At 31.4% G+C, this 60,948-nt stretch overlaps 2 protein-coding genes across 14 annotated transcripts in view; both read right to left on the bottom strand.

Moving 5' to 3' along the window:
• Positions 1 to 340: 340 nt before the first annotated feature.
• LOC127698465 (RNA-binding protein Pasilla-like) lies at positions 341 to 45,155 on the bottom strand. Of its 13 annotated transcripts, none has more exons than XM_052201933.1 (6): positions 44,993 to 45,155; positions 38,095 to 38,154; positions 20,868 to 21,008; positions 11,636 to 11,793; positions 10,542 to 10,695; positions 341 to 9,611 (listed from the first exon to the last, which is right to left on the bottom strand). In XM_052201933.1, exons 1-6 carry the CDS (start codon positions 45,108 to 45,110, stop codon positions 8,368 to 8,370), a joined length of 1,875 nt encoding a protein of 624 aa, XP_052057893.1. In that variant the 5' UTR covers positions 45,111 to 45,155; the 3' UTR covers positions 341 to 8,367. The 13 variants fall into 13 exon arrangements, with proteins under 13 accessions (XP_052057893.1, XP_052057895.1, XP_052057894.1 ...); XM_052201935.1 differs by having other exon boundaries at positions 11,648 to 11,793; XM_052201934.1 differs by having other exon boundaries at positions 44,999 to 45,155.
• Positions 45,156 to 60,367: 15,212 nt separating this feature from the next.
• LOC127698458 (atypical kinase COQ8B, mitochondrial-like) overlaps positions 60,368 to 60,948 on the bottom strand; it is a 48,119-nt gene continuing 47,538 nt past the window's right edge. The window contains exon 14 of the mRNA XM_052201918.1: positions 60,368 to 60,948. This exon is cut by the window's right edge and continues 1,016 nt beyond it. The gene's annotated coding sequence lies outside the window, so the exon portion shown is untranslated.

Raw genomic sequence — 60,948 nt, 5'->3', positions numbered from 1 at the left:
AAAATTTTAACCTTGCATAAAGCCATTCCAAGCCTATTCAGGACACATCCTATGGTTAATATCCTTCAGGGCATTCAAATTTTCTGAACCATACTTGACAGTCAGTCATATACATGTACCGGTAGTTAATCATATATAAATACAACTGTGATACAGGCAATAGATACAAGTATCAGGGTGTGCTATGGATTTCACGTTAATTTATAGGTAAGGTATATTGCTCTTTCCAAACCACCTTTTCACTGTGCTCAAGAATACTTTTCTATCTGATTTAACTACTTCCTTATCCCTTTACATTTCTTTATGGCAGTAAGGAGGCAAGACAACAATAAAACAAAACTTTCAGCCCAATTTTTTTATTTAGATACTTTTCTTGTGTAAATCTGTTTAATTCATTTGTATGTGGTATTTGCATTCATATCTACATAAAATTTCCTTTTTCACAACATCAACTAAACAGTAAATTCTTCTGAAGTACCATACTAACATCCATTCAAACTAATTTTACTCGCATGCCAATAAAATTAAAAAATAAAAGGAAACAAAATAGTAACAATAGAGGTATCTCTGTCGACTAACCCTTTTTTGTTATACCTGTTTGCATAAAAACTGTACCAGAGGGATATTTTTATGAATGAACATTTTCATGTGACACAGACAATTTTAGTAACAGAAAATATAATGTATATTATATTTACTTAAAACATTTGAGAATTAAATCTGCTTGGGGTGTTAATTTAAAATTATTGTTGGCAACATAAAATTTCATGAAATTAACAGTCTGTCTGTGTTTATCAAATCTGTCAATTTGACATATCAGGCAAAATTTATTCAATTGTGCAGGTATTTGAATCTAATCGTCTGACACAAATTACCAAAATTAAATTTCTTTTTCTGCCACGCTAATTGTCTCAAGATCTTACAAATTTTGAAAGGCATGTCACACCAAATGTATTATGTATTTGCATTTTGTTGTGTTGTTAACTTGATCACTCACAAATAAAAATATCCCTCTCCTAACTGAACATTATAATACTTCATATTTTCTTAAACTCAGTATAATTGTTCAGTGTTGGTCAGGCAAGCTTTCACACTTATGAACAAAAATATTCCTCTATAAACTGAATGAAAACACTTCATAATATTTCTTATAGACACAACTATACCCAATACATTTTTTTTTAATTTCGGCCAGTTGAGCTGACCACTCCATTACTTTTTTTGCTTTAACCAAAGTTCATTTACTTGTCAATGCAAGTTAGATAAATAGATTTTCTCTTTACAGATTTAATATACATCTTAGTAGATAACTTTACAAAAACTATACATTAACAGAAGATTACTCTTTATTCAAATAATCTTTTAATTTGTTCAACAAATTCAACAATAAAGTGAACTTATTTCAAATAAATTAAAATTTAAATAATATACTCTCAGAAAACAAGAAAATAATAACAATATTAAGTATGGCATGCGTTTATGCACAATAAATAACACGAACTGATCACTTGAGTATGTCAACTGATCACACTAGTGTGCACTTACACACATGTCTCAGTTGATTACATCAACATGACAGTGACACACGAGATCATCACATTTGCTGTAGAAGATCTATACCTTTAAATAAATTATTTGGTGTATGACAAGGTTCAATTCATCCCCTCTATTCTTCATGATAGTTTTGAATTCAATATGTTTGGGATAAAACAGTTAATATCCATGGTATAAAACAAAATACTGTAGGTTAAAAGGCAAATAAAACATCTGATCTTTTCAATATTAAAATTAAGTTAAGATGTATTGTTAAAAAATTAACTCCTATAAGATACAATACCACTTCCTGAATTTTTGATTAATATTACTTCTTACTATATATATCAAAATATAAGGGTTTTTCTTTTTTTTGTTGCCCTATTTATATCCATTGTCTTTTCGACATTCTCAATGTTCCAGTATTTTTTTAGCTGCTTTCATCTCTATGAACTGTGAAAACCTTTGTACGTTTTGAAGTCTGTTTGAAATAAATATGGATGATATAATGAGTATCACAGCACTTATCTTGAGGAATATGATATAACCATGTGGAGCCCTCTAAGAGCAATTTGATGATTTTGCTTATTTCAATTTAAATAAATTAAACATTATGTGTGTTCTAACATAATTGCACATCACATTAAATTAATACATGACCAAACTTCAAATATCATGTCAGAAAGACTTAAAATTCATGACAGCATGTCATAAATGAACGGCTACTTCTCAACATGTCTCTCTGCCCTGCTTTAAATAATCTGGTTTACAGGAATGTTTCTAGCTGAACTAAAATTTGTTCATACCCAAAGTCTTTAAATCACATGATCAAATGTCCTATTTACAAATTCTCTCACGCTGCACCAATTACATCACCTGATGATTCATGATCATACTATGGAGATATCAAAGCAAATACCAACAGTAACTTATGCATACATTACATCTAGTAGCCAAGAGTACATACTTGTTAATGGTATTTAGATATATCTAATAAAGGGAGCAAATTAACATACTGAACAAATAAACTATTTTCAAGTAATGCAAAACTATTATTAAGAGAACCATGTACAAAAGTAAAATACTGTTTCTGTTCCCTTGTTTTTGGTTTTGAGTTTTCTGATACAAATCCTACAATGAACTCAAGTAAAATATGTACTCTTGGTTTCATTTAGTTGATTTAAGGTTGCAAACAAGGACTTTCAGTGCTGAACTCATATAAATCCCTAAACCAACTACAGATTGAAAAAAAATAACAGGTTTTTGTTACCATATCATGAAATACCTTCTGACCATGTATTTTTCAACTGCATATACAGTTGAAGTTAAACGAAATAGTGTAACAGTTAAATTTACACAACTTTTCTGTGGAATCACTACTTAAAAAAACTGACAAAAAGATGAAGTTTTGCACTCTGTAATGGTATAATGTTAAAACACATGGAATAAAAACTAAATCTACTGTGATTCTACGAGATATATATACAAAATGGCTGAATGATATCACAGACATTTGAATAACTAAATTCATCTCCTCAATCCATAAATAAATAATTAATAATAATATATATTATGTATATATATATATATATATATAAAGTATCACCATTTCTCATCAACTCAAAAAAGCACTCTGCAAAATAAATGAAAATTTCTAAAACTGTACAGAAAATAATGACTATGTGAAATTGGCTTAGCTTGAAAAAATGTGATTCCACTTAACATATAAAATGTTAATTATTTCTATTCTATTTTTTATGACTGAAGGTATTTCATGAATGGGTCCTATCAACTTTTCTTCAAAGTTATTGACTCTCTACTTGGAGGATGTTATTAGAGTCCAGTTTTTGTATCATACAATTGTACCATAGACATATAAGTTAATTAACAACATAGAAATTAATCACTAATTTGCATATCTTCGTCATCAATCAACAACATTACCCATTACTTAAGAGGTAGTAGACTAGATTTCACTTAACTCAATGATTTTTGTAACATATGAAACAGTGAACAAAATTCTCATGTTCTTGATATAGAATTACATCTGCAGTTTCTGTTGTTTGATATGCAACTTTTTCTTTCCAATTGTTTTTAAATTACAAAAGAAAGGTAGGCTGAATATGCAAAAAGTCAAATAGTAAAAAAAATTCCAATTTGGATTGTTACAGATAAAATGATTTTAAATCTGCAACAAGCTTTGATGTTTTTCTCGATTCTAAATTTTTGCCTGTTTAAAACTGTAAACAATAATATTTTTGTCTCAATGTCTCAAATTTACAAAAATCCTGTTTTGTAAAAGAAAAGAAATGATATTTCTCTTCTGAAAATTTATCAATAATACTGAAATATATATATAAAAAAATTGATACATTAAACTATACAGTTTATGTCCAGGTCATTTAAAATGAAACAAGTTTACCTATACAATATGGTCTGATGTAAAAATTTCTGTAAAAGTACTAATTTCCAAAGAATTTATTGACTGATTGTTGTTTGCTAAATGTCTTATGAAAAAAAATCATTCATATTAAAAATGATGACAACATTGACATCTTTAGGCCAATTGATTTTTATAAATTACAGTATGGATAATTTTGCAAAATAGATGGTTATATTTTCAGTCCAATTCAATGCAAGCTCTGTTCATAGACAAACAAGACAGCCGATTTGTAAGTAGGTTCCGTTTATTTACTAGTATTTTCCATGAATTATTTTATGTGTGAATGTTTCATGATTCAGTTTTCTAAAAGCAAAGCCCTGGGTCAGCAAAAAAACAAACTGATGGTCATTGTTCTAATAATCTTATTAAAAAATTACTTTTTCACAAGCTATTTCAACAGTATACATAAATTTTTATTAGAACTCACAAATTCTATAGTGTATATAAATTTGATGATTTTTCAAGTCAATATCCTTTCATTTACAGCAAAAATTAGTACTTTTACAGTGTCTCATTAAATAAAAAGTTTAAAAACACCAGAATCATTCTGTTTCTTAAGTTACATCAAATATTTTTCAGATCTTTTATTCTCAACACTCAAAATTAGGTCACCATGACCTTATTTTGGCCACACCTCAACTTAAAAACTTCCTATAAAACATAACTAGTACATCAGTTAAAACATACAAAAATAAAACTGCTGAACAATAAAAATCTCTTTCACAAAATGCATTTCCAGTAGAAAGTATGACATGCTTAAACTGTATAAAACTTAGATTTTATCTTAAAACATTTGATCTAGTATAAACCTTGAAATGAAATGGTTATAATTTACACTGAAACTAGGATTTCATTACATAAAAAAGTGATTAACTGTATAAGGAACTTTCTTCACTACACTACACAAATCAAAGAAATTTGAAAGTGAAAGGCAAGAAATGATGGATGATCAAGATCAAAACGACCAAATTCTATGTGTTATCACAGATTTAAATACTCCATGAAATGAGTGGTCATTTGAAAATGTATGTTCTGCACTGAATACTTGCACCAATTTGATTGGCTGGAATACATTTGAAAGATGTAAACTGTTAACATACAATCACAGGAAAGTTATGACTTTCACTGTCAAATTTCATGATTTGAGAAGTATGAGTGAATATGGAAATAAATAAAATAATAAATACTGTATGATATTGGCTAGTCTGGGGTCATATTAACCATGAAGTTTTGTACAGGAAACAATAGTTTATATGGTTTGAGATCAAAATTTTCTAATCTAAAGAAGAAATGAATAGGATCCCTGCCATTTAAAAAACGATGGTTGGTCTAATATTATGTTGATTTCCTACTGAAAATGAAAGTAGAATGACTAATAAAGTTTTGAAAGTTTGAACATGTCATGCTTTTTAATGAAGATGCATGAATATGAAATGAAAAATTATATGCAGTTGCCTCAACCTAGACATTCACTGAATGCTTTATTCAACGATACAAAACGATAGAAAATTTGTATCACTTAATGATCTTATGTTTTACTTCTGAGCCTACAGAAAGACTTGAGTAGCTATACTTTGGAGATTAACACTGTTTCTTTATTGTGTAGGTGTTGAAGTTCACTGAAAATTGAAAGATTCAAGTTAAAGCCAACTGCACAAATTTTCCTGGACATTTTATTTCTGGCATAATTTGTATAAATAATGTACAATGTGAATGGGTAGAGTTTTTGAGTATCTCTGCGATAACTCATCTGTCGTGAACAAGATGGGAAAGATGATTCTTTTTTCAGTGTGCGAAGTTAAATAAATTATCACAGTTGTCAATTTTCAGCACCCAAGTATTGACTGGTGAAGATATGAAAATTTATGAAAATACTATGGACAATGCATTGATATAACAACTGGTCTCCAAAAAACACACTCTTCATACAAAAAACTTAAATAACTATGTCATAAAATCTCTTCACAGTGATTAATTGAATAACTATTAATTATCAAATCATCATCACCACACACTAATAAATAATAATAAATGAAAGTTGTTTTTTTCTGAAAGTAGGGTAATTATTTGAAAGACTCCGTAGCTGGCACATCATTGAAATAACGAAGAAAAACCCATGATTGATGCCAAGATGATCTATATTCATACAATGGGGTGACAATGCACAAGTTTGAGTTTTGAGTACAAGATGCATAATATAAAATCGGTGAAAAAAAAGCATGCTCAATTTTCTTGTGATGATACACTTTGACAGATTTTTTGAAAGACTTGTCTTCACACAATGGGCTGAATAATGACAAAATATTTTATGTATTCAACAAGCACTGGGCAGGAAAACTCAGAGAGCAAAGAGAGAGTAATATAGAAGATAATAATAGATCAGAAAATTTATACTAGCTCATTTCACACCAAAAACAAAAAAATAAATATAATAACTAATTGTACCCGTTATTCAGGTAATTTTACACACATCTAACCTTCCACTGAATATTTTTATTTCATTACACAGCTAGCACAAAAAAGAAAGCTGTGAAATTCTTCACCTACCACGCTAGTACAAATTCTAGAAAGTTATTCCTTTCCAGGTAAACCTGCCTTTACTAATACATGTATATCTATGTGGTGTTATGGTATAATAAATTAATCGAAAATAACTTTCCGTTGAAAAGCTACAGATGTTAAATGACATATACATATAACACTGCTATATACATAGTGTTAATAATTTTAATCCAATGATTTCAATAACATGCAAAAAAAAAATCTGTTCACCTTTATACATAGGTAGAACTCTGTCATCATAGTTACTATACCTACTTGATGAATCATCTACATGATCAATATTAAAACTTATTTAACATCTGTCACCTTTCAATGAAAAATTATTTTCAAAGACCATCAATTATTTGCCAGAAAATATTCTATAAAATAATCAAAATATGTTAATAAGACAACTTTGTTAGATATTGCTTTCATTGTTAAATTGTATATATCTTTGGATGTGGATAAAAACTGACAATTTCATTCATTTTTCTTCAGTCTTGTTTAAATGATTATGGTGAAGTCAGCATTTCCAATTTTACTGAATTAAATTGTGTTTTATCTATATGAAAATTTCATAATTACTGCTATTTATTAAGTATGTTGACAATGACCTGTTGCTTTACACTATTTAATCAATGATAAATATTAATTAGACAAATTTTATTCCTGTGTGAAAAATCATTCAGGCCAACCACAAACTGTCATTATAATCAACAATTCTATTTCATATAAACATATTAGAAATTGCTGCTGGCAAAAATCTTCTCTGATTGAAAAAAATGTATTGAAATTTCACTAGTGCAACATTCATTAAAGTCAAATTCAAAACAGAAAAAAAGATTTCTGGCAAATAACCAAAAATTTTCCTTTTTATAGAAAAAATGTGAACATTATGTTCAAAGGGTGTTTTATGACTATACACACATATATCTAAATAGACATATACATACAAATCGTTAACAACTTTTGAGTTAAATAATAATAACAATCAAATTTGACTAAAACATACGTCAACAAATCTTATCAGTCTGTCAAAAAGTTAATATAATATATATATAATTATATAATATTACAATATATCCTAATCACAATATAAATAGGGGAAACATTCATTCATTCCAATATAACCATAATATATAAACAAAACGTATCACCCTCCAGGTATTCCATGTCGTGCAATGTCTTGCTTTTTATTTTTTACTCCCTAAAAGAAACCTTTTGAAAATTGCCACTCTGTCTTGTCTCACTATATATAATTTCCAATGAACTGAAATTCAACAAGAGTTGTATCCCCTTGATCACCACAATCATTACCGAAAAGATCAAGAGACATTTTCTTCTACAAATAAAAATTTGCAAAACATTGCCAAGATTGAAGTTAACCAATCACATTACTTCTGTTTCTAGCGAAATGCAATAAATATCAATGCTCTTCTGACTTTTACATTGGAAATGACAATGCATGTATCACAAATGTGTTGTACTTCTATTTAGTATGCATGACTGTATCAGTAAATATATATACAAAAACAAACACTAAATGTTATTAAGATGTTTCCTACATGCTTTAAAAATCCCATAACTTGGGAAAGAAAGACTTAAAAGTTCATGAAAAACGAAAAACAAAAACACGTTAAAAAACAAATATGGGCATGCAAATTTCGTGTGAATTGTGATTGTTGATCAAGTCCATGTTTGAATACTAATAACATCACAAATGGGTGCTGTTACATATTACTCTCCAACCACAATAATAAAATATTAACTTAATAAAATTTAAAAAAAGAAAAACAACAACAGTCTTTTTGGGGGAATAATAATAAATTTCTTAAAGCCACTAATTTCAATTAACGAGATGCTTGTCTAGCACGTTTAAGTTCTTCTTGTTGTATACGCTGTTGTATAAGATACTGTGCTTTTCCTATATTTGATGGAGTACCAGTTACTGTGACAATACGATTTCTGGTACCAGGTACGTAAACTCCTTTCTTGGAAATCTGGATGTTGGTTTGTGTAAACTGCTGTAATTCAACAATCCCTTTCCCTCCTGGGCCTAAAATAGCCCCCACTATACTTTCTGCTACTTCCAAATCCTGTTTAATGGTTTGTTGTTTATCCTCTGTTGGACTGTACATACTTGTTCCTAAACCAAAAGAATTTTGATTCAGTGCTATGTTTGGCGGTTTTTCAGTCTGCATGGTTGGTGCGGCAAATGCTGTTGGAGTGCTTGTGTAATTTGTTGCCCCTGTAAATGAGTCATTCAACATGGGGCTCCCAACATATCTCTCATTGGCCATACTTGGTGAGGAGCTCCCAAACAGACTAGAGCCAGCTCCAGTTGATCCAGAACTCCCCAAACCAGATGACCCACTACCAACAGGTCCAAACAAACTACCTGCACCAGTTGAGCTATTGCTCGTATTGAGATAAGAATTATTCTGTGCTGAGCTTGCAGGTGTGGCAGCCATCATTCCCTGAGCCCCAAGGGAAGAATTCATGTTCATTCCTTGCTGCATGGTAGCCTGCATATTCTGCATGTTCTGCATATTCTGCATATTAGCAACACCAGCAGTCATCCCTGGTGTAGGCTGTCCCATATTTGCAATCGTTCCCATATTATTTACTGTAGGAATTTGATTCAGTCCTATCATTCCTAGAATGCCATAACTTGCCAATGTGTTCATAGCGTTACTGATATCCTCTGTAGCCTGTTCTGAATACCCGTTTCCACGCAATGTCATTTTCAAATTTTCCAATGCTGAACTTGTCATGCTTCCTCCTGGTGCCCCTAATGCAGCATTTAAATTCAAATTTGTAATTCCATTCCCTAAACTATTGCTAAAAGCAGTGTTCCCATTTATTCCTATGCCAAAAGCACCTTGGGTTGAATAATTGGTTGTGTTGACAACCATTTCTTGTCCTCTGTTTTGTGCAACATTAGGGTTTGCAAATGGGGAACCAGTAGGATTAGCACTTGCAACAGGACCAGTATAATCTGCATAGCTGATATTTGGACAACTCCCACTTTGTGGATCTTCAACAATTTTCTGTAAAATCAAGTCTACTGCTTTTTTGTTGGATTCAACATCACCTGAAATAATTTTAAAAAAAAAACATTTGTGAATTCATATTATTTAGTAGCACATGTTCACATATATCAAAATAAGTTCTGTACTGAATGTAGCATTTTACATTTCAGTCTATATCCAATCTGAATGGAAATTAGTGTCATATGCCCCACGCTATGCTTTCTGCACATTTGACTAGCTGCAAGACTTTCTTCTAAAACACCTTCTTTGGTCCACTAGGACTTAATATATTGTGAAGTTATATTGGATATAAATATTTGCTGCTGGTCATTAAGTCATGAACAATCTTTCAATCACTAGTGTTATAGTTTGTACACAATACCCTTAACAGGAATTTGATAGGATCCTGTTCAAGAAGTCATAATTTTAGTTGTCCAGGAAAAAAATGAAAGTATTGTAGATATGTAATGATTTTCTATGTAAAGATAGTGTTACTAAAGCATGAAATAGGATTTTTACAGTTAACTTGAAATTATTCACAAGGAGATATTATGTAGACATGTTCAACCTTACAGGGTGTAACTTAGTCATTACCATTATCACAATTTGAAAGTACACAGATCTTTTTTTTTTTCTATATATCACTGATAACTAGGAAAATAATCTAATCAAATCAACACCAAAATTTTAGGCAAAAAATTTGAAAATCTTGGATCTGTCAATGCAAAAATCCAGTTTGGTTGTTTGGTATTCATGTTACAGAAGCAATATATAAGGGCAACAGGAATAAATACTAACTTTGGGCAATTGACATCTTAGTAGACAAGTAATTTTTGTAAGGGCTCATTTGTACTTTTAAAGAGACGATTTCAACAACTGCATACCTGGTAGTTTATTAGCAACTTTTGTATCAGTCCTGCCTACATTGTGCAACCTGGAATAATTTCAGTCAGTGGACAAATGAAGTATAAATGAGACTGAAGTTTTCTTACCAGCTATAGTAACACATCGTTCTGGTAAATTTATTTCTTTAGATTTCTGTGATATCTGTATGTAGGCCCCACTTTCTTCCTTTATCTGTTTTATGTAGTTTCCTGATTTTCCTATAATCATTCCCGCTGTGCTGTTTGGCACTAAAATTTTCACCTGTTCAGAGAAAGAGAGATTTTTAATACATTTTCATTTCATTAATTATGCAACATTTCATTAAAATGGAAATATACCTTGCACTTTCAAAAATATTAACTTGATGCATTAAACCAATTTAAAACTACCATAAAATTAATTATATTAATAAAACCAATTAAAAACTATCATAAAAATTAATTCTATTATAAAATTTATTTAAAAACATGTACTAAGTTGATTACAAAGTGTTCAGCTTTATACTCTAAGATAAAGTTTATAGTATCTTTATTTCAAACATATTAAAGAATGAAGGGTACTTAAGGTCCCCCATGATGAATGATGCATGATAAGGCTGAAGAAATCCCCTCATTAGGAGAAATTCGGGTGATTTTTAACAATTCTCTCTACAGAATTCTATAAAGCCAATGTTTTTTTCAGTATCATCTTAACTGGCTTCCACAACTTCAGATAATTATGAATATAAAAAAAATCATTGGAGAAAGTTTTACAATCAAACTTTAAACTCAATAGGACTGAACAATTTGCTTGAAATACATAACTTCAGATATTGAATTCGAATCAAATTTACCAGTAATAGAGACTAAAATCTGTGGATCTTGTATAAGTTTTCTAATTATTTAAAAAAAAAATTTCATTTGACAAAATGTAAATATGTGCTAATAACCCTACAAATTAAGAAAAAATGCTGGCCTTATATTAATAACATCATTGACGATACCAATTTAATTATACCAGATCATATTATGTTCTCCAGTTGAAAGCTCAAGAACTGGATAAAATATTAATACCATTAAAAGATTGTCACGAAAATACATTTACACATTTTTCTGTTTTTACACGAAGTGCCTTTAATGAGGTCTTTTTAAGGGGATTTCTTCAGCCCATAAAATTAATAATGATAATGATATCAAACCGTGTTAATTGGACGATAGATTACTTCATTACAAACCTGTCTGTGCCTCTCAAAGTTTTTATTTGTTTCTTCTAACTTTGGGTTGGGGTCTGGTTTTTCTCTAATTTTTTCCATGATGAATGTGTGTATTTTTCTGACAGCATCTGCAGCACCCATTATTAAGCATACTCTTTCTGTTGTGGCTAAAACAAAAATTTTACAAAAATTAGGTCAACATTGAAAGATAGCTTTCACTACATCATCCAATAAAGCTTTGCTGTTTTTACCCAGGCATAAGCACTCCATTGCATATAAAGATTTCTGAGCTCTGCATTTGGCAATATCTACACCACCCCTTTTACAGTCCAATAAAAGTAACAGAAAGTTATATAACCTGTATATAAAGATCATTCTTTGGACCAGAGAAAACTGACCTTACAAAAGATGTGATTTTTGAATTGAGGTTTAAAATGTGCAAGTATAACTACAGAGGAACAAGAAGAGGGTGAACTGACAACAGCTTTTCACTAAATAGAGGTGGCCTTTACAGCAGGTTTGACTGTACTTATTCATATACATGTATGTATGCCTTGAATCTAGAGTTTTGGTACAGCATTAAAGTTCTCAATCATGCATTTCAAAATTATTCCCTTAAACAAATATATATCTTGATTATATGTGTAAATTTAATATACTAACTTCAAAAATTTTATAATCATAATTAAATCACATAAAGCCTATCATTTTCTTATGAGCCTGTAACCCATTTTGGACTCATACTTTTTTTTCAGGCATGACTGTGAAAGAAATCTAATAATACTTAAACATAATATTAGCCAGCCATAATAACTCAAGTACCCCCATACTGAATTTCAACCTCCTCACCTGTTAGATCAAAGGATTACCTGTGTAAAACCTCACAGGTAAACTATTTATCATTTATCTATGTGCCAACACCCACTTTATTTTACAGTATTAAGTAGTATACATTGCTTTTGGCAAACACATAGACAAGATCAGATGAGGACTACATTATTTGTAGGTGTAAGTGAAGAGGAAATCAACAGTAATTTTGAATTGAAGACGTACACTTGGCAATATGATTAACATAATTGAAGATGGTATTCATTCTGAATAGATAGAAAAACAAGCTCAGAAACTGTACAATACTGCTTCATAAACAAATCTAATACATGTATTATAAGAACACTAGACAATATGTGAGTTTGATACTCTTTAGACAACATCATAAAATACATTAAGTTTTAGAAAGGTCTTCAACAGCTCTATTTGAAATGTTACACCAGATTTCTATGGTTTGTGTCATATGAAGCCTCTTCACCTCAATTACTTTCCCATGTACTAGATTATCACTCTTGAATAGTCATTGAAACTTACATCAGTAATATTATTATTGCAAACAAGTATATTTTTTTTCCTTCCTGGTGAATTGTATGTAAAAATATGTCACCTATAACAGGTATATATATATATATATAATCATCTATGTGAATTTTCCATTTAAATGGATTGTGGCTTGCTTTATTCAAGGAAATAGGTCATTTGTAGATGATGTTCCTGTCAACACACATTATGTGTAACTATATAATTTTTATACATTAAGTCAGTTTGATAGAAGCAGCCAATATTTCTGCACTGTCATGTGAGCTGAATACTGTATTATCTTATGCCTGATTATGCTCACTAATTAATAAATAGTGTTGTATGTCTTATATGATTCATCAAATATCAAATTATCATCTCCTACACTTGTTTTTCTTATTATAATAATGTTTTTGTCGTCAAGTCAGGGTTCCTAAAACATGCAGCCAAAAGTTCCCAAACAATAAGTATCACTAAACTAGCAAAACAATAACTAAAACAAGAATATGTGTCCAAAAGACACCATGCCCCGCTTGCATTTTTATTCTCTTTGTCAAATGAAATTGAGGGCAACATTACCGTAAAATTTGGACCAAAACCCAAATTTGCCATACTTTTTAGAAAGTCCCAATCATAATGACTATGTATGCAAAGTTACAAGTGGATGCAACTATAACTTCATCATTGACCAAAAACTTTAACTTGACACGGAACAGATGGACGAACGAACGGAGGCACGGACCAGAAAACATAATGCCCCTATTACTATCGTATGCGGGGCATAAAAACTTGGTCACCCAAAATAGGAATTTTAAGAGAAATCAGGTTGTTAAGTTTCTTGTTTGAATTGTTTTACATTTGTCATTTTTGGTCCTTTTATAGCTGACTATGCAGTGGAGAGTTGTCTCATTGGCAATCATACCACATCTTCTTATTTTCATATTATCTTAGAAAAAGATGCATAAGAGAACATAGCATCTAACCAAAGTGTGAAATGAAAGGAAAACTTGAGGGGTATAACTGTTGTACTTCTCATCACTTGTTCTAAGAAGCCATTTATGATGATCTTCCAACCAGAAACTGAAATTTCAATGGCATTGACGGTAAAAGATGACAACATCAAACCATCTAAGTTTGAATTAAGAGGAAACCTTAAGGACACAACATATATCAAAGGCAATACTATATATACAGCACCAAACCATCAAACTATAAACTGGGTTGGAGTAAACCTTGAGGTACAAATGTTTAACATGAGTGTAACGGACAGCAACATCAAACCATCTAAGTTTGAACTAAGAGGAAATCTTAAGGACACATCATATATCAAAGGCAATATTATATATACAGCACCAAACCATCAAACTATAAACTGGGTTGGAGTAAACCCTGAGGTACACATGTTTAACATGAGTGTAACGGACAGCAACTTCAAACCATCTAAGTTTGAACTAAGAGGAAACCTTAAGGACACAACATATATCAAAGGCAATATTATATATACAGCACCAAACCATCAAACTATAAACTGGGTTGGAGTAAACCTTGAGGTACACATGTTTAACATGAGTGTAACGGACAGCAACTTCAAACCATCTAAGTTTGAACTAAGAGGAAACCTTAAGGACACAACATATATCAAAGGCAATATTATATATACAGCATCAAACTATAAACTGGGTTGGAGTAAACCCTGAGGTACACATGTTTAACATGAGTGTAACAGACAGCAACTTCAAACCATCTAAGTTTGAACTAAGAGGAAATCTTAAAGACATAACATATATCAAAAGCAATACTATATATACAGCACCAAACCATCAAACTATAAACTGGGTTGGAGTAAACCTTGAGGTACACATGTTTATAGCAGATAGCAAAAGGAACATAACTCAAGTGAGAACTTGGTAGAAATCTTGTAAAATAAAATGAATCCGAAATTAAAGAACCTTTGTGAGCACGCTCACATACCCCACGCCCCCACATTGTCACTGGACAAACAAAATCTCACCAGATTCCTAAGTTCAAAGACTCATAACTCTACAAAAGTCAACTGATAAAAATTTTCTTGTGGATATGAACATTTACATATTATGTCCTCATTAACTACAAAGTTTCATGAAATTCTGTTGTGTGGTTTCAGAGGAGATGTGATGACAACTGTTGCAGTAGTATATTGAGGCCAATAAGTTCAAAGGGGCATAACTCCTGAATCATAATTTCCTGTTAATATGCACATCTACATAGTATGTCCTTATCTACAAAGTTTCATGAAATTCTGTTGTGTGGTTTCAGAGGAGTTGCGATGACAAGAACAGGACTGACGGACAGACAGACGGACGGACGGACAGACGGACGGGTCAAAAACATTATACCCTCCACAACTTTGTTGCGTGGGGTACAATAAATGCATATATTCAAAGAATGAAAGGGAGGATACCTTAAGTTATACAACATCTAGTCAACAGAATAAAGCATCAAACCAGTATGATATCTAAGGGGATAGTCAACAGAAGACAACATCAAACCAGTGTGAACTCTAAGAGGATAGTCAACAGAATAAAGCATCAAACCAGTGTGAACTCTAAGGGGCTAGTCAACAGAATAAAGCATCAACCAGTGTGATATCTTAGGGGATATACAACAGAATACAGATTCAAACCAGTGTGAACTCAAAGGGGATAGTCAACAGAATACAGTATCAAACCAGTGTGAACTCTAAAGGGATAGCCAACAGAATACAGCATCAAACCAGTGTGAAGTCTAAGGGAATATCCAACAGAATACAGCCTCAAACCAGTGTGAACTCTAAAGGGATAGCAAACAGAATACAGCATCAAACCAGCATGATTTCTAAGGGGATAGCCAACAGAATACAGCATTAAACCAGTGTGAACTGTAAGGGAGAAATGGTCAACCAATGGTTTCAATCTATCACAATATCTCCATGGTTTTATTTTTTGGTGTTTTCTTATCCTATTTTGATTCTGTCTAAATCCTGATATGCGGTGGCTATTTTATTGCTTTAATCAAATTTTGTATTATGAAATACCTTTGGCGCTGTCATTTCAACCAAATTCAGAAGTGAAGATAGCGGATAGAGTACTTTCATAAATATAGAGAGAAAGTCGTAAAAGCGGTATGTGCACGAATGATCAGGAAATAAAATGGCCATTTCACAATGAACAAATAATAACCATTTACCACCATTTTAAAAGAATGCTAAAAGATCTTTGCATTTAAACCATGTGAATTATTTTGGGAGATAAATATCTTGATGTATGTAACAAATATCAAATATAACACAATTTCAAACCAAAATGCGAACAGGCAATTTAATAGACAGAGAAAACAGTACAAATTTAATCAAAAAACAAAGAGAACATCACAAAACATTATTGAAATTGAATGTAGAAAAACCACCTCAGTGAATGTCTGTCGAAAACCTTATCTGAACAACCTGGTTATAAATTTCAACCTCAAAAATCTGTGAAAATTGTTTAAATGCTTTTATTGATCAAAGTAAGTTTTTTTACATAATATCTATCCAGGTTATTATGAATAGATAATTTGAGTTCGTATACTTTGCCATCTTTAGCTTGCTCATGTGCAAAGGCACAATGCTTGTAGGATATTCCCCTATGACACAGATATAACCTTTCTTCAGTGTAATAGTTCTTACAGAACACAAAGGTTCAGCTAGCTTTGATGAGACAAAAACATATTCTAGAATTAGACATCATATTCTCCTCTTGTCATTGATTCAACATTTCTATCTAATCAAATTAATAGCAAACATTTGCTTAAAACCTTTTAGCCGACATTCTCATGAAACTTCTTTTTTATCATTTCAACTGCATTTAATCATTTTTCCTGATTGAACATGATATTTTATCTAAATCTACAGGAAAGAAAAGACAGTTGGTTGATGCATCTAGACAGACAGACTTGCAACTAGAACTTTATAAACAAGGTTAAACAAGGATATTCTAGGAAGAAAATATTTTGATATGCAACACATTTTCTTTCCTTCCAAAAATCTGAATACAAGTTAAAGTAACAAGTTTCACTCAGCTTTTGTGTAAAACTAACAGCCTTTGTCGTTATGTTTCGTTTTATTTTTCAATTTGACTAAAAATGCAGTCAGTTGTAGAGTAGTACATACATTTTACAGAGTTTTTATATTTTGGATAATGTCAGACCCCCAAATTTATGAAACTATAACACTTCAATATTAGTGAATGTATATACAGGAAGTTTCATACAACTAAACTGATGAGACCTTTCTTCTAATGCAAAAAAAATAACCAATTTAGAAAATGACTGACGAAAGATCCAATTTAAAACCATTGGCTAATTGACCAATTTTACAAGTTTTGAGAGACAAAAGAAATGGACATAATTAAATACCTAATTAAGCAAGTCTTTCAGGTGTCAGAATGTCAGAATTTGTTCAGTGGATCATGACATTGGCTTTGTCATTCTGTCTTTACAGCTGTGATCAGATATAGACATTTAAAATTTATTACATCTTGTTGACCAGAATGGCTTAACACCTTCCAAAAGATTATATATTAACCAGTACCCATTTTCATTAACAACTTATTATAAATTAGTTTATCCTCCTTTAACATCAGTATTCAATTTACAAAAATTCCTGAACCTTAAAGTCCTGAGCTACAAAATATTTAGTTTGAGAACATAGTGTTGATAGTGAAATTTAACGTTTTAAATGTATTAGAAATATGGATTGACACATAAAATCCCTATTTTTTTCCAAAATTTTTGTTTGTTTGAATGTAAATGGAAATCATCTCTTCATATGAAGCTTTTTTTTTTAAATTTTAGTAGTCAATATAACCTTAGCAACTGCAAACCTATTAAATTCCAACATGTTCCAGCTTACTAAAATGTCATACTGATCCCATGGTTTGACAGTTAGCCACCAGTAGAATAGAAGATCTGATATAAATTCAATTGAAATGACCTAGACAATGTTTTACATGGAACACCCATAAATCAAATCCGAATAATTCCATTATACAATTACTGCTGAGCAAAATCATATTTGATTTTCTAAATAAATTTTTCAGACATGGAACCCCAAAAAAGTAAACCGCCTCAAAATTCTACCAATATTAAAGTAAGAATCTCAATAAAGAGAACATGAATAAGGAATTGGAAAAAAATCTGCATGAAATTATATCAAAATTACTATTTCAAATTGTAATTATGTATTCATACTTATCATGATTTTTTTGTTTTTTGTTGGGTTGCTGTATCATTGTTTTTCCACACTTTATTTACTTTATTCATATGTTTTTGGAATCTAATTAGATTTTAATTCAAACTTAACATAAATTTATTTTATATACCAGTACCATGTAATGCTATAAATATCTTTGCAAAATTGTTGGAAAGTTCAAATATTCACAGACCAACTTATCCGTTAAATGTTTTAAAAAGTAGACAGATCTCGAATTTCTTTAAATTATACCCTTTCAATCATAATTTTACATAAATAGATGAAACATACATTTTTTCTTGAGAAGTGAGATGTGAACAATTACTAGTCACTTGTCAACAAAAGTCTGTTAACAGTGCATGCTACACAGTTATTGTTAACAACAGTGTCTCTAGTAATACACACGATAACTTTTACACCCCTAAACAATATGTTATTGGTTTAAATGTTTCAATATACCCATAAGATAAATAAAATATGTAGTTTCGGAACAATAACTGTTCATTTAAAATGTATAATTTGCTGACAAGAAAGACTTAAAATCTTGGAACAAGAAAGCATTCATTTTATAAATAGGCCTTTGTTAAGTTTTACCTAATTTAATAACAACAGATGGTAGTTTGTTATTTTATTCAATAAATCTCTAAACTAGCAGTTATTGCTTATTAAGAATGCTTCTTTAGGCACAAAACATTATATATATATATTAATTTTAAAACCAAAGTAATATCTCAGTACTCATGAGAAAACAATTTCTACAAGAAACTAGTCTTGCTTTTAACTCATTTGCCATAAGATGTACACTGACGGCCAATAGTTTGTGAATTTAAATTCTATATATTGAAAAGTAAATTTTTATTAATGCAACTCATTTAAAAACCTTAGATATAACCTATAATTCAAAAGATGCTTTAAAGAAATAACAAAAATGATTCTTTTTACAGGTTAGATTTGAGAAATTTGAAGGTACTGATCATTTAAGTCCCAAAACAATTGCCTTAAAGATTCAAATGGGATTTTAAACCTTTGGTCATGTAGAAATCCATTCTGACACATGAATAAAACTTACTAATTATTATTAGAAGAGGTACTGTAAGAACAATAATATATGATATATAATCAGAAGCCGATAACAAATTTGCTAACCTTGTCCAAAGATAAGAGTGAAGTGAAAAATATTCTGTTTTCTAAAATTATCAACTAACAATGTACTAAGTCCAGGAAAATACAACAAAAATGAAAGTAAAAATCACTAGCAAACATGAGAAAACATGAAACAACTGCTAGAACAAATAAATGGATCAATGAATGACTGTTTAACATCCCGTGGCAACTATTACATTCATATTGTAAGACTAACACTTGTTAAGAAATGGATCCTGCTTTTTACTAAACTGACATGCTGAGTTGTATTTTGAACAATCTAGTTAACAAGGCAAGTTTGTTTTAAGACATGACATCCTACATGAAGACATTACCTCTATCTATCTAGACTTTGTTCTTACCACTAAATGCTGTTTGCTAAGTAAAAGAAGTGGCAAATGTCTATATCTTTTAGATTGTATACATGACCTCCTTCACTGAAGGTGAGCAAACTATCACAATAGCATCCAGGCAATTAGAACAAATAGAAATTAAATGGCAAGAGACAATTAAATTCTCATAAGGAAAAGTTTCAAAGGTTTAAATCAATATTAAGGAACATTTTATAAATTGTTTTGTGGTTAAAGAAGCATATTTAATAAGCAAAAGCTTTTAGTTTCAAAATTCATTTTAAAGGAAAAAATGGAAAAAATGGAAAAATTACTAACTGTTCATATCACATTAAGTAAAAAATAAAATGATTTCATAAGGAGACACAAACTATGCCATTTTTATATTTACAAGAACTTTCATTCTAATATAAATCACAGGTCTTCTTAGATTTACAAATTTCCAAAATCCAAGTAATCTACTTTATAAACAGTGACAACTTGAACATTTCTTTACATCAAGTAAGGATGAGTAAAACAAGAAAGTCACTACTTTTTCAAAGTGAAGACTCATTATTACCTGTAAGATTATACCAAATCAATACATCTTATATATCCATGTGAAAACCCCACATAGATTTTTCACTTACTCCATTGCTTATCATACTGTGGTATGAATTGAATATTGTATTTTTTTAATATGCATAAGTGGAATGGTGGGTATATATCAATGAGACAGCAAACAAGCAATGCAAAAACACAAATCTAATGGTCAATATATGGTTATCAACAAAAGACCTGATATCCATACCCCTGATGTAATGAAAATATTACATTTCCTTGACATTTTGAGATATCATTGCAAACACTTGCATATCCAGTCAAGAAAATAAACACTCCTTAAGAAGGAGCCAACTGAACACCACCATCAATGAAGGAAACAGTCTGTTTAGTGTTCATCCTCATTAGTAAACTAGTCCAAATAGTCGTACATATACTTTTTTGGAAAGATGTCTTTTTATCTACCTTATAACTTTGTGAGATTACAGAGTAATTCAAGTAGATTAAAGAAATCAGAGAAAATAATCACTATTATCAATGTTATTTTGGCTGAATTTTATGCGAGCTTTCATGAAAACATTAATGTTTAGCAATTTTTGGTTTCTGTTGGCAGTACCTGGATAAAAGTCATTAGCTTTGGACATTTTAACGCGGGCTCCAGCCTCTTTTTGTACTTGAGCGATGGTTTCTCCTCCTTTACCAATGATGGCTCCGGCGGCAATTGACGGCACTAAGATCTTTAAATGTATGTTGTCACCTACAAAAGAAGAATTCATTCATTTATGTTATCTTCATTTACTAAAGTTTTATACACTGTATAATTTAAAGGATGAACATATATGTATATTTTACATTACTCTTCCAACATGCTTGACATTCCTTTCCAATGCAATTTACTTACACATAATAACATTGGTTTATTGAACATATTCCTAAAACTGTTTTTGATTTGTTATAAATTAAGCCATGCAATAAATTCACACTATAATTTTGTTCTCAACCACAAGTGGATTGCCATGTATGTTAAAAAAAACTTCTTCTGAAACATTTTATGTTTATTTGTTTTCCATGCACTATATAAAATCAAGCCTTACAACTTATTTTCTGATGGGATAGGATAAAGCATCTTCAGTAATGAAACACTTCAAATCTTCTATCAAACATGTTGAAAATACCAAAAAAACATATTTCTATAACCACTGAAAGAATATCACAGGCTTTCAAATGTGATATGTATAGCAATAACCACTACTTTATAATTAAATGTTCTTCAAAAATCATATTTTTCAACACATAAACCAGGACGAGATTTTCATTGATCAATAATATATAAGATTTAATTTTTTATCAAATCATACAAAATGTGTACATATAATTTCAGTTTGAAAGTTATCTAAAATCAGCTGATTTCTAGAAGAAGATAACTGGGACAAGATAGAAGATTCACCCCACTGGCCCCCTGTTGCACAGCTGATTCCAAAAATATGCAGAAATTTACATTTCCTCTTGATTACCATGTACTAAATATAACTTCCTCCTTCACATATTTTGCCAGATGCTAGAAACTGTCTATACATTCATAAGCTCAACTTCAAACAATTTATCTCTCTCAAAAGTGTTATAATGAAGTTACATACAGCAAAGCAAACCCATACCATACATTTTTGTGAATAAATATATGCTAGAAACAATTGAAACATTATGAAACATATTTCAGTTCTACTTAACTGTGCATACTTTTGTAATTTATTATTGTGTCTTTAGAAGTGGCAACATTAAAATACTTAAGTATACATGTATCCTACTTTATTATTTGGCACACTTGTCATCTTTTTTTAACACAAACACACCTGAGAATTTGGAAGCAAAGCAAATTACCTTTAAGTTCTGCAAGTCATTACTTTGTAGACTAAATATAAATTCAGACTGTTTAATTAATTTACCAAATAACCCCTACTTACTACATGATGTTCAAAGAAGCTTTTTACATAACATTTCTTCATTTTTCCTTTTCATTATATTTTTTTGGTGGGGATGGGGGTAGGGGTATGAGTAGTTATTGGTAATTTTCAAAGGTTCATTCAGTCAAAATTAGGTCTTCACTGGCAATACATATTATTCAATATAATTACTAAAATATTCAAATTGTCAGTCAACACTACTGCAGATTGGGAAAGTTCATTCCAACTCATTTATAAATTAAAAAAATTGAAGAAAAGCTAGAATCACCACTCAATCTCTCTCTATTTCAATTATTCTTTAATTAAACGGTCTACTCAAATCTTCAATGGTTTCTAGTTTCCCATACTCAGTGGAAAAATAAATGAACTTGGTACTATTTCTCCAACTAAAACAAATATCTGCTTTCTATCATTTTCCAAACTTATTGAAATTATTGATGTTTGCTTTCAGTCCCTTGTTCTAGAAAGTACAAAATAACCCATCCTTTTATTCATCAAAGATGCATAATAAATGGTTTATAATTGAGCCAATAGGGGATCTATAAGAAAGTACTAATCAAGATATAAACTGACATGAAGTAATAGCAACTAATACAAGCATTAATTAATTCTATCAGTCTTGTTCCATGTTCCAGTACCCTCCAGCATACTGTTATAGAGATCATTGAAGTCCAGCCAATGATGTGACTAGCTTGATGTGGAGAAGAACTGAGAAGAGACAAGTTTGTACAAAATGTACCAAGTTGTACAAATTACTAAGATTATGGACAAAAACGACTGAGCATACACAAGACATAAGTTAGATCAATACAAACAAACACACACACAGGATCTTAATCCATTCATGAAAGATAACGAAGCTTTTGACAATAGTAACAATTAAATCATCTAAGCATTGTGTGCCATAACATTCTACAGATGTGCCATTCTCTACAGATTACGTGAGTTGTAAAGAATATTATTTGTTCTGCAAAACTGCATGTGCACTGACGAGAACTAGAACTAGAAAATTCAGTCCAGATGTGAGAGCTGTCCCAGTAAATAAGAAATTATCTGATTTGAAGAAGCTGTTTCTCCAGACTTTGGACAATGGTCATTGAATTCACTTTAAGATTATAATTTTCAGCAAGCCTCAGTCACAGTGTTTGTTTGACATATATTCAACAAGAGCTTCTTAAAAACAAGATCTATAACGGGTCAGGACTTCATTTGCTGCATGCAATTGATTGAGGTCACATGTGTTCTGAAGCATGTAAATTCATACACTTCCATAGAAAATTTTCCTGGTACATTATGAGTGTTGTAACATTTCAAACTATGGGCTAACAGGAAGTGGCTGCATGCAGATATAAAAATTGCTTCAACTTAACATTATCAATCTGCAGACCAAAATATAAAATCATTCCCATTCATAGAAGATAAAAAAGTTTTGATGCAAGTTTTCAACTAAGGTCTTTCAGACGGACTGAGGGACAGATGGACGAAGTTGAGTTGTTGCTAGATTCGGCTTAGCTGTTGCATAGGCAGTTAATAATAAGAAATTAATCCATGGCATTTGTAACGATACTTCTAGCTGGCTTCAGTTATGCCACTTGTCTTTTGTAGGTTAGTTTTGTACACCAGTTCCAAAAAATAAGCATATTAAATGATGAGTCTTCAAATGTTCAATTCAATCAAAAAGAAATAAATGAAATACCTTTTCCTGGTGTCAGCTTGATTTTATAAAATCCACCCATGTTCATAGCATCAAAATGTCCATAAAATTCATCCATATTTTCATATGAATTCATAATGACACCTCCTGATCAAACTGACCACAACTATGTAAAAGAATGCTCAAATGTATCCTGTTAAATACTTTTTTTTTCAATTTTAACCCCTAGATTATTGTAACACACAGGAAGTCCATAGCAAAGTTCACCGTATATTTTTCTGCAGAAAGGGTTTTATTATATCCTGATAATCACAAGATACTCAATTTTTTATCACATAATTTATCCTGAATATGTAAAAAAAATCAAACAATTGAAAAATTCTTCCTGTTTAATCCAAACATAATCAAAATAGGTGAGAACAATTGAGGAATGTGTAGTTTTCATTTCTATAAAACTTATTATGAGGAAAATTGTTTTAAAATGTGCTTTTATCAGCAAAAATATTTTCCCTATTGCCCAAAAGTCTCTTTATAAATATGCTTATAAACAAAACACTTTCCACTGAAAATTGTTTTTAAAGGGAGAAAAGATTGGTTAATGCAATGGATATGTATTCTTTTTTCTTCCACTCAATTTATAAATTACATTTCCTCTTTGTTTCCTTATTTGTAATGGTGGAAAATTCATTCAATTTTAACTAAATTTCTAAAAACAAAATCAGCTGTTAGATCTGAATGTTGTCTGCTCTTTTGTGCAGTGCAACTGACATTTGCAAGTTCACTTTGACACAGAAACCTTAAACAGTAGCTTATTAAAAGCAATACTTCAATGTTTAGAATAAAAAAATGAAAAATGTCTAAATGTAATTGTTAATTCTTTCTTCTTGGTTTGAAGGACTAATACTTCTTGATGGTTTGAAAATTCATCTCTCCTTATTGAGACACACCATTCACTTCCCTCAATATACATATGTAATCATTAAACTACATGTACCTAACTAGTTCAAGGAAGTACCATCATTTCATTTTTATTTTAGTCATTGAATTGATCCCATCAAACAAAAATAGATTTGTTCCTCTCCTGTTTCTGTTTAATATTTAGACTGACATGTCCATTTCATACCACAATCAATTTCACTATGGTTATAGCAATCAGTGATCCAAGTTCATTCAAAGAAAACTTCTGATGAATGAAAATTAGCACATTTGCTATCAATACCCATTAAAAATTTATTTCACTAGTCGTTCAACTCCATTAATATTATTACTCTAAGTCAGCAAAAACTAAAGGAAAGTCTCTTATTGCAGTTAGACAAATTCTTTTTTAAAAATCTTACTTTTAAAAAAAGTTGTTTCTGGTGATTACTAACATAATTTCAAACATTTGGAACATTGTAGTGTTGTAACTTATTATTCCTGGCATATTACATGATTCTATAAATTGACAGAGACCAACCCCCTCTTATTGATCACTCTAATTTGATCACACTGATTCATCTACCCTGCCTACTAGTCAAGTTACAACATCAATACATATTTGCCATTTGACAAAAAGGTTCAGGACATGCACTTATCCTTGTAAACCTCACTAAATATAATCTAAAGATTTATCTGTGGAATTTATAAAACAATTAAAAAATGCATTGCATTGAAACACTATTTACATTTACTGTCATAAATGAAGTTTGGAAGACTTTATATGGGGAGCTTTTTATATCAAAAAGTCCTACTTGAAGTTGAAACTATCTATCATCAACTGTGCTTGAGAGAGTTTTAGACAGATATATAGACCTGATCAAATTAATATCAAATTTGTCAATCCTATAAAAATGATTACCAAGCAATTTGACAACCAAACCAAATCTATTTACACTTGGATTAGATTAAATACTTTATGTACAAATTATATTTGACAAACAAATCCTATTTCTATCAAGAGTCAAATACAATATCATTTTTCTGCAGAAAATGGAAACATTCAGATATTAGATAACAACCCTGATGGACTAAAATACTTAATAATTTTAAAATTACAGTTTAACCATTTACTTTAGGGTAAAGCCAATTACTTGTAAAATTGACAATCCATTCCTATTGTCAATCAATCCATTTAAAACCTTGTCATCCAATGAATTCATACTATCTGATCTAATACCTTAAATTGGTATTATTTGTGAAATAGGTCTAGTCAAATTACATGTTACCTTTTAGTAAAGGTACATGTATACCAAATGTATGAATATACCCCAACAAAAATCTCTAATGGCTACAAACTTAACTATGATACCAAATCTAAGTATTATTAAAACATATGCCCTCACAAGTCATGTGGAACATAATTAAAGATTATTACACTGTACTATAGAAAAATCATATTTCATAATTACAGTACAAAGATATTTTATTCAAATACATGTGTGTTTCAGGTGGCTCTTATCACTTAAAGGTTAAAACATTTTCTTACCCTACATGTATATTCTTGCATAGACTATAGTACTAACATATCTTACATTATAGAAAGAAAAGAATGTTCAATAAATTTTGGTGGGAAAATACATGCTTGATTTACATTTTAATCTTAGAAATCAGAAGCTGTACAAGAGTGATGCATAAATGGAGCCAGGACTATTGTCAAATATTTGCCACTGGCCTACATATCAAATAAGAGTGAGACTTCTAAAATTAAAAAAATGTACATTGTCTGAAGCAAAGAAATTAATTAGACAAAATATTTCTACTTTTCATTCATTTTCTTTTTCATAATGAAAACACTGCAACTGAAGGGAAGGTTCTTATAATTGACTGACAAAGTATAATAATACCTTTAAGATGTCAAACATGGCAATATAATCCATGAAAAGAGATGTCACAGTAACTAAGTAACTTTGCAAGCATCTGTAAAAACTAAAGTCAGATGTCTGGACATCCAAACATTCCTTTTACCTTGAACTCCTACATTTGTATACATGTAAAAAAACTTATGACCTTGACTAATTTTGTGAGACTTTTTACACATTTAAATGATCCCAGAAATATAATGGTTTTTAGGGGGATGTATGCTTTGCAGCTAACAATGTCTTAAAATTTGCAGAAAACAGTTTTGAAGCTCTATTCCAAAATAATTTTTTATAATTTTAATTGCATGGTTTTTAATATGAAGCCTAAACATTGGTTTATCTCATCAGTGTATCTACCCAATAAAACTGTTCAAAGATAAACTATTCAAAACACACTACATGTATATGTCATTGTCAACCATTCAAGCCCTTAGAAGCATTCAAGCTAAAATAAAATCTTCTTGGGATCCCCATTCTTGTGGGGAAATAAGAGCAGGATCCACATGTAATCCATATACTTTGGGAGAAGACATTGCCCAATTAACTGCTGTTTTACATGTTTTATGGAATACGTTAATGTTATATTGAATTTTAAAGGTTCTTTGGCGGTTAAGTCAGAGCAAATTGTAACATACACTTCTGTTACATGTAAGGTTCATGTAACTACTGATAATAAATCAAATGTGTTAACACTTATCAATTACTTGTTTGACTTCCTAGAACTGGACTGCCATGAACCCCTCATTAGCATGATTAAGGATTAATACCAGTAAAGTTGACAGACAATAGGTTATTATGGCTTAAACCAATAGATAATTAAAAAGATCAATGATTGCCCTGTTCCTTCTCAAGCTAATATGGTTCTAGTTAATAAAGCTTGAACTCTTAATGACTGGCTACTGGCCTTATTACTAGGGGTAAATGATCCACAATCAAAATATTGACCATTAATTATTGCTATCAATATGTGAAATGGATAATAAGCAACTGTAGCCAATCTTATATTATTTGATGAGTTTTTCTCTTGAAACCACAATATCTTAATTTGAATGCATTGTTTTAAGTCAACAGAAAACCTAAACTACTTGATTCTATGTCAGTTATACGCTGAAGTACTATAAGGGAAAATGTTGGGACTGAATTATAACTGAAAAAAACAGAAAAAATTCAAAATTAACCAAGTCACACAAGATCCTATTAAAGTCATGCAAAGATATATAATGTTGAATAGTGTTAAACTGTTACAAGGTTGGTGCAATATCAACATTATACAAAAATGGACCTAATGGCAAAGCTTCAAAGAAATAAGGATGTCATGTACTGTGGCTGAGACATGAAGACAAGGATAAAGCTATACACTTGTGGCAGGACACAACCTTTTCCTTATTTTTTATAACCTTATAATTACAAGCCTTGTAATCAGATGCATATTACTTTTTAGGATGCAAGAATTCTGGTTTTTCCTGTTAGTATTAAGTTCAACGAATAATCAATTTATCGTGATATAATTATCAGCATTTTTTTCATGAAACCATTAAAACGTGAAAATTTGAGTTTTCCTGCCAGCATTTCTTTGAAGGACATTTGTAATCAAGGTGAAAATAGCACATTCATATGATAAATGGATTTTTCCTCATATTGCTGAACTTGCAATTTTTGTATGACCAATCAATAATACACTATTTGGTATACACTGATGTTGTCAAGCTATAATAGTATTATGACTGAGGTCGAAGTTCAATCACACAAAGCTGTCATTCTCTATGTAATTAACTATATCAAGTTTGGACATCTGTCTGTTTCATATGCAACTCTTTCTGACTAATTTGTGAAAATTTTGTTTTCTTATTTCCAGTTATTAATCACTATTTTTCTACACATGTACAAAGAGATACAATTGTAAGTCTAAGGTGTCCTATTCAAATTGATACATGTATGTATACTCAAAATTCATTGGGTAATAGTATAATACATTAGAATGTTTTTCCCAAAAGAAGAATGACTTACTAAATATTTATTCAATATTCTTATGTTTAACTAAACTATATGTAGGAAGACGGTATATTTAATACAAATAAGTACACATATACACATGTGTTGAATGCTGATTAGTTTAAATGACAAAATTTTGTAAGGTCTCCTAAAGGGTTCAAACAGATAAAAATCTAGTTAAATGTATAGCTATAAAATGACTATTTCCAATAAATGATCTGTAAACTTTTATCACCTTAATGGACACCTGCTTTCTCCTGGTCATTGCTAGGTTTCAATTTTGGTAGAGAAGAAGAAATTTGAAGTTCTAGATTTTCTTTCCCAATATTATACATGTATAACCAAACTTTAAATTAGGACCTACCGATGTCAAAACATGACAGGACAATTTGATACATTCACTTTATATATCTGCAAGTCACCCCTTCATCTAACCTCACTCATGAATATATATACATGTACGCTATAATAACTTGAAAACTAGAGTATAAACAGTTTATATTTGTCATGAAGCCAACATTTTGTAAAAAGACCAAGTAAAATTTCTACACACTTGGCTTGATTGTAGTGAATCAATATGGCTTGTGTGTACACACAAACACATATATATATGTATATATATGCCATATATTAAATACCAATAAAATTCTTTATTGTGAAATTTCACTTATCCTGTTTCACAAGTTACGTCTTGTGCTTGAAAAAATGTGACCCGATTAGAATAAAATACTCTTTTTGTCTGTCACGACATCATTGGTTCAGGGGATTAAAATGTTTTGTCATAATGATTGAAGGTGATGTTATATTTATTATGTTCCCCTTTTCTTCTATGTTAAGGTTATAAATAATAAATGATTAAAAAAGGCTGATCTGAAGCACAGAGGTATGGGTTAATTATACAATTGTAAATGTTTAAAATTGCATAGCTCCCCATCCGTTTGTTGGTTTATTAGTTGATACAGATGATTAGCAAATTACAGTTTTGATGACTTTAGCAGGTTTCAATCAGTCAATAGGTATGGTTTCCAATACAAGTAAATTGATGACTTTGCATTTAAGACTTTGAACATTTTCAAGGTTAGATAACACAATTAAAACAAAATCATTTCAAGCAATTATCAGCAAATCATCATTGAATTCACTACAATATGACTTACTTGAAGTAGATGAATTTGTTTCAAATTCCATAATTTTCACAATGTCTGACGATTCCTGTGTGGATGTGGTATCGTCCACATTTTCACAAATTTCACTTTGACTCTCCCCCACGGGATTTGTCCACATACTACTATTCCCAAAGTACTCTACTGCCGTATAACCCCACATAGGTACCACTACCCTCGTCAATCCTAGAGGCTGATGTGGCTCAAACAAACCCACCGTCCCAGAATGGAAGACTTTTGTTTCCATGCGAGTCAAGGGCGATTATTAAATATCTAAATGTTCTTTACATAAAGAACACATTAATATATATAGTAGGTAGAAATTATAATCAATGGTTATTTGAATGTAACGTTAATATGATTAAAGAAAGAATGAATTTAATATGCATTAGAAGAATAGACCAATTACTAACATGTCTTAACATGATTATTTATACATGTACTAATCATAAGGTGTTATAAATATGGCATGAAGTAACAAGAGGCCTCAGAGGAGTTCTTATTCAAAATTATTGACAGCGAACTAAATGTTCCTCATGTATAACATTATCTGCCTTATTGATTTTATATAATACCATATTTTTAATGAATTTGGCATATAGGTACATAAACCAGAAAATCAATGTTTAAATCAGGATCAGAAGTTCTCAAAGGTACAAAGTATACATTCACCATAATACATATTGATTTTGAAGTCATTTTTTCAGTATTCCATCTTCCTTGATTATTTCTGTTTTAATGTCTTGTTTCAACATTTACAAATATATACATATATACATTGGACATATATCAAAAAGGAAGTTATAGCTCATTTATATCCTTCTTAAACAATAATTGTAGTTACCTATAACTATAACTGAGATCTAAAGAGGGTATAAAAACCCTGTTTTGATATTTGAAACTTTTAATTTCAAGTACCAATGAATCTTCTTTTATATTTTGCCATCATTGTGTGTATTAGGGGTGTAATTATTAATTTTGCTTATATTATGAAGAATTTGGAAAGAAAAAACCAACAACACATTTTTCAAGTCCTTACAGGGTTTGTGTATTTTCTGAATATCAAAGACAAAACCTTCGAGGTCTTATTCTAAAGCTCCAAATATCTTTTTTAATTCATATGTCTGTCCTTGTCTTGATTGATAAATAAATTATGATACATTAGTTTGGTGTAATTAAATAAGGGTCATGGGGTTAATACAATATTTATTACATAACATGAACATTATCACTTACATAAAAGGGATGACATAATGTTAACTAAATGATATTTTGGTAATGTTATTAAAAAACTGTTGACACAGAGACAATAAGTGTCTCGCCTGTATATAATTTTGATAGTTAAATGCAAATGTAGAAATAAAAATAGCAATAGTCATGTTAATTATGCAAAATACTCAAAGTCAATGAACAATGACTGAACGTCTGAAGAAACAAGGGCAAATAATTTCCGATATATAAGACATGCCAATGCTAATACTATCATTGACTAATGATAAGTTGTTTCCCTTAAACTGAGGCCATAAAAAAGAATATGTTTGTTTGCCCTAACCCTACCTACCCATATAATAGCTGCCTACTCAAAATCTTTTATTGACCTGATGTGAAAAATTTTTTTTTTTAATCAGATAGGCATGAAGACTAAAAATCATCTGACACTTCAATTACTCTTGACCGAAAAAAAAAGAAAGAAAATGCCTACCTACCTACCCACTGTCTCTACTTTTGGGTAGGGTTTGGGCAAACCAAAATATTTTTAAGTGTGGCCTGACCTAATAACAAACTTTAACATGTAAACTATGGCATGCATGAGTTTCAAAGTCGATTAACTATGACTGAGGGGGCAGGGCCAAATAATCTTCATGGAAATGAGATGTGCCAATGCTAATACAACTGCATACCAAATATCATTGACTTATCATAAGGGGTTCCCCTTAAACTGATCTAATCACAACTTAAACAAATTGTTGACACCGCCACCACTGCTAGAAACAGCATAACTAAGTTTCGCTTTTTGATCCTGTCACGGCATGACAAAAAATGTAATGGACAATTCATGTTTCTAAATTAAGTTCTTTATTTCTCCTATTTGTTAGTTTATATACCCATGGAAGTATTATATAAAGCTTTGAACACAGAGGCTTTTGCAGCCAAAATAAAAACCATAATTTGATAAAACTTCTACAATCAGAATTAGAAGAAAGAGCTTCATATCAATCAAAACTTCAATAAGAAAAGATGCCTTTTTAACAGAAAACACAATACTTCTTTAAAAATACATATTCTCATATTCCTGGCAGGGATGTGTAAGCAACAGCATACCAAATATCATCCGTTTGTTTAAAACACAACACACCAGAACACTTGCATCTTTAAAAAAGTCAAAAATCCCAAATTAAATTAAGTATGATGGTGACTTTAAAATGAAGTACCAGATTCCACTAATACAACAACAAAACAAGGATTGTTGAAAAGAAAATGCAAAAACATGCTTTTATACAAGACATAAATGGTTAGATGCCTATTCCAATGAGATTAAAAAGGCAAGAAAAATATGCAAAAAAGAAGCTAAACCCTACCACATTTATAAGGCTTTTAAGTGATTGACTTTAGCTCCATCTTATTGCTTTCATTCCTTTAGGGAATTTTGTTGTTCATCATCAGATCTTCATTAGTCTCTCTTAAATTTTATTTACAATTTTTCTCAACTGGACAAATTACAGCTTAACATTTTGTATAGAAACTTGTCTATTATTTTAGAAAATACTTCATTTGAACTTTGGTGGATAGTTGTCTCATTGGCAAGCATACCACATCTCCTTATTTTTATATTAAAACATTCTGGAAGCTTGTACAGTTGCAAGTTGAATGCATTATATATAAATATGAAATGTTTGCTCTTATACAAAATATTGGAAGAAGTTCCATTATAAATATGAATAATAAGGAATGTGAGGTAAACTCAACATCAAAGAGATCAAGAAACCCAACAATTTAAATTAACCAAAATAGACAACTAGAGGTCACTAAAAGCCTTCAACACTGGAAAATCCCCATATCAATATACAATATAAATAACCTCTAAATGTCCTTGGAAAACAGACAAGTTGTGAAACAATTCAGCAGACAACAAAATAATAAGCAAGCACCTTATAAAAATTTCAACAAGTTTCTTTTTTAACAATTTTATTGTGGGAATCATAATAACCAACCAAGTTACCATGATATTCCATATTCTTTATCCATTTGACCTTCTGCTGGGTAATTTTTCATGTTTACATGTAATCTTTTGCTTGATGTTGTGTATATTACACAATCTGTGCAGTTGCATTCTTTCTTTAAAGACAAGAATAACATGTAAAATAGTGAACAACATGATCCTCCTGTCTCTAGAGAGAGCTGCTTATAGAATACAAATGTATGTCCTTCAATGTTCTTGTCTGATCAATAAGATCTAATAGGAAATGAAATACTACATCATGTAGATTGTGTTTATATTTGTATGAACTTCAAAAACAGAAGTATATATTCGTGGTGACCTTTATAATTTACATATATCTAACTGAATTTAATATTCTACGTGTGAACAATAAAATTCCTGAGGGGGCCACAGAACCTTGTGTCGCACCAGCTTTTACAACTGTTAATGAATCGTAAGGCATAGTATTTCATATGTTTTTTGCTGATGATTTCTAGACTTTGAGAAAGAAATAATGAGATTTGCCAAAGTCTAACATGCCATATCAAATGTTTTAAGTGTTAGAAAACTGTTCAATGAAGTTCAATGAAAAACTACAGAAAAATGAAAAATATTCTTGCGGAATTTTATTTAGAAAAATTTGTAAGGGATTCCGAAGAACCCTGTGTCTTGCCTGCAATTGCTGCTGTAAGTGTAAAAGGGTAATGTTGACTTAAAAAGTGACTCCATTTATCAGTCAAATACAGAATTTAAAACAAAATTCAAACTTTTCTTTAGATGCTATTTCATGGTCTTGAAGATAAGCTTCTGTCCAAGTTTCCTAACAATTCATAAAGGTTTACAAATTTATCATGTCAAACAAGTGAAACTGCAAGCTAATGCTCACTGATGATACCCCCGCCGCAACTGGATAATTTTGATAGTGTAAAAATATGTAAGTGTTCGGTAAACAGGAAGTTGTTGAGTGATGAATCTGAAAACGCATCACAAGGTATAACTGACTTATATAAACCCTGAAACCAAATTTCAGAAATCCTTATGATGTAGTTCCTGAGAAAGATGCGACGAAAAATATTCATGGGACGGACAGACGGACAGACAGACAGAGAGGTAAAACAGTATACCCCCACTTTTTTAAAGCTAAGTACCTTGTGTTATATTAAGGTATATAGGGGAAAAAAATTTCAGAGACAAGTGCCTGTCTCTTTAATGAATACAGGTAGGACAATGGGTGTATCTATCTTGTAATTTAAGAAAGAATTCACCTGAGGAAAAAAGTCACAAATCAAAATGATTTTCAAGTGCTGCTTTCAGTCACTTTTTGTCTTTCATCAACTGTAGTATACAGCAACTAAGAACACTACATTGGTTCTTTGGTGTAAGACGATGAACAATTTTAAGACTAAAATGAAATGGCCATCAGTAACTTAAACTCATGTGTAAATGTTTATCAATCGATATGGTCACATACTAATTAATGAGTGCACCATGCAAACCTTATGGTAAAGAGGTCATCATGCAAACTCAAGATATATGATTCTTTGTTCAGCTATTTAGACCAAATTTGATTGCAAAATAAAGCCACACAATAATTTTTTAGAGTTCTTGACCAAATTAATAAATTTCTTTCAATTTCATTAATATGTAAGTAATCTATGACCATAACTTGAATTATGTATGAACATTTGGTCCATTCTTTTGAAGTGGGTTTATTCCTAACAATTTAAGTTAAAGATTACCATAATGGTCCATGTTTTGTGGCCACTACCAAAGTGATTTCTGCAATATACAGGTGTAATCAAGCTTTTTATAAATCAAATTAGGACCGATGTGAGAAATCTGTCAAAATCCAAAATTCTGTAAACCTATATATATATATATATATATATATATATATATATATATACTGGATATATATATATATACTGGTATATTTATTTTGTCATCAAATATAATTAAATAGTTGTAGCTATAAACAATGGGCCAAAATGAGAAGAAAAAAAACATAAGTCAGTCTTCATTTACTCTTCTTTGTTTTACAAGCTACAAATGTAGGTGACAAAAATGAGTATGTCAATCATATATACATATTATTTTGACTATTAATGAGATTTTGTGTAGTATATTATATAAATATCACACCAAAACATAACAATGTTACACTAAACCACTACACTAAACAATGTGATGGAGACAGCATACAAAAGTGATGGCTGAATTGTACTTTGGTTTATAAACATTGTCTATTTAACACTACGTAGGAATGTAAACCATCAAGTTTTTGTTGTTTGTCCAAAATTCCTTAACCATGTATGTAAATTCTTTTTACTTGTATAGTAAATTGAAACACTGAGCACCATCCTACAAACGAAATTTGTAATTTAGTAATTATGTTGCCATCATTTTGACAAAATTCTTTCATTGTCTTCAAACATTGACTTGCATATTACAAACATTGCATCTATGGTATTAATGCATGACCTCACATATATTGATGGAGACTCAATGGTATAATAAATTGAAGGACCACTCCATGTCAAAAAAATAAAATGAGTATGTACTTATTCTACTTAAGCCTATATATGTAAAATAGTTTCATTTTGTTTATTCTCACAACAAATAAGTCCATAAATAATTAATTTAAGTGTTTGAAGGTTAATATTGGCATGTTTTACTAGTACATGTATATATCACCACTATTTAAAAAACAGCACGTTTTTTTTTATTAAATTTAAGATCTTCCTAAAGTGTTGTTCTTTTTTTTGTAAATCTGATAGATCATGTTTATAAATAAATATTCTGACTATAATGAACTAAAGAGTTTGTTCAATGGACTTCCAGAAATGTAATAAGAAAGGTCTCTGAATTTTATTGGATCTATTGTCCAGCAAAGAACCAAATTTAAATGAAGCCAACAATTGTTTTTGGGCTGTTGCCAATCTCCAAAGCAGAACTCAATGATTACTCAGATCTTATCTCTTTGCCTGTGCCTTACACTTTTTCAAGTTTTTTATAATTAAATCTTATGGGGACAGTTAAATATTTCTAAATAACCTCATCAAGGTGATTCTTATAGGTCTACTGGCAAAGCTTGACAAATACCTGAACAATGACAGAAATGACTTTTTCTACCATGAACGTCTTTTAAGTAATGGAATTGTATAAGTACTCAGTACATGAATACAATGAAAACAAATTCTTTACAGTAACCAGGAGTGTCTTTAACAGAATTTATACTCATCAGGTGCTCTAATTTTAACTTTTTACAAAGAATTCGAACTTTCAAAAGCACCTGAAACCACTCGTTAGAATACATTCATCATGGTTTTACAATGCAATCATTTATTTTTTTCAACTAGACATGCATTGAAGTTTTAAGTATATAAATTCTAAGAAATGTAAAAATATGCTGAGGATGCAAAAATCTGTATTTTAAAGATAATAAACCTCCAGACATGTCATTTCTAAATCTGGTTGCAAACTTCATGAAGATTTTTATAAGAATGTTCTTGAATACAGTACACTCAAATATATATTGCTGTAGCTTGGCTTTCAAAAGACTTTGGCAGACAACTGGTAATTATAATTACTTGATCTTAAAGCTTCATGTATGAAGCCTGGAAAAGCCATTTTTGTGATGGCCTGTCTTGTAAATAATCTCTTAAAAACAGATTTAACATTATAATGATTTTCTATTCATTCAAATATCAAACATGAGGCTCCAAGGAAACTGTACTGTTCATCTGGGTTCTACACATACCTATGATTCAATACTAAAAAACAATTCACATCAGCCATGGTAGCAGCCATGTTTGACAGAAGTTGGGGTTACCTAAACATTTTGCTAAATGTGAATCACAAATTTATCTTTTCATTGAATGTTAGGTTGCAATTCCAAATTTTTATTAAATTTTGAACTGAAATATTTTATTACATTCTTTTATATGTGAAGACAACCTTTGACAGTTGCTGGGATCATTAACCATAATTACAATTGAGGATTATAATGAACAATACCATTTCTATCAGTTTGGTTTTTCTATTTTAAAGTTAGCGGTTACACTGATTTGCTGGTGAAAAGTTTTTGAAAGAAATTTTCATAAAAAAATTTGGTCAGGAAACCCTAAACACATACCTTTATTTTGGCCTAATTGAAACCATAATTGACACTAAGTTTGGACAAAATTTACCCTTTACACAATTTTCAAAAATAACTGTAATTGTATAATTTACCCAGAGTTTGGTTGACATTAGTACTTTTAAAAATAAAAATGTAGATTGTGCCATAGATTTTATTGTATAAAACCTAAGGGCAGTATCATTTGTGAAAACAAATTTTGTGATAACAATTAAATCAATGAAATTTTTTTTTTAAAGAATGTTGAAACTTGAATCACAAGTTGTAATAAATCTGCCAAATTGACCAATGGTTAACTTTTCATTGGATCCCTTGAGGCATGACCCTCAGGGGTTCAAAAAGCAAAAAACTTCTTGTCCTCAAACTCCTCTTACCTCATTTGAGATAAGATCTAAAAACTAATTTTTGTTATTAACACTACGGTGATCTGTGCCGAATGTTTCAGAATTTCAATATTTGACCCTAAGAAAAATGCCATGCCTATTGGAAATTTGGAATACTAATTAGTGGCTTAGTTCACAAACATGTTTCAAAGCAGATGCTATTTTGTGATAGATATTTTCCTACAAATTTCTTCAAAATCGCCAGTCCTGCAGTCCTAGCAGTTGTTGATGGTTACAAGAATATATCTTGATCTTAAAACATGAATAAGAAGAAATAATTTATATTCTTACAGTTGGCCAAGAAAGATCTTCAAAATTTAACTATAAACTAATATTCTTTTATAATACAGGCTACACATTTATTTACAACCTTTTACACAATGTAGCCAATGTTTGTACAATTATAACCAACCATTTACACTTATAACTGTATAGTGGGAAACAATTTTTTTATTTTTCTTTAGTACTATTCAGCCATCATTTTTGTGGAGAAAAGCATTAAATGACAATATATACCCATGATTGCGTCACCGTTTGATTCTTCGGTCATCATGTGCTGCATCTGTTCTGGGGTGCCTACAACGAGTGAAGGTTGATGATGATAGGATAATGATTAATGATGTGAGTATATGAAGGAGGAGTTAACCTTAAATTAAAGTTCAAAACTATAAAATAAATCAAATGGCAGTGAACAAATAAAGCCCCAATAAAGCTAACATGGTCTGAAAATATTAAACATGGAGAACCATTATTACACATGTACATACTGTAAGTTTAGAATTAATGTGTGCATTTATTAATGTGCATCTTCTTATAATTGTAATACAATTGCATGTACATTGTATAGGCAAAAATTTAAGGTAAATATATAAAAAAAAAGAGATGTGGTATGATGTAAACAATTATAGACATTAAGAGATTGTTTTTCCCTTTATAACCTTGATAAAATTATTTAATTTTTAACCCATATTTTGAAATAAGTACATTTTAAAAAAATTGAAATCTAAATGAAGTCAGTCATTCAACTCTCTTGCAGGAACATTAGATAACAATCTATTGTTATTAATTTGATTGACATTCCTACTTTAAATGATAATCCTGTCAACATTTCTGGTACTTATATTTACAGAACCTCTTTTTGTATTGTGCTACATTTGTAATAAACTTATATAGCATTTGATACAATTTACTATTCAAAGTAAACAATAGGTAGATGATAAGATCTATTCAAATCAAATCAATACCACTGATTATTCAAAGTAATTACTCTATTTTATAAAAACAATTTCTGAGAAACAAACCAAACCACAAAAACTTAACATAACCAATGATTATGAACCAACAAAATGAGGTCAAGGTCAGATGAACCCTGTTAAAAGGACATGTACACCTTACAATCATTCCATACACCAAATAAAATTGACTTACTGCTTAAGTACATGTATCTGGTCAACAAAAACTTAGAAGAGAAGTGAAACTAACCAATGATACATCAAAATGAAATCAATGTCAAATGTAACTTGCTAGACATGTAAACTTATAATCATTCTATAGAATCCATTTATATAAACCAAATATCGTTGACATACATCATGTATATATTGCTTTTTGTATCTGAGAAAAAAACCTAACCCCAAAAACTAAACATTGACCTAGAACCATAAAAATTAGGTCAAGGTCAGATAAACCCTGCCAGACAGACATGGTCACCTAACAATCATTCCATACGCCAAATATAGTTCACCTATCACTTATAGTATCTCTCTATTCTGAAAGGACATAACCAGGAAAACTTAACATTGACCAATGAACCAGGGTCAAGGTCAGACAAAATCTGCCAGACATACATGTACAAATGAATACTTTACAATTATTCCATATCCCAAATATAGTTGACCTATTGCCTATAGAATCTGAGGTATGAAATTGACCACAAAAATCTAACCTTGATCATTGAACAGACATCAAGACCTTACAAGGATCATATATACCACATTTATCTCTATACAAATAGTTAACAGTGCCGCCACTAGATTAGCATCCCTATGTATTGCGTTCTACTACGAAATAAATAACATCAGTATTAATATCCAAAATAAATATATATCTGACACATTTTTTTTTTTTAATTTAAAGTTTATAGTCTGAAGTTCAACAATCAGACAACAAATGATTCATTGAGTTTGAAAGACTATCTCATTTCAGTTTTTAATATTTTGTTTACAGTTTATAAAATGCAGCATCAATGCCGCCATCATGTAATATATATGTCAATATATATTTACTGTTACTTTTTATTCACCTAGTCTACACAATGAACTGTTCAACATGGTAAAGATCATTTAACTTGCAAAGTTAATTTCATGATTTCCTGGTCACTGGAGAAAATCCTAAATGGAAATATTTTTAATTTCAACACTGACCCCAAAAATTTTAATATAAGATGGGCTTCATGTTCAAAATATTCAGACCTGCTAGCTCATAAATAATAATAAAATATAATGCACAAACTATTCTCTCTTTTTAAATCTACATGAAAATTAAATAAATAAAACAGTACCCTAACTTGTATAACTTGTCTTTTAAAGCTATTATATATGTAAATTTGTTTATCTCTGGCTACCAAAGATCACCAAATGCGTGCTATTTTGCTGATACAATTCACACTGACACTGAATGAACAAAAGTACATTCCTTTAATGTGTCAACCATATATACAAATTTGGATATTGTATGTATTAGTTACATTGTACACCCATGAGGGTGGTACCCTGGTTGGGTGTATCTAGTTTACACCAAGTTTTTAATCATTTAGATGGGGAACTTTCAGCAATTTGTCTTATTATAGGGTAAAGCATGATAAATGCAGGATATTCAATTTCGTTAAATGACATCTACGTATTTATGGTGAATAAGTTTTAAGTGAGAAAGCTTCAGAAAATCAATCAATCATAATTTTTTAATAAAATTTTCAAACTATTTTTACATGAACAAGATTATTTCATATAAATATTTATGCTTCTGTACCCTGTAACATATCAACTTATCAAAAGATAAAGGACAGGTTGAAAGATCAACCTGTATACCAGATATATTCAATATCTAAAACTTTACCATCTATTTTTCCCCTTTTTGTTCTTTTAGCAAAAAGTCAACAGAATCGCACATACAATGTATAGATCTCCACACTTGAATTATTCCTATTAGAAATTTCCTTTTTTAATAAACATTTCAAACTGCCACATGTTGAAACTTTCAAAAGATGAAATACTTTAAACATTAAGCATGTTAAGTATTATTTAATAAATCTATTTCCTATTGTAGGTTAAGATTTCTGTAAAAATTTCAATTGAGAAATAAATATTTTAAAATATATATATCATGTACATTTAAAGTAGACTAAATTAACATGTGATGTACATGCAGCATGTGACAAGTGGTATGGTTTACAAATGTACTCTTTATAAAAACATTAATTCATTTACACTTGTTCAAATGTATATCCTTGAATCACATGAACTGTCTTGTGAATGAACAATTTCAGAAATCAAAATAATATCTATGCAATGTTTAAAAAAATTAAACTCTTTATCATAAACACATTACCAATGAAACCAGATTATTTTTTATTGAAATGTCTAAACTGATGGTACAAAATCTGTGAATATGTAACTATTTCAATAAGATTTATGTCCAATAATAAAATAATTTTATTAAAAACATATGTTTAAAAGTAAAAGTAAATCTATGAGTACATGTAGAATATCAATATGTTACATAGAAATGTTTAAGTAATTTACTAAATTTGTAAAACGTTTTTCTAAGAACGTTTATAAAAAAAAACACATATAAAGAGACATACATGTTCATCAATCCAGATTGATTAGACTTAAAACAAAAACAATTTGTAAAATGTTTTCATTTTATGGGGGGGTCTACCTAATACATGTATTCATTTAAACTTCAGAATATACACTTTTGTAAATCAATGTTGAATGCAGAAAAGATAATTGCAAATATCTACTGCTTAATTAAGAATTTAACAAAGCACTTAAGTACAACAATACCCAACTGTGAAACTATTTTGCAAGAATTCATCTGTGGTGTTACCAATGTTTATATCGAGGAACACCCACACAACCTAATGTGTACATGTACAATGTAATATATAAAGCGTGTATTTCTGATTTATTTTGGAAGGCAAGAAACTGCGTCATTTAAAACATTCCTCAGAAAAAAAGACTTCTGATTACATGAATTTGATAAATGAACTTGTTTTAATCTTTAAAAAAAAATAGATTGTGCCACTTTCCACAATTATTGGTGGTTGTGGAACATTATGCCACATTTGTTTCTCTTGCACCCTATAAAACACACATTACTTTACTATTATTGGATACATTGTAGGTACCTGTACAATTGACTTATTTTAAAAGTTACAAGTTTATTCCTAAGGCAACTTGGTGGAGACCTTATGCTTAACGGGGTTTAATCATTTTACATCATACATATACATGCATCCACTTTATCTTACATTATTATAAACTCTTTATACAGAGATGTATAATATTAGATGTCTTGACTGTTTTCAACAAAAATATATAAGAAAAAGTCAAAGCAGGTAATCATTGGGTTGGGTACCATTACCAATTTATAGGAGGTACCTTTCTGTGTATTCTATGAATACCTTTCATAAAAAAAATCTTAATTCAGGAGGTACTGATATAATTTAGACTTTTGAAGGGTTCATTAACATGATTACATTTGTACCTATTGGACTTAATCTTCATGGAAATAAAAACTACCAACAAAACAGAATTATAAATATTGAGGACTTATATGATCATAAGCCTTTCAAATCATACCAATAAAAAATGAAGTACATGGACAAAGACCAGACTGAGGGGGATATGAAATCCACTAATGTTAAATGAATTCCAAATATCAGTGATCCATCTAGAGTGTTTCTTCATAAAGCTGATCCAATCACAAACTTTAAAATTTAAAATAAGGCAAAATAATCTCCATGGAAATAAGATCCACCCATTCGAATGCATCTCCATTTGTGTGCCAAATATAATTGACTTATAATAACTGATTCTGTTACACCCTGTAGTCAGAAAGTTTAACATGGAAACTATGCAAAAATTTTAAAGTATAGGACCATGAATGAGGGACTTGGTAGTCTTCATGCTCAACCACAGGCCCACCAGCCCAGGCTTGTAAAATGTATGTCGGGCCTGTAAAAATCACCTCTACAGGCCAATAGAATCTAACTAAAATTTTTGTAAAATTCAGTTTTGGGCCTGTAGATTCAAAAGTTTGTCGTGAAGACTGGCTTAGTCTTGGTGCTTAATATTAAATCTCTTTAAAATTAAGATGTTCATGTACTAATTTATGCATATGCAACTGCTGAGGAAATAACACTCTCTTTTTAATAATACAGATATGATAAAGAAACTTTCACTAAAGTCTATAGCTAGAGGCCAAAATAAAATTTAAATTGTTTGATGTTGCCTACCTACCCATCTAAAAAACAGCCTATCCAAAAAAAAAAATTATGACACAAATCATTTCAAATTTAGAAAAAAAAATTCCTGCTCTAACATCTTTTTCTAATCTAAAACATGTTTTTATGTTGTTGGCCAAAACAAAAAAATAAAATCCCTACCTACCCAACCCTATGAGGCATGGGTTAACAACATCAAACAAATAATTTTTTTTAAGGGTTGCCTGATTTTGACATGTTATTTCAGTTTAAAGGTAAAACAACTGGTTAAGTTAATTCCACCTACTTATTAGGACATTGCATGATAGTTGTAAGTCCCTATTCATCAATTCATTTAAAGATTACATAATGGCAATCAACAACAAAAAAAGTTCTCAAGAATCCTTTATGATACATCAAAGATGATCAGAACTGGTATTCCCAGAACCATCAAAGAAAATGTAATATATGACATTGAAATAAAATTGCTACATTATGATACACATTATAACTAATCAATACATTTTACAAAATGTAATAGCCTTTATTACTTACAATATGCATATGGTTCAGGAAAAGAAGACATCTCCCCTATTTGACCAGAAAGAATGAACTCTGAACTGAATGGATGCATCATCTACACACAACAATATCCTTCAAGCTATCTAAAGCAGCTGACAGATGTGTAATGAATAATAACCACACATACCAGATAGATATAGATGTAAGTAAAGCCCTCCCATCTTTATCTATCATCTAATTATCTATGTTAATAATGATGATATGTAGAAACTATATCTATGGGTAGTTACCTCAGGGGACATTAGAGCTTGGTAACCCAACACTTTACACTGACATTCGTTACACTTCACTGATTGGGACATGTTTGTTGGAAGTTGAGTGTGTTAATGAAAATATTTGAAGTTTGACAGGATGAAAATAATACCATGAATGTTTATGGGTGATGATTAAAATTCCTTTTAAAGAAAATATTTCCCCTGGTTAAGTTAGGACCATGGTTTAAAACACCCATGGACACACAGATAAACACATGTAAACTTATCAACATATGCTTGTCTCAGCAGTTCTAACAATCCTTAATTACAACCATATTAGGCTTCAAAATAAGTTAAAGTACCTAAAAATAATTCATTAATACATCAATACACAATAATTAATTAAAAATGATGTTATGAATTAAATAAAAAGGACTTTATGACACGTATTCATTTTCCTCCATTCCCAATAGCAACGGTAAATTTTCAACGCTGAGTTTAAGGTGTTCGGAAGTGAAAATGAAAAAATAAAAGCATGAAAGGTTAAACCGTAAATTGAAATACCTCTCCAGACGTTAAAACTCATGTAATCTTGGGTTTCAGTCATTGGCTCGTCCAAATTATTAAGACCAGGAGACCGATGAAGGTCAAGAAGGGTCATTCTACAACTGTGTCAGACGAAAGAGGCCTGTTCCAAGAAGTTGACGTGTTCTGTGATGAAAGTCGACCACTCTCTCCGTTGTTGACCAAAGTTGTTTAGACCTATCCCGTCTCTAGTCGCACAAGGGTCTGTTTGTGTGTGCCAGAGCCGGTTAGCGAGAACGAATGCCCGGATTGGTGGCTTTCAACACATGTTTATACATGCATGCCTCCACTTGAAATCGATGTATGCCAGCTTGTCATGTGAATACATCGCCGATACGAGGCGAGTTAATCCTTCAAACAATTGCAAATTCCACAAATAAACAGTTGAATCATTAAATTTAATTTCTGAGGCATAAAATGTAAGAAACAACTAAGAAATAAGACACCTCTCGAAAAATTTCAAGGCTAGTCAATTTCCTACCGGCTGTCAATTTGCAGCCATATTGATCCCGATCGTCTGCGCAATTTTGCTGTTAATATTAAATAATCATGTAAAAATGCTGACCTGCACCTTGGTTTGATCTTTTAGGTACCCCATTATCTATTTCTGTGTCCAATGGCCTTTTTCTTGAGTCGGAAGTGTCCATGTCAGTGCCATTCATGCCGTCGTAATTCATCGCCATTTTCCACTTCGTTCAGTTCTCGTGGGGTAACGTTTTGTATACAGTCAATGTCACGAGATTTGGTCAAGCGGAACAACTAGAAAAATATTGCTTATTTTTATATGAATTACAATTATTTCACTTGTATTTTATAAAATATACCGTTATGTCTATTTTAAGTACAAGAAAAGTAACGAAAGAAAGCACGAATCTATCTATTTCTTAAGATATCCGATTACACATAACAATGTCAGAGCCACGCCCCCCAATTCCACGTGTTGAACTGTCAAACTGACATTTAAATTGTCAAAACATTTGGCAATACACAAATTTCACATTTGGCATGCTTAATCAGCTTTGGATATATTATTGATACACCAAATAAATACGTGATTTTGGTAGCTAGGAGTTATTTATATTAAAAAGCTAAAAAGAAGTAAGTTTGAAGGAAATAGAAAAAATGTTTTGTAAATGTAAACAAATAAATTAGTAAACAAAAACCGTTTCCTCTATATTAAATTCAATAAATGAAATTCATCACACTAAATTAAGTGATTTAAATAGATGAAATAAATAATAATAATTTAAGCGAATGAAATAAATCAATAATTTAGAATTTTGTGTATTTCGACAAATATAAGAAAAATATTCGTTTAAGCGCCGTCTAGAGGGTGTAGACTACCATGTAGATAGGTTCTTATCCAGGATTTCTGAAAGGGGGACGTAATTCCCGATAATTGGATATAAAGCGAAGCGAGGCTAACATTTTTTGACGATTTTTATACTAAAAAATTATATTTTATCGTGAATAACATGATTTTTTAAACATTTTTGGGGCTTTATAAGTATATCTTGAAGTATATAAAACATCTGAATCAAAACTTCGCCAGGATTTCATAACATAAATACTGTTGTTGTGAACAATTACGATAAGGGAAATGCTTTTAATAAACACTATATCTATATGCATATATTTATATATATATATACACAATTACTCTAAATATCAGCACAACAATGTTAAATCTGCAAATTTGCGGAAGCAAATTTTTGTTCTTCCCTCGCCGGGATTCGAACTCGTGCTATTGGGATATATATAGCCATTGCCGAAAATGAACTTCATAATATATTATACAATACTTGGAAGTTTTGTACAATCAAAATACAGTAGCAATAATACAAAATGTCTGTTGACAAGTTAAAAATACTTGATAAAACTAAAGCAACTTGATGATGTAAGCATGTGCTGTGATGTATAAGTACCTTCTTTGGCATATATTTCTAACCTCAGTTTAAAAAGGGTCCGTGTTTGCTCTTGTTTTGGTTTTCAGTTTTGTACTTAGTGCTTTTTTTATCTTTTGATATCTGTGTTGTTTCTACCGGCAACAGTATTGTCTATCCTTTGCACCGAAAAACGTGTTTTAATTCAGAAATTTAAAAGATCATGTTTAAGGGGTAATACAATTTATATAACAGATGGTTTACGAATTTGGTTATGTGTTAGTGTTAGATAAGAGTAAATTACCAATCCGCAATTATTGAGATATTCCTTATCACTTGATTAACTTATTAACGTATTTCATAGCAGTAACACGACGGGTGTCACACAAGGAGCAGGATCTGCTAATCCTTCCAGACCTTCCAGAGCACCTGCATGAGATGACCCCCAGATTTTGATTGGATTCGATGTGCTCAGTCTTTAGTTTTCTGTTGTGTTTCGTAGACTGTTGTTTGTCTTTTGTTCTTTTTTCGATTTTTAACATGGCGATGTCAGTTTGTCTTCAACTTATGAGTTTGAATATTTCTTTTGTATCTATTGCCTCTCCGTAAGATCTTGAAAATTTCCATGTATTTTTAAATCTGCAAGAATGTCACGTCCCCAATTTTTTAAATTGAAAATGAATGATATCCTGATAATTATATACATAGAGCAGTTCTACCCGTTACCTTTCAACAACAATTGCAGGACACATAGCTGTACAAATTCATAAACAAATAAGTAGTGAAAGGTTTCTGTTAATTTCACAGTCAAGATTAAGACCTATGCGTTCATGTGTCACAGCACTTACCATGCACATTTAGGGGAGGGTTGGGCGCCCGTAAACATGTTCAACTCTGCCTAATTATGTATGTGCCTGTCCCAAGTCTGGAGCCTGTAATTCAGTGGTTTTCGTTTGCTGCTGTTATTCGTTTATTGTTTTGTACATCAGGCCGTTGATTTTTCCGTTTGAATTGTTTTACATTTTGTCTGGTTAGGGCCTTTTAAAGCTTGCTATGCGGTATGGGTTTTGCTCATTTTTGAAGGCCACACGGTGACTATAGTTGCTAACGTCTACGTCATTTCGTCTCTAATGGATATAGTTGTCTCATTGCCAATTTTACCCCATTTTCTTATTTTATATTATAGATGATTGGTTAACAAATATTGATGATGCAGACGTCACCGGTTATATATTTTCTTATGATCACAAAAATAGTTTCTATTATAAAGTAATGAAAAATTCACCAACCTACGCTCGGCACTAGGTATTCGCTTAAATATTGCATAGATAATGCACACAAAGTATCTGGCGTGCAATTGATAAAATCTGGTGTAACTGGAGTCTCTTTTCTATGCCCTGAATTATTTATATTATATGTAATGTTAATGATTTGCTTATTTGTTTAAAAGAGTTTTCTATAAATTTTATATTCAGATGATTCTATAAGATAAATATTATAATTATTATGGTGAATGAGTATTATCTAACTATATAAAAACAAGGAGATGTGGTATGATGGTCAATGAGACAAATATTCACCAGAGTGTACTTTGAAAGATTTGCTTTGCTAAAATTTGATATGTATTTATGTTGAAGTTATGAACTTTTATTTTATGTTGTATATCTTATGTCTATTTGGTATATGCTTTAAGGACCCGTATGAAGGTTGGCTTTGGATATTGATTGATTAAAAAATATGTTGTTTGTTTTTTTTTATTATTTATTTCAAACTTCCATAAAAATGACTTGATGTATTTTTGTGGTCTTGACAGGTCGGTGAATAAGAAAACTGATGATGTGTATGCATCCTTATGAGTGCTAAACGTCCTGTTCACAGCCTTTTATGGATTTACCCACCTTTTCATAAGGTGCAGAGTTCATCCAGATGCTTTTACACAACAAGAAAAGAAGTTGGTGTACCTGAATTATATAGCTTCTACCAAATAAATTACATCACTACCAATTCAGGGATCTAACACAAAGCCCTAAAATACAAACATAAAAAAAAACAACTACCGTATAACCATCGTGATGAACAATGTTTTTGCCCCTCCACTATTTGGCCAAAAAGTTAAATGATTGACTAAATAAATTGAAAATGAAAGAACACCCTCTCACTTTTCAGACTACGACGACTACGCCATTGTCACTTAAAATTTCCTAATAATATGTCTTCAAATGTTAAATGTAATCAACTAGTAAGACGGGTGTGTATATATATTTCATATATATGAAAAGCAACCCATCGACTTAAAACACACTTGTAAAATGTAAATAGATATGTTAAGCTCTAAGTCGAAAAAGTATACAAAAATGTAAATAAATATAACAGAGACTATCAAAGATCTGCAATCAGCACCAAATGGATTAATTGACAAAAAGATATAACTAAAGACAATTCCACGGGGATGTCCCACACTGAAGGGTTTATAACAGCTCTTCTTCCATATACTATCTACAAGTTAGATGTGTTGGTCACTTGAGACTTGAATATCTCAAGTGACTTAGCTGTAGCGATATCCCGCGGCGGCAGTTTTTTCCAGTCCTTGACGTTGTTAACGAAGAAGGACCACTTCCTACAATAATTGGTAGCCGGCTGTTCAAGGTGCGTATAATGTCCTGGACGCCTGTAGCTTGTTGTCGGATTTTGTAGTTATTTTTTTTCTTCTATGACTACAAGGTCATTTGTTATTTTTGTAAACTATGATGAATCTTTCTTCTTTTCGCCTGGTTTGTAACTCTTTTTTTTCATTCTTGCTCATTTTCATGTTGCCTAAGACTTGACCTATTTCTGTGTCTGCTGGTTACATGTCGATTATAAGCATGCTCTCTTAGATGGATTTCGAGATGATGCGGAGGTTTTATCTGTGATGTAGTATATGTGTTCGCACCAATATAAACCAAGTATTTAGTTGATGTTTCATGCTACCGAGTATGACATAGAATTTTTGTAGTTTGTCCTGGTCTTCTAGGAGTTTTTGTCCGAGTTAATAGTCAAATATACTACAATACAATATACAATACAATACAATATTTTTATTGTCAATCAAGGACGCCCTAAGAGAGCAGTATAATTACAAATAATTTATTACAATGATTATTATTAATTCTTAATGATATATAATGACAAAGTATAGAATAGAGAAAAAATAAAATATCGTCCACAAACTGTTGAGTGGGGTCTTTGTGATAGGTTGTTAAACAAAAAAGAAATAAACAAGGTCCTAATACTGATCCTTGTGGTACTCCAGATTTTACTTTCATTGTGTCGAATGTTTCGACTCGAACCACTACTACTCATGTTCTTTTCGTGAGAACTTTCTTTTATATTCATTTGCAAGTCTGATTCCATAATGGTGTCGTTAATGTAGGAGTAGGCTATGGGACACCTTGTCAAAAACTTTGTAGAAGTCTAGAATTAGCAGGTCTGATTATTTTTCTGTTTTCTAGATTTTTTCACCAATACATTCAAGAAGGTGTCGTATAGAAGAAGATGTTTTATTTCCATTAAATGGGCTCACAAGGAGCATAATACAATATAAGACATTAATAAGACAATAACAAAAAGAAACAACAATAGTCTAGTATACATACAAAGAAAAGAAAAGGCAGTTTGAACATCATGAACTAATATACGTTCAACTGTGTTTCCCTCCTTCTCAGGTACACCCCGACATGAAAAAGTTCCTAAAATAAATTGGCAATGTATTGGATATTTAACTTAGCTGCAAAAGCCAACAAGGGACGGTGCTGCATGGCAAGGTGGGAGATAGACTCAGATGGTATACATGAATGCAAATAGGTAATTTGGTTATGATATTATGAGCAGATGCACAAACCTGGTATGTCATCCTCGTGTCTAGTGCAGAAGGGGTTGATACATATTGTAAGATGACCCGACTGCAAGAGGCACCAAGGGACGATGCTAAATGACATGCCCAAGTTTTCATAGTACGAAATAGAATAATACAATGTACTTAAATATAATATATATGGGAATAATTCTGATTGTCAATGATAAAATAAATACAAGAAGGTACATTACTATTATTGGTGAGTCTAGGTAACCACCATGCCATCCTCGTGCCTGATGCAGAGAAGCTAGATCTATGTTTTGCCTTGATCAATCAGATCACAAACAGATATTAATATATCGACATTCTCTTCATTAAGTAGCCAGATTAGGTTTTGGCTAGGAATCAAGTGCTTAAAGTTAGGACAAAGTAAGTTGATCATGGAGTACATGCAGTTTCTCCTAGTTAAAGATGATGTACATGAAAATAAAAAATGTTTTTCATCATTAATTTCATTTAAGGTGCACCTGAGACATATTCTGTTTTGTCGAGAAACACCATGAATTCTACCTTGTTCAATTCTAAGTCTATGTGAGGAAATACGCAATCGAGTAAAATTTCTCCTCCGCTCAGGGGATCGCAATAAGATTTGTCTTGAAAGTGATATAGTTACAGAACTTTCCATCAGAACAGTTGTGCATTTGGAGTCTCCACTGATCCTCATAGTACTGGTACAGATTTTTTTTGTATAAAAATTTAAAGCTATAATTACTTGCAGAAGCTAAACTACCAACCTCTTTAATATTCTTTAGAAAGAAGTTAAAGGATCCATACCATGAAGGAATTTTTGACTCATGTAGTAATTTTGACTCTAAATATGCCTCCTTTAGTAGTGGAAAAGATCCCAAATTTTCAAGCCTGTGCCAGTATCTGATCATAGACTTTGCAATGTCAAAATGCAGAAGGAATCCACCTAGTTCAGAAAGAGTGGCAAAATTTGTTGCCCTTTTGGTAACGCCAAGTAAATGTTTACAAAATTTAGTGTGTAGTATTTCTGAAAGAAGCTTAGGATAAGCCTGATCTACATTTGTAGTCATAGATTTTTTTTTTTTAAAGGGTTAAAATATCCCAAATTTCTGAACTATACAAGAGCTAGAATAGGTTTATATGTATGATCAAATACCTGAATATAAAAAAGAAGATGTGGCATGATTGCTATAACTATAACAACTATAGATCACCGTGCGGCCTTCAACAATGAGCAAAGCCCATACCGCACAGTCAGCTATAAAAGGCCCCGAAATGACAATGTAAAACAATTCAAACGAGAAAACTAACGGCCTAATTTATGTACAAAAAATGAACGAAAAACAAATATGTAACACATAAACAAAAGACAACCACTGAATTACAGGCTCCTGACTCGGGACAGGAACATACATACAGAATGTGGCGGGGTTAAACATGTTAGCGGGATCCCAACCCTCCCCCTAACCTGGGCCATTGGTGTAACAATACAACATAAGAACGAACTATAAAAATCAGTTGAAAGAGGCTTAACTCATCAGATGGATAAAAATACAAATACTACAAATACAAGTGGACGTGGCCGGGTACTTGTACATCCAAACATCAAAAAGACACTAAGTACATATCTGAGAGTACTCGCAGTTACTGCTAGCTAGTTCAAAGCCACTAACAACTAATAAAAAAAATCATGCATCCAAGACTAAATTATCAATCCGTATATACATCCAACATCCAATGGATTTAATGTAAAGACGCCATAAACAGTCAGAGAAAAACATGACCTTGTCCAATGCCAAGATACAGGTATCGACAGATTTTAGATCCATGAATGTGTATATGTATATAACAATGATATTTAGTTTGCTTTAAATTTACTGATAACAAAATCAATACTAGTACCAATAAAACAATATTTAATGATCTAATTAAGGCTGTTTTTCAAACTTGGATTCAGTGACAGAAAGTCCTTGCATAGCTTATGGTAGGTTTTTAACGCCTTATTATACAATTCTCTCTGAGCGAAGGATGACTGCCTTGTTAAATACAAGCACCTTAGTTTTATTGGGATTAATTTTCAAACACCAGTCTTTACAATAAGTACTTAATCGATCAAGTTTATTCTGAAGTCCTTTTGCTGAAGTTGAAAAAATGACAATATCATCAGCATATAGTAAACAATGGACTGGTCGTGAATTAACAACACCTGGATCAGGGGAACTTAAAACAATCAGGAAGGTCATTAATGAAAATTTTAAACAAATTAGGACTCAAATGGTCTCCCTGTTTTACTCTTACTTTAGTTCTAAAGAGATCTGTCACCCTATTCTTTAATCGAACACAAGATTTACTCTGGGCATACATGCTCTTAACGATATTATAAAAGTTTGAACCCACCCCTATGTTCAGTAGCTTAAGTTTCATCCCTGGGTGAATGACAGTATCGAAAGCCTTCTGGAAATCAACAAAGCAGGCAAACACTCTGTCAACGTATATTTGTTCCGCCTAACAGAAGTTCCACTGGAAACTTTGTTATAAACAATGTCATAATATCTGTTCCTGATGGAACAAATATTCTATACCATTTATTCCTTTAGGAACATATACTGTAATATTTATTCCTGTGGAAATAATATTCCAGAATATTGTTTCCATTTGGAACTTATATTATGAAGGAACTTCTATTCCGTGACAACTCTACCTTCTTTTGTATTACAATACTTATCAATAATAGTTTTTAGAATGAGCATTTGGTCAGATGGTCGTGCTTTTTTGGTAAACCCAATTTGGCTATTATCAATGATATGATATTTATCTAAGAATTTACAAAGAATGTGTATCAAGTACCTTATTTAAAAGCTTTCCCAATTAATCAGTGATTGTGATTCCTCGATAATTATTAGGATCAGATGCATCATTCCCGTTATGAATTGGGAATAAAAAACCTGTGGTTCAGGGTTCAGGGTATTTCCATAAGAAAGACAAAGATTAAAAATTTTGAGGAAACATGGTAGTAAAGAGGTTTTACCATATTTTAACATAGAATTGGAGATGTTATCTAAGCCTGCTGTTTTATTAACCTTTATAAATGACAAAGCAGTTTCAGAGATTCTAGTGTCAAGTTCATTGAAACATTTACTTTTTTCAAGAATATTCAGTTTTTGCTCTAAATACTGAAGTCTTTCTTTGAATTCATCTTTTGGTTCTGTTAAATTTTTAAAATGGTTTAACCAATCTAAAGGGGCAATCAATGCACTTTTATCATCGTTCTCTTTACCCAGCAGTTCATCAGTCAGTCGCCAGTACTGTTTGGGATTTTCATCAAAAAGATTTTCAATTTGATGCAGTAATGACTGTTTATACTTCTTTTATTTGCATTTACGAGCATTAGTATATGCACGCTGCAGTTTGTGATAGTGATCTTTAACAGCAGGATCTCTGGAATATATGGAATATATTTTTCCATAATTCAGGAGGTTATTTCTCATGTATGAAAGGTTACAGTCAATGGTTTTGGTAGAATGCAATATCCTTTTCTAGACATGTAAGAATATCATGGTCAAGTCCTTTTGAGTATGATGATCTTTCTTGGGGATTATACACAACACATAAATAAAAATCCAAAGAAATTCTTCTCTAATTTGACCCACTGAAAATCTGGGATAGATGATTTTAAAATTTTTATATATGGCTTTACTGATGGCTTGCGCAATATAGCAAGTTCTCCAAAAGTATATGAAGGAGTAGGCTGTGGGAAACATTTTCAAAAGCATTGTAGAAGTCTAGAATTAGCCGATCTGATTTTTTTTTCTTCGGTTTTCTAGATTTTTTAACCAATACATTCAAGAAGCTGTGTTCATATGATTGTTTACTCCTGAAGCCATGATAGAGAGGGTATACGATGTTATTCGCCTCTGTGTGTTTCATGATGTTACTGGTGACTATATGTTCTATTATGTTACAACATATACAGTGACGGATTCGTTTTTCATGCTGTTCCATTTAACTCTTATATACAATTGGATTTTTCTTGTTGTTTTTTTTGTTGTTTTTCATTGGATTTGTTTTGTTTTCTTTTCTTTTCTGAATACGCGATATCATGGTCTTACATTTTCCGTAAAACACATATCATCATTTTACTTGAACAGTTGGTAAGAAGGCCCATTGAGCTTTTATTTCTAGTTGACTCTTTTATTTATTGAGATATTCCATTGTCATTTATTATCTGTAAGCTCACAGACAAAGCTAAAAGACCAGACAACCTTTTCTAAAACACATAGTTATACACGCAGATGATATCCAGGTTTTTTTTATTACCAGAAGATTGGATGACTCTGTTTCTAATCAAGATATGCAAAAAAATCCCAGAAACCAAATGTAAATATCATATTAATAATAATGAGTGAGTATTTCATATGACGAAACAACTACATTTTATTTCAAGCAGTCACTGAACCGTGAAAATGACTATGTACATCTGTCCTGAGACTACTATTCTCAGATCTGTGATCATCTGTCATGCGGAAACTTCATACCATGAGGTATCTGGCTTACAAAGTTTGAAGCATACCTTCTGAAATATAACGCTTTGTACAAATAGTTTACGCCAGCGCCGCCGACGGAATGTAATCCCTATGTCTCGCTTTCTGCGTATTTCGTCACAGGCGAGACAAAAACCAAATACAAATGTTTTTAGTTACTGAAAGCAAGTTTAAACTACCCAACCTCCTGGTATAGAATCGTATATACGGATATACGCATGTAGATCATATACCTTAGTCTCTGAAACTATTTGACTATTCTGTGCCAACTCGTCCGGAATAATGCATGGAAGGTATTTTGTAATAAACTGTTGACACAGAGATATGTCTCGCCTATCGGCATAAAATTCAGAAAAAGACAATCTCATGCACAGCAACATTGCTTATTAATTCAAGTCACTGGACCATGTCCTAGGGGGACAGGGCCTCTAAATAGTCATCAAACAGATATGTACTGATAGTAATGCAGCTTTACACAAAATAAAATTGACCTATCACAAGTAGTTCTTATCAAACTGACTTAACTGAAAAACTTATCATTGAAAATGTACTGATAGTAATGCAACTTTATATTAAAAATCAATGATCTATCACAAGTAGTTCCTACCAAACTAACTTCAGCAGAAAACTTAACAACTGTTGACGCTGTCGCCTAAAAAACAATCCCTATGTCTTGTTTTCTTTGAGTTTCGTCGCAGGCGAGACAAAAATAATCTAATTTATTCAAATTTGACCAAAACATGGCATTGACGATAACTATTTATTCTGATTAGTCCATTCTACACTAAGAGCCAGATCTTGAGAAACTTGCAATGATGACTAGGGATCCCTTTATACGAGTTGGTTGACCGCTATTGACTCTCTGTTTCACAAATGACGACGGATATATTCTCTAATTGACGTAACTACAATCCCGTCCTTTTTTTCTTGAATATTACCTACCGAATTAGACTAATCACCGATTTTGTACTTAAATTAGCAACACGACAGGTGCCACATATGGAGCAGAATCTGTTTACCCTTCAAGAGCACATGAGATCACCCCTAGTTTTGTTTAAAGGGGGTTCGAGTTGCCCTTGTTTAGTTTTAGTGTTCTTCTTTGTGCATTTTCTTTTTTTGAATGAATGTGATATATGTACTGGGTACGGTCTTGTGTATCAATCCTTTGTCATCAAAAAGTTGTTTAAACTTCAAAATTTCACATTCCATTAAGTTTCAAGGTAGGAAAATTTACATGACTGATGATTAATGAATTTGATGTAAGGGTTAGATCAGAGTCAATTCCCTATCCGCCACTGCATTAGTCCAAATCAATTGATATAACATATCAACATGTTTATAGAAGTAACACGACAGGTGTCACATATGGAGAAGGATCTGCTTCCCTTCCGGAGCACATGATATCACCCCCAGTTTATGGTGGGGTTTGAGTTGCATCACAGTCTTTAGTTTTCTATGTTGTCTTTTGTGTACTGGTGTTTGTCTTTTGGTCATTTGTCTTTTTTGTCGTGACATTGTCAGTTGTGTTTGACTTTTGGTCATTTGTCTTTTTTGTCCTGACATTGTCAGTTGTGTTTGACTTTTGGTCATTTGTTTTTTTTGTCCTGACATTGTCAGTTGTGTTGACTTTTTGGCATTTGTCTTTTTTGTCATGACATTGTCAGTTGTGTTTGTCTTTTGGTCATTTGTCTTTTTTGTCATGACATTGTCAGTTGTGTTTGACTTTTTGTCATTTGTCTTTTTTGTCATGACATTTTCAGTTGTGTTTAACTTTTGGTCATTTGTCTTTTTTGTCATGACATTGTCAGTTGTGTTTGTCTTTTTTGTCATGACATTGTCAGTTGTGTTTAACTTTTGGTCATTTGTCTTTTTTGTCATGACATTGTCAGTTGTGTTTGTCCTTTTTGTCATGACATTGTCAGTTGTGTTTGACTTTTGGTCATTTGTCTTTTTTGTCATGACATTGTCAGTTGTGTTTGTCCTTTTTGTCATGACATTGTCAGTTGTGTTTGACTTTTGGTCATTTGTCTTTTTTGTCATGACATTGTCAGTTGTGTTTGTCTTTTGGTCATTTGTTTTTTTTGTCATGACATTGTCATTTGTGTTTGACTTTTGGTCATTTGTCGTTTTTTGTCATGACATTGTCAGTTGTGTTTGACTTTTGGCGATTTGTCTTTTTTGTCATGACATTGTCAGTTGTGTTTGACTTTTGGTCATTTGTCTTTTTTGTCATGACATTGTCAGTTGTGTTTGACTTTTGGTCATTTGTCTTTTTTGTCCTGACTTTTTCAGTTGTGTTTGACTTTTGGTCATTTGTCTTTTTTGTCATGATATTGTCAGTTGTATTTGACTTTTGGTCATTTGTCTTTTTTGTCATGACATTGTCAGTTGTGTTTGACTTTTGGTCATTTGTCTTTTTTGTCCAGACTTTTTCAGTTGTGTTTGACTTTTGGTCATTTGTCTTTTTTGTCATGACATTGACAGTTGTGTTTGACTTTTGGTCATTTGTCTTTTTTGTCATGACATTGTCAGTTGTGTTTGACTTTTGGTCATTTGTCTTTTTTGTCCTGACTTTTTCAGTTGTGTTTGACTTTTGGTCATTTGTCTTTTTTGTCATGATATTGTCAGTTGTATTTGACTTTTGGTCATTTGTCTTTTTTTTCATGACATTGTCAGTTGTGTTTGACTTTTGGCCATTTGTCTTTTTTGTCAGACATTATCAGTTGTGTTTGACTTTTGGTCATTTGTCTTTTTTGTCATGACATTGTCAGTTGTGTTTGACTTTTGGTCATTTGTCTTTTTTGTCATGACATTTTCAGTTGTGCTTGACTTTTGGTCATTTGTCTTTTTTTTCATGACATTGTCAGTTTTGTTTGACTTTTGAGTGTGAATATCCCTACGGTATCTTTTGCCTCTCTTTTATTTTCAGATTTAAAGATATAAACTTATCAAATAAAATGTGTTTAAACTAAACCTCATACGGTATGTTGCACAGAAACCTTATAAAGAAAATTACATTTTCATTTTCTCATGTACTTTACCAGAATAATACAAAGATTTTAAGGCCCTTTTATAACAGAACATTCTCATTTTGTTGCAATCAAGAGAAAAAGACAAGACTGTCATGGGTAATTCTGATTAGGTCACCATTAAACCCTTGGTTTACTAGTAGATTTTTGTTTGAATCCAAAGCCTCAAAGATAGAGTAAATGTTAATTTCATTTTTATGCCTTACTACTTTAATAGTGTTTTGGTTGTAGAATACAAAGCAATAACTCTTCTTTTTGCACAGATATGATTAACACTTTTAAGCAAGACAAGTGTTACAGGCTTTTGAAATGGTATCTACTCTAGTTTAAGTTATCTACACACAAAAATTGTATCATGGGTAGCATCAAGTTTACGTTTTGTTCTGGTTGACTTACAAATGGAACTCAATTCCAGAGAAATTTTCTATATATCTGTAGAATAGTCTTTTTGGCACTCACGACTTTAAAGAACTTTTGGTCACATTTTTAAATGCTTTTATTTGACATTAGAAATTGACTAGACACTCCTGTTGTCTGTCAATATAAAAATAAGGAGATGTGGTATTATTGCCAATGAGACAACTATCCACCAAAGTTCAAATGAAGTGGATGTAAGCAAATGTAAGCAAACTTGTTATGGTATGAGTTTAATGTCATTTTCTATATAATTTGTACTGGCTGAAAAACTAAAGAGCTTAAGATAAACAAAAAACTTTGGCAAGAAACTTATCAAAAAGTAACTTCCGAAGTAAATGAAGCATAAAATTAGGTTATAGTGACCTACTTTTATAAGGAAGCTTTAAAAAACCAGCCTCAGTTCAAGTGCTCAAACAGAATGCCCCTAAAAATGCATAAAAACTCCTTTTGAAACCTTATTCAGAAAATAGGCAAAGAAAATGCGTTGGTCGCATTATGAAAGTACTGTTTTGTAACACTACAATAAGCACACCTTTGATATAAACTCAAATTTAGTACAAAGTTTAAATGTTACAGCTAGAAAACAGTAGACAGGAAAGGTGAACAAACCATATGCCAACAGACAAACAGAAAGATGTTACAGGTAGAAAACAGTAGACAGGAAAGGTGAACTAACCATTTGCCAGCAGACAATCAGAAAGATGTTACAGCTAGAAAACAGTAGACAGGAAAGGTGAACTAACCATATGCCAACAGACAATCAGAAAGATGTTACAGCTAGAAAACAGTAGACAGGAAAGGTGAACTAACCATATGCCAACAGACAAACAGAAAGATGTTACAGCTAGAAAACAGTAGACAGGAAAGGTGAACTAACCATATGCCAGCAGACAATCAGAAAGATGTTACAGCTAGAAAACAGTAGACAGGAAAGGTGAACTAACCATATGCCAACAGACAATCAGAAAGATGTTACAGCTAGAAAGCAGTAGACAGGAAAGGTGAACTAACCATATGCCAACAGACAAACAGAAAGATGTTACAGCTAGAAAACAGTAGACAGGAAAGGTGAACTAACCATATGCCAACAGACAAACAGAAAGATGTTACAGCTAGAAAACAGTAGACAGGAAAGGTGAACTAACCATATTCCAACAGATAATCAGAAAGCTGTAATAGCAAGAAAACAGAAGACAGGAAAGGTGAACTTACCATATGCAAACAGACAATCAGAAAGATGTTACAGCTAGAAAACAGTAGACAGGAAAGGTGAACTAACCATATGCCAACAGACAAACAGAAAGATGTTACAGCTAGAAAACAGTAGACAGGAAATTGAACTAACCATATGCCAACAGACAATCAGAAAGATGTTACAGCTAGAAAACAGAAGACAGGAAAGGTGAACTAACCATATGCCAACAGACAATCAGAAAGATGTAACAGCTAGAAAACAGTAGACAGGAAAGGTGAACTAACCATATGCCAACAGACAAACAGAAAGATGTTACAGCTAGAAAACAGTAGACAGGAAAGGTGAACTAACCATATGCCAACAGACAATCAGAAAGATGTTACAGCTAGAAAACAGTAGACAGGAAAGGTGAACTTACCATATGCCAACAGACAATCAGAAAGATGTTACAGCTAGAAAACAGTAGACAGGAAAGGTGAACTAACCATATGCCAACAGACAAACAGAAAGATGTTACAGCTAGAAAACAGTAGACAGGAAAGGTGAACTAACCATATGCCAACAGACAATCAGAAAGACTTACATGTTTAACCCCGCCACATTCTGTATGTATGTGCCTGTCCCAAGTCAGGAGCCAGTAATTAAGTGGTTGTCGTTTGTTGCTGTGTAACATATATTTTTATTCGTTCATTTTTTTGTACATTAATTAGGCCATTACTTTTCTCATTTGAATTGTTTTACATTTGTCATTTCAGGGCCTTTTATAGCTGACTATGCGGTATGGGCTTTGCTCATTGTTGAAGGCCGTACGGTGACCTATAGTTGTTAATTTCTGTGTCATTTGGTCTCTTGTGAAGAGTTGTCTCATTGGCTATCATACCACATCTTCTTTTTTATAGAAAGAGTTTAATTCAGCTGTATAAATTCTATTAAAATGTTACCACAAACTGACATCGATATCAGAGATGGAATGATACATGATGTAAGAGTGAAAAACAAAACATAAAACAAGATATCTTTTATATTTATTTATACAATAGAATTATATGCAAAGTAACATAAGAACAACACTATTTATGATGTCATTAATGGGCTGATCTAACTGAAAGTCAATCTATCACTCATTTACATACAAGTATACATCAAAACTCAACAATGTATCAAGAACGCCATTTTCAACACTATCGTGATATTTTGTGGCAGTCAGTTTTTATTGGTGGAGGAAGATGGGAGAGAACCACCGACCTTCAGTAGGAAAACTAACAATCCTAGTCAATTAAGATTGGAGTCGAGTGCACCTGTCATATTCGGGAATCAAACTAACAACCTCAGTGTTGACATGCTAGTGATACAGTAGTTGGACTACTCAGCCACCGAGGCCCCCCAATGTTTCAGGAGGCACAGTGAAAAAGTCAAAGGGCAATATCCTTGTCAACAGAAAGATCAAGCAGAACAAAACTGATGTTAAATTTTAAATCTGTAGTTCATGATGATTAGTAACATCATTATCTAACTGCAGAAAAAGACCAGCTTTATATCTGCAGCTACAATCATTGAAAGAAAATTTTAAGACTGTAATATATTTCAGTATTGT

This window comes from Mytilus californianus, unplaced genomic scaffold (assembly GCF_021869535.1).
Source record: "Mytilus californianus isolate M0D057914Y unplaced genomic scaffold, xbMytCali1.0.p SCAF_4, whole genome shotgun sequence".
In the NCBI taxonomy this organism is placed as follows: Eukaryota; Metazoa; Mollusca; class Bivalvia; order Mytilida; family Mytilidae; genus Mytilus; species Mytilus californianus.
The sequence above is the reverse complement of the archived record's forward strand: the minus strand, read 5'-3'. Positions and strand labels throughout refer to the sequence as shown.

Excerpts from the sequence above, each read along its gene's own strand:
- LOC127698465 (XM_052201931.1), bottom strand. The coding sequence starts at position 30,105 with ATGGAAACAAAAGTCTTCCATTCTGGGACGGTGGGTTTGTTTGAGCCA. Across the intron at positions 21,009-29,852 it reads AACAAATTCATCTACTTCAA|GTGACAACATACATTTAAAG; the intron begins GTAAGTCATATT and ends CTTCTTTTGTAG. Across the intron at positions 9,612-10,541 it reads ACGATGTGTTACTATAGCTG|GTGATGTTGAATCCAACAAA; the intron begins GTAAGAAAACTT and ends AAATTATTTCAG.